Source organism: Lates calcarifer, linkage group LG16_LG22 (genome assembly GCF_001640805.2).
Source record: "Lates calcarifer isolate ASB-BC8 linkage group LG16_LG22, TLL_Latcal_v3, whole genome shotgun sequence".
Classification (NCBI taxonomy): domain Eukaryota; kingdom Metazoa; phylum Chordata; class Actinopteri; family Centropomidae; genus Lates; species Lates calcarifer.
Window position 1 is genome coordinate 19,405,642 of NC_066848.1, and position 67,965 is coordinate 19,473,606.

General features: G+C 38.3%; 7 protein-coding genes and 1 non-coding gene across 8 annotated transcripts; 3 read left to right on the plus strand and 5 right to left on the minus strand.

Moving 5' to 3' along the window:
- The first annotated feature begins 11,856 nt into the window (after positions 1-11,856).
- LOC108872907 (solute carrier family 22 member 7-like) lies at positions 11,857-16,676 on the plus strand. The gene is given in 11 exon segments (XM_018660817.2): positions 11,857-11,928; positions 11,930-12,256; positions 12,766-12,869; positions 13,211-13,365; positions 13,574-13,742; positions 14,091-14,214; positions 14,337-14,452; positions 14,570-14,784; positions 15,301-15,409; positions 15,813-16,019; positions 16,346-16,676. Coding segments are annotated over 11 exon segments (1,653 nt in total). The 5' UTR covers positions 11,857-11,874; the 3' UTR covers positions 16,419-16,676.
- A 7,482-nt stretch (positions 16,677-24,158) lies between these two features.
- LOC108872886 (high-affinity choline transporter 1-like) lies at positions 24,159-34,308 on the plus strand. Its single transcript, XM_018660785.2, is given in 9 exon segments — positions 24,159-24,342; positions 25,103-25,146; positions 25,148-25,217; positions 26,905-27,060; positions 27,779-27,927; positions 28,310-28,453; positions 29,100-29,253; positions 29,427-29,644; positions 29,785-34,308. Coding segments are annotated over 9 exon segments (1,671 nt in total). The 3' UTR covers positions 30,337-34,308.
- Positions 34,309-34,331: 23 nt separating this feature from the next.
- LOC108872888 (cytochrome c oxidase assembly protein COX20, mitochondrial) lies at positions 34,332-36,985 on the minus strand. The gene is made up of 4 exons (XM_018660787.2): positions 36,813-36,985; positions 35,963-36,077; positions 35,369-35,432; positions 34,332-35,160 (listed from the first exon to the last, which is right to left on the minus strand). The coding sequence occupies exons 1-4, from the start codon at positions 36,846-36,848 to the stop codon at positions 35,016-35,018; spliced, it is 360 nt and encodes a 119-aa protein (XP_018516303.1). The 5' UTR covers positions 36,849-36,985; the 3' UTR covers positions 34,332-35,015.
- Positions 36,986-37,971: 986 nt separating this feature from the next.
- trnae-uuc (transfer RNA glutamic acid (anticodon UUC)) lies at positions 37,972-38,044 on the minus strand. Its single transcript has one exon. It is a non-coding gene; the product is annotated as a tRNA-Glu (tRNA).
- Positions 38,045-38,700: 656 nt separating this feature from the next.
- lhb (luteinizing hormone subunit beta) lies at positions 38,701-42,550 on the plus strand. The gene is made up of 4 exons (XM_018660786.2): positions 38,701-38,817; positions 39,495-39,620; positions 40,376-40,494; positions 42,202-42,550. Exons 2-4 carry the CDS (start codon positions 39,527-39,529, stop codon positions 42,433-42,435), a joined length of 447 nt encoding a protein of 148 aa, XP_018516302.1. The 5' UTR covers positions 38,701-38,817; positions 39,495-39,526; the 3' UTR covers positions 42,436-42,550.
- A 1,689-nt stretch (positions 42,551-44,239) lies between these two features.
- LOC108872859 (G-protein coupled receptor 4-like) lies at positions 44,240-47,398 on the minus strand. The gene is made up of 4 exons (XM_018660743.2): positions 47,157-47,398; positions 45,571-45,758; positions 45,359-45,422; positions 44,240-44,287 (listed from the first exon to the last, which is right to left on the minus strand). Exons 1-4 carry the CDS (start codon positions 47,391-47,393, stop codon positions 44,240-44,242), a joined length of 537 nt encoding a protein of 178 aa, XP_018516259.2. The 5' UTR covers positions 47,394-47,398.
- A 1,880-nt stretch (positions 47,399-49,278) lies between these two features.
- LOC108872904 (G-protein coupled receptor 4) lies at positions 49,279-51,711 on the minus strand. The gene is made up of 5 exons (XM_018660813.2): positions 51,518-51,711; positions 51,237-51,356; positions 50,884-51,108; positions 50,237-50,424; positions 49,279-50,090 (listed from the first exon to the last, which is right to left on the minus strand). The coding sequence occupies exons 3-5, from the start codon at positions 51,091-51,093 to the stop codon at positions 49,586-49,588; spliced, it is 903 nt and encodes a 300-aa protein (XP_018516329.1). The 5' UTR covers positions 51,094-51,108; positions 51,237-51,356; positions 51,518-51,711; the 3' UTR covers positions 49,279-49,585.
- Positions 51,712-56,811: 5,100 nt separating this feature from the next.
- Positions 56,812-60,704, minus strand: LOC108872903 (G-protein coupled receptor 4). Its single transcript, XM_018660812.2, has 4 exons — positions 60,354-60,704; positions 59,641-59,868; positions 58,721-58,908; positions 56,812-58,585 (listed from the first exon to the last, which is right to left on the minus strand). Exons 2-4 carry the CDS (start codon positions 59,851-59,853, stop codon positions 58,078-58,080), a joined length of 909 nt encoding a protein of 302 aa, XP_018516328.1. The 5' UTR covers positions 59,854-59,868; positions 60,354-60,704; the 3' UTR covers positions 56,812-58,077.
- Positions 60,705-67,965: the final 7,261 nt, after the last annotated feature.

Genomic DNA, 67,965 nt, shown 5'->3' on the forward strand with positions numbered 1-67,965 from the left:
TTATGGTTATATATAGTTAATATGGTTAAAACAAACAATAAAAAATGCTGTTTATCAGCTTTTCTATGCATCTACTTGGGGAAACCTCACTTTTTTTTTTTTTTCAAGCAAATCATAGGCTAGCTGTTGACCTCTGACCTATTAGTAAAACTATAAATCTCATCATTAGGGTATACAGTTTATTGCACCATTTAAATACTGATTCAATAAATGTTTAAGTACTTTAAAAAAATACATTGATTAATTAATTAACATTTTGGAAAAACAATGGTGCTACTCTAGATGGTTAGGGGAGACTACACCTGGTGATTGAAGCCAAATTCAAGCCGAATTCAACATGACACCAGCAACAAGTCCTGATGATTGATAAGTGTGGGTCTTGTTCTTCTTTTAATTTTCTCAGTATCTGACCTGAAAATGGATCTGTTGGGAATCTTTGCAACCTTCTGTAACGCTGTAAGACTCATGGCATTGTTGTGGGCAAAGACAAAGAAAAGTAATGTCAAGAAGTCAAATTTCCTTCACCCTACAAATGTTTGCCGATGACTAAAAAGCTTTTTGATGACTGCCACGTCTGGTTCCCTGCTGTATGGAAAACACGTTTCAAAGCTTGAACTCCCCCTTTGCTATTGTGCTTGTTTTGGATTGTGACGCACATCCTCAACTTGATTTGGACAGACATTTTGGCATAAATAGACCAAAACTGGCACCAAAAGACAGAAATACACTCTCCTACCTTGTGTCTCTCACTCAGGTACTGGTGATGTTGGTATTTTCAGGATATAACTTGAATTGAGGATGACCTACAGGAACAAACAAAACACAAAGTTTTAACAAATTGGGATCATTTAGAGACTTATTAGTATTTCCATCTTTCAGGTAGATATTACCATCAGTCAATCATCATTGTAAAAGCCCCTTGCTGAGGGCCCTGACATAAAACAATTACCTCTACCTACCAGTACAGACAAAAGCAGCTGTTCAACTTTCATTTAAAGTAGCCCTTGAAAGACTACATTTGACAGCTGATGTGCACTTAATGTCACTATTTATACATAGTTAACACTGAATAGTATGAATCAAAAAGATTTAGTTGGCTCCAAAAATCAACATTGATAATAGAATGAGGCACTTCATCAGTTCTGGTTAAACCGGATCCAAACACTAAAGGCAATAGGAATTTTGGGAAAATGCTGGCAGAGGGTTCTGTAAATTGTTGTGCCAACAAATCCTGACAGAGCTTGCTGATCTGTCTGTTAATGTGCCAAGGTACACAAATACATTCAACTTCTTTGTGGGTTTTTTGTGCGCGTGTCTTCCTTCCTCTGCAGGAAGACGGGAACCCAAACTTTATGGGCACACAAAAACATGCATGTGGGACATTCAGAGAGAAATGCAGGTAAAAAGCAGGCACGCAGACACACACACACACACACACACACACACACACACACACAGTCTTGCATTGCTTTGTTCCAGCTGATTCAGAGGCTTTTGTTTCTTTCAGGTGGGGAGTCAGGAAAACATGGTGGAGGTAAAATGGGAGGAACCGGTGTCTTGGGCCGACCAGCTTCCTCTTGTTTCAGGTTTCCAAGGCAAGCTTTTATCCAGTGTCTGCTGCCAAACAAGCCATGCTGCACCAAAATCCTCTGATATCTCACAGACTTTCACTGACTTTACTAATTTTAAATTTCGATGGCAGATTTCTAGCCTGCAAAAATTATGAAGCAACATTATACTCCATGTGCTCTTGATTAAATGTATTACCCAAGACTGAACCTCTAAGTTCTTTCCTTACAATATGCAGTTGGTCTAATCACTTAGCTGCATGTACCTGCATCCAAGAACACTGTGTACAACTGGCAGCAGTGTTTGAATAATGAAAAACAAGAAACCACTACCTTAACAGATGTTGTCTCAGACTCCACATAGTTAGTCTCATAAGTTCAGTAAACTGCTTTCCACATTTATCAAAGTATTAACATCATCGAAAACACCCACACACCTCTTATAATTAGTGGGATCACTTGCCTCCACCACAGCCATTTCTAATAGGTGACTGACTGTCAGTAAGGATGGACTCTGCAGGAGTCTGTCTAGCAGTTGTGGGGAACTGACATACTGTCTTACAATGCCGTCGCCTTTACTGTGAAACTCATTTTTATATTTATTCAAGATTTAAAACTAACTTAAGATTAATAAATAAATGTCTAAATGTCTCCTCAATATAGCAATAAATAAATGTAAATCTTAAAACCTTTCCAACATTAATGTTTTTCAGACAGACAGGTGACAAATTAAAGGAAAGCCAACATAATGTGTTTTAGTAAAATGTTGGGCCACAAGAGCTGCCATAACAATGTCAATGCACCTTGGCATTGATTCTACAAGTCTCTGGAACTCTAAGAGATAGAACACCATTCTTCCAAAAGAAATTCCCTCATTTAGTGTTTTGATGATGGTGGTGGAGAGTGCTGTCTAACATGTTAGTCCAAAATCTCCAAAAAGTGTTCAGCTGGGTTGGATGAGGGCACTGTCATTCTGTTAATGTGTTTGCTTTCCAGGTTTTTCTTGTAATTTGTCACCATTCTGCAGTTCCTACAATATCTTAAGAACTTATGTTTTACCTGCTGGACTTCATCATCAGACATGTGAAAACACAAGATTTCCACATTTTCAGTAGTATAAAGTGTGTGTCCTCAGCTTTGCTGTCAGCTGAAGAGCTGAACAGCAGAGGAGGCTATATCGGCCTCTGGTTCAAATGTAGCTTCACCGACAGTCACCACCTAAGCTGTCAGAGCCATACAGCCACACAGCCTGCCATGCTGCTGTTCCACATTACTCTGAGAACAATAACACAGCAAGTGTACAAAAAAAAGAGAGAGAAAAAGAAGAAGAAGGGCTGTGATCAGACTGAAAAAAAAGAGTCAACTAAGTGTCTTCTCAACTGATGATTCAAATCACTGACATTTAGGGGTTGCCCAACAACATACAGTGATGCAACATCTGGGGCAAACCCTTTCTTGTTTCAACATAGCAATGGCATGCGTTGTACTAAACTGTTAAACACCTGCTATGCTACTCCTGAGAAACACCATACAGCCAGCTGAGAGACAGAATCACAAAAAAGACGTCTCTGCTGTGGCCCCGCTGTGAGGTGACCCAGTCATCTCTCTCTCTAACCCCTCGCCCGTCTGTCCCTGCATATGTCTGCCTGTCCTTTGGGACCTGAGCATGTCTCATGACAATTGTCCAGCTAAGCCGATCCAGGGACAGTTTGTTTATATTCTGGTCTGATCCCAAGGCACTCAGCTGCTCCGACTGGGACTGACCCCCTGATGTAGCTCAGATCTCACCGTAAACAAACATCCAGTTTCCCATGTTAGAATCACAGACTGCTTATGTTTGGATTTTAGCATATGAGAAAGATAAAAAAAAGATATATTTTGTACAATGTTAGTATACTGTAAAGTGTGTTTTTATTTGACTGACATGAAAGTTGTTGAATCATGGTAGCAGTCAGAACTGATTATAATCTTCTAAAGAAGCTAAAAGGAGCCAAGAGCACTTTACCAGCCATCCATCCAACACAGCACAGAGAAGATATTCATAATCCCCAGAGGAGACAAACAGCTCTCCAGTCAGGTGCCACTAAACCACCGCAGAAGCAGAGGGAACAACAAGACGACGCAGTTAAAAAAGTGATGGTCAAACCTCAAACAGTGAAAAACAATGTCACTGTTATCACTCCATACAGATCTGATGTTTTTTTTTTTTTTTTTACCTTCTGTCTCTATTTTCTTCAATTTTCGACATTCTTCAATAGATGCTTACGTCAAGCACTTTATGTACATCATGATTTATTCGCCAAGTCTGTTCAACTGCACTTTGTTAAGTTTTGATTTATACCAGCTTTTACATCTCAGCCATCTGTAAAAATGTTTCTGCGACATTTTGCAATTTTTTGGAATTTCCAGTACCAGCACTGGTACTGTCAGTCTGACAATGCCCAACCTCACTAGATCAGAGCACTGTCAATAGGTGCTTGATTTATATTGCAGAATCACATTGACACATTTTCCAAACAGGAGGAGAGACAGGACCACAAACCACATCATGAACATTAAACTATTGACCAGAACTATGCTAAAAACACAACAAAACTCCAACTTTGTACTACATGGTGAACACATCCCCGTACCTGACAAAACTATGATAAAGCCTCAGTATGTTAGAGTCATACATGTCAATGTCTCTGTGGATCTATACAGAAAATAGTGTTATGTATAACCTTAGGTTGCAGCAGCTGATATAAGAGCTGACTTGCGTGACTTGCGTGCCTACAAAAACTCAACAACACATTGTACAACGATCCATTAATGATCTAATTTTCTGTCAGGAGGGAGGTTGGAGACAACACTGGAGCTGAACATTATACTCCAAAGAAAACATCCATGTAAATCTGAATCAAACCTGACAAAATCTCTGATTGGTCTGGTTGTTTTTCCATCTAAGGGAAAACACCATTTATTAAAGCAACACCAGACCTTTATGAATCAGTCAGCAAAATGTGAGATGTGGGCAACACTGGAAGCAGGCTGCACTGGCCATGATGAGATACAATAACACAATGGATATCTTACATCACATAATCACTGACAAACTGAATGTCCCTCATGTCTGTTTTTCGGTCTTTGTTTTTCTGTGGGAATTCATTCAGAAATACAATGCTTGGCCAAATCAAGTTTCTCCTGCCCAGAATTGTGTTTTCAGCAATTGTTCTGCATGAAGACAAAGAGCTTATGCAATCATTTACTCAATCATCCTCACTGTTTGACCCCTTCAGAGCCCAGTTTGGCTCATCAGGAAGAGAGCCAAAAATAAGCCTTTTGGTAGGACGAGGTGGAGAGAAGGTCAGCGATTATTCACTATCAATAAACAGAAAAACACTACATATAAAGACGATAGGACATCCTTCACAGATTGCAAATATACAAAGTCTTTCCAAATAATGAAATTACTGGTCAGTGTGTACAGAGATAGAGGCAAAAAGTTTATTTTCTCTGTTCCTGTTGCTCGGTTATGTAAGTGCTGATTAAGTGTGGAACAGAAATGTTCTCAGTTGTGATTTATTTTTTTTTAAACATAGTGCTTGTGTCCCGCAAAGCGAAGAATGGGTGGTAAAGCTTAACTACACATGGCTAAAAACATGGCTTAAATACAATTTTAAAACTTGAATAATAATAAGAAGAGTCTATAAAGTAACTTGTGTAATTAAAGGGTTTCACTGCAGTGTTTTACTTTGGTCTGTACAGAACTTGTGTGCCATTTTCCACTTCTTTATTGTTTTCTAAATGCTATTTTAAATTTTTCTATTTCAGCTTAGAATCTTTATTACTTTCAAAGGAAAGTGCCTTCCTCTGCCCACTTAAACCTGTAATAACTAGTCATTTGGCCACATGAGAGCAGCAAATCATATAACATGATTTTCTTAATGCCTTTTATGTTTTATGTAAAGCATTATGAATTTCCCTATTGTTCAAAGGTATTATGTAAAGAAAACTTGTCTTGCTTTATGAAGACAACAGTGACATATCATTAGTTGATATGATTAACGTCTAATATGTCAAATATTCATTGTATTTTAGCTCTGTTTATTTGGTTTCCACCAACTCCTGAGGGAGATGTTTGTCTTAGTGGATTGCAGTACTAATTAATCTAATCTTATTTGTATAGAAAATAGTGATTAAAATTGTCCATCACAGTTTCCCATGGCTCAAAGCTCAATAAATTACTTAAATGGTTGATACATTATCACAGGAGCTGGCGATTCAGTGTCTCTGTATCGACTAATTGTTTCAACTGTAGATCAGTGAGTTACAGTGAACAGCAGAGTCATAAAAGCAGTATTACATCTGCGTGCATTCTCCTTTTTCTTTGAAAATCACCTGTTTTATTGTGTTGCACCTAAATCCTGTCAGACTCTCTTAACGCCAGTCACCTTTTGACCTTGTGTCTGTCTGCCTTTTCTAACCCCTCAGTGAACTCAAGAGCACTTCCTGTGTGAAGGGGAAGCATATAGACAGATGGCAGAGATGGTGTTTCATCTCTTAATGTGTGTTTAAGTGAAAGCCACAGACAGAGGAGGCTGTATAGTTTCCGGAGGGGAAGGTTTCTCATGAGAATTTTTCTCTCTGAACTGCTCAGACCTCTTTTGAGAGTGTGTGTGTGTGTGTATGTGTGTGTGTACATATGTGTGGGCATGTAAACAATATCATGAGTTATACAAAAATGAGAGATGGTTATCTTAGAAGGCACTGGTGTGTGTATTTTTATTTATAAGGCCTTAATTGTGGTGTTTCTGAGATACTAACACTTAGTGACATATTTAGGACCTGGGTTGTGCAAGCTATTTGTAGATCCATTACTAAATTTGTTATTAATAACTACTCACAAGAAATTTACTAAACTGGTTTGCGCTAGTCAAATGTAATGAATGTCTTAGCGAGAAAAGACCTTGTGTAACTCAGAATATGTCTCTACAGTGTACTGCAGCATGACAAGCTGCATGTAATTTAACTGTGCTTAACACAAATCTTGCCTCATTTGATTAACACTCTAGATGTATTTACACTTGATGTAAATAGCTGCACATTACATCACAGGTCAACTTAGCACACAGCAACAGTGAACTGGTTGAGACTGGTTTTTGTATGGTTAGTGTGGTACCATTTACATTACTGATTAGTCATTTTGTTCATCATCTTATCTCTTTTACAAGAGAAACCTTAATCTAAATGGGACTTACTGAATTAAAGATCAGTCTGTTGTATGTATTTGTTTAAATTTAAAGTGCATGTATTTATCTGTGTACTTATAAAGGACTTTCTTACAAAGTTGCTTTGCTTTTAAAGTGCTACTATAATGAATGTAAACTCTGTGAGAGCATATGACAAGCTTGGTCTCCCAAATCAGGTGCATGCGTAAGTGTGCTTAATATTCATTTCAAGGTCAAGCATGTGTCCATTATGGGTTTCAAAGTTCAAGTAAGCCTCCAGGGAATGCATGTAAGTCAATGAAAGTTCAATAAGTTCTTTTAATCTCATGCTGGTTCATTTAAACTTTTTTGTCTATCTTGTGAACATTTACTTAAAAATGTATCTGCTAACTCACTCTGTTCTTAAAATAAATACATTCTGAGCATGGTACATGACAATCTGAGGTTATGGAATAATAATCACAACCCATCCTTTAAATATGCGAAAAAAGGCATTCCATCTGTTCCCCTACTAAAACGTCTACTGTCATTTTACCAACAACAACAACATGAAGTTGCATTTTCCTTTTTTAAGATGAAGTTACATCGCCACCTGGAGGACATAAACATGTAGTGCAATAACTGGGGCTGAGGCTAAGCATGATTTCATATACCCATCTTTAACATGTCTATAATAAAAATTAAAAATTAAAATAGACGAGTGTCTGAATTTTACTCATTTACTCTCAAACACAAAACACCAATACTTAAGCAGTCAGTGCAGATTGTTTATAAATTAAACTAAAGGCGTTTTGAGATTTTAAAATTGGGGCAGATGTGTGCCAAAATGCAAAAGGTTTAGGCCTTGTTCATGGTCAGTTTTTTTTGAAGCGCCACATATGGGGGTTAAAGTAACTGAACAAGCAGATAAAACAGCAGTAGGCTCTGAAATAAAGACAAAACACAATCGCAGACACAATACTAACACTCACACAAGTAACTATCGACAAGTGTTCCAGGCAAGCTGAAGCCACCGTGTAGTCCGGAGTGGACTACTGAGAGCGGCTCAAAGCTCAGGGGATATCAGAAATATTAAGAAATTGGGTTTTAAATTTGATAATCAATAGGCTGAAGTTGAAAACACGTCTAAGGGCCCTGTGTGGGTAAGGATATTGTTTGTCCCACGCGACTACAGGTTTGACTCACCTGTAGCTGCCTGACTGGACTGTATCACTTTCAGCTGCCCTCTGGCCTCGCTTAGTCCACTCTCCTCTAGATGTAGGTACTCCAGAATTTATACCATCGTGGATTTTTTGTAAAAGGGGCGATAGCAGAGCTCCAAAAACTCAAGACAAGACACCAAACTACCCCAGCATGGTACCACCGAACACCTGCTGCTTCACCTCTCCCAGGTGTGTCGCATCAGTGACGTTAGCGCCGACGCTTTAACACGCCTTAATTAACAGAGATGAAGTATCGCAAAACTCCCTCTCAAATGATCAAACTTGGAGTTACAGGTGCTATTAGCATGGCCTCAAACATAATGTTCTCATCAGTTTTATTTTATTTGGAACAACACTTTATTAGTTACTCAATTTCCAGACAGTATTTTTATTAACTACAACAAATATGTTATTTTACTGGACACCATTCCAGGAGATCTGTAACTCTGTAGATGATCGATGTAAATGTTTTTGTCTGTTTGGCAGCAGCATGAACTTTGGCTACAAAACATTCTAATGGTCATATTTTATTTCTGGATCTCTTCAATACTTTTAAATATTCATACCAGCAGTTTCTGTATCAAATATTCATATCTTAAGAAATCAATATGGAAAATAGTTGCTGAAGAGTGGATGGGCAAAGCTTAAAGAGATTTTTGTTGGATTGTCAATCCAGGTATACTGGATCCACCACCATTGTGAATCTAAATCAAAATGACCAGAAAAGGTGAGGGAGAATCTGTCACTCTGTTTATTGTTCAACTACCAAAGCATGCAACAGCGAAAAAGTCCCACAAACAGCAGTGCTGATCACCAAACATCCATCTGTTTGCAAAAATTGATTTTATGGAAAGTCAGTCCAGTCAGACCAAGGCAAAGAAGTATCATATGACCATCGTAAAATTCTCCAAGCCTATAGAAATCAAAAGATTTTATCGCACTGGAAAAATTGACCATGGTGGTCATCCCAGGCCCATTGTGGTTAAATTGCTTTGAGCAAAATGCCTCAAAGTCACTAATATCTTCACTGTTCTTTAGCACCGATATACCAAGACAAATTCCTTGTATGTGCAAAATTACTTGGCAGTAAAGTCTGATTCTGATCAGTGAGGTCTTTTCCCAAAATGTTTGCATGAAACTCCAAAGCAACTGCAACCACAACTAAGAGAAGAGAAGAAGAAAGGGGAACACTGTCTTTCTGAAAATGATCAACTAGTTGTGGATCCTCCCCAGTATGCTTAAATCTTGCCTACTTATTATTCTTTTTGTCTGTTTGTAGTTATTAAATATCAGACATCTCTAATGAAGAATGGGACCCAAATCCACATGATCTTGTCTTTATACAAATAAAACATCATTTTGCCATCTGCCGTTTCGCAGAGGTGTAACTACTATCTGTCTTTAACTTGTGATAAACTCAAGTCTGATTCTTATCACTTGTAGATGATGAATAGCAGATTAGAATGTGAATATACTGGAAAGAATATGTGCACATGACCTAATGGGTCTTAGTGGGTAAGGTATCCAGAGGCCGCTGAAGCTGGGAATTGTAGGTTTAAGTCCCACTGGAGTTTTTTAATTAGACTGAGGTGCTGATAATATTACAGTAGGTAAAACTACTGTCTCTGCAAATCATGTATATGTTATTTCAGTCTGCATGTTGCCATTTGCAGCTGTACAAACCTTACCTACCCAACCTTTTTGTTACCTGCTGATCAAGACTTACCAGTCAATTGCAGCATTTTAATTAAAACTTCAACATACAAATTTTGAAGTTCTTTTATGCCCGTCTCCACACACATTTTGATTTATCAATCATCAATCTGCCATCGTTTTAGTTGAGTTACAGTTGAGAAGCAACTCTTCTGCCGTCCTTTCCCCTTTTTCAACGGCAATTGCCTTCATTCAGTTAAAGCCTTATTGCACTTTGGTAACCCATCAGAAGGACAGTGTTCTATTCTGGTTAATATTTCCCTTTGTTGAAGGTTGAAACTCCAGCAGCACTTGTAGTATTCAAACAAATCTCTGACAGGAAAGTTCTTTATCCCCTTCCAAGCATAGGAGAAGTTGCACAGACACCCACACTCTGCAAATGTTGTCCTCGATTCTAAGATTCTTTTTAACTCTGAGTTCAGTGCAGCTAAACAATCAGCGCTCACATGTAATTGTGTAAGTTTCATCCTGCTGGTATAGACTGAAAATGTAAGGTTTCAGTATTTAACAGTATTGAAGCAAAATCATTTTACAGATTTCTCTGTTTCTCTGTCTGTGGGAAACTGGATTCCCGCAGACAGCTTATAAGTACAACAAGAGAAGAAGTTAGACTGAAACTCTGGCTTAAATTCTGTATCAAAACGCTTGGTTCCATATTTCATCCTCATAGAGAACATGGTAAATGGACTTGTACTTATATAGCGCTTTTGTAGTCGTATCCACCACTCAAAGTGCTTTACACTACATCAAATTCACCCATTCACCCATTCACACACACATTCATACAGTCTTGCACTATGCACAAAGTGCTCTAGCACATCCACATTCACACACCAATGCTACAAACACTGGGGGCAACGTGCGGTTCAGTATCTTGCCCAAGGATACTTCAGCACAGAACCGCTGACCTTCCGATTAGTGGACGACCCGCTCTAGCTCCTGAGCCACAGCTCAAACACACCATGGAAGAAGATTTCACACCTAAAGACCAAGACAAATACCTTGATTTCATCTTGAATTCTGGGCTACGACCATCAAGCCATCAGTCAATTGCATTAAAAAATGGCATTAAAAGCAAAAACAATACACAGACTGAAAGAAGATAGGTGTTCTTGAGAAAATAGCACTGAATATGCCTCCACCTCTGATATCATGACCAGATGTTATGTTTTGCAATTTTGACCTTTCTTCTACTGAGGCTTAAAAAAAGTGTCCCAAAAGGAAAAGAAGATAGGATCATGTTGTAGATACATTTTGTTCCTGACACTTACTCCAAAGATGTATTTTGTAGAGTATGTCATGTAATTAACTAATAAACATCCTTGATAAAGATATGCCGGTGCCTGTTCAACATCTTGTGCCAATGTGTAATCTTAGTCACAACTTGTACCTTGTAATATGTTACAACCTCACAATGTCCAAAGGTGATAGAGTGGTTAATGATCAGGTTGGTGAGCTGTAGAGCCTAAATTCAGTCCTGCTCACCAAAAGAAACCCCCACAGTGAACAGAGAACTCTGCAGAGAACAATCTCTAGTGGTCCTATGCTGTTTTCTACATAGGTGAGTATTTTCACTTTTTTATGTTTTTAATATTTGGTCCTGTTGTGGCAATTCTAACTGAGAACCAGCTGACTAGTCAAGTGAGAATGTATTTCAAATACTAAGACACAATGTTTATTCATTTCTAGAATGTTTAACACATGCATGTAGATCTCCATGTCTGAAGACAAAGTGAAATGCATGACAAAGAGAGAAAATGACTGTATCTCTAATTTTCAAGGGTCAGCTGCTCCCTCTGTGAGTGATGCTGAATTTCTGGGAAAAAGGATATAGCCTTCTTTGGCCTTGTTTTTCAGGAAACTGTTATCTCCACATGTCACTTCATGCCTCAGGCATAGGTGCTTACAGCAGTTTGTTCATGAAAGTAACACACTCATATGACTGTCAGGCGCAGGCCTTTAATAATGCATTTTACTCTTCTAGTAGGACAGCATTGTTTATATCAACACGCCAATCATAAGCTCATTATTTAAGCATAAAACATCAATTCCTTCTTACCATGATGCATACTAAATGTAAGCCACACAGGGAATATAAGCATTTCCCTTCACAGTCCATATGTGATTTATCTCATGTTTTACCTCTGTCAACTTAAAGCCAATCTAAACCTGTCTCTGAGGATGAAGTTCGAGAATATCCTGGAGGAAATCGATGGTTTTGGTCCTTTCCAAATCTGCCATTATCATTCTGCTCTGCACCCCTCGAATTGTTCTCCCCTGTCATTTCTTACTGAATAACTTCATCGCTGCGGTGCCTCCTCACCACTGTGACATCAGCACGTTTGACGATGGAGGACCCTTTAGGAATCTTACCCACGAGCAAAGACTGACCATCAGCATTCCCGTGCGAGGAGATGGGAACCCAAAATCTTGTGAGATTTTCGCCGAGCCTCAGTACCAGCTCTTGTCCAACAGCTCAAACAGCGCTGACCTGCCCACAGTTCAGTGTCAGAGTGGATGGGTTTACTACAACTCAACCTTCACTTCCACCCTGACAACAGAGGTATAGCCACTGACTTTTTAAAATCAATATTATACTTTGTTTGCTGGGCAAAGCAAGGCATGTTTCATGTAAAATGTAAAAACAACATGAGACAATATAAAAAGCATTTAGATTTTAAGTGTTATATACAACATAAAAAGTAAAAAATAGAAGAGTGAAAGTTTTAGCCTTGATTTAAAAGAATACGTAAGGAAGCCAGTTTACAGTGTGCAGTGGAGTCATATGATCCACTTTTGTGGACTCCAGCAGCAGTGTTCTGAATCAGCTTCAGCTGTCTAATTGAATTTTTTAGACCTGTAAATACACCACCACCACAGTAGTTGAGTGGATTGAAGATGTAGGTACTGGCAATTTTTTTCCAAATTCTTCTGAGACATATGTCTTTTACTCCTCCATATGTTCTTATGGTGATCGTGGGTAAACTTTGTAATTGTCTTAATATAACTGTTAAAATTCAAATTTGAGACCATGACTACACTCAACCTTTTCTTTGTAATCTGCTTTTTCAGTGGGACCTTGTCTGTGATAGAAAAAGCCTGACAAAAGCCACAGGCACAATCTTCTTTTTCGGTGTGATGATTGGAGCCATAGCTTTTGGATTCCTCTGTGATAAGTAAGTAAAAAAAAATCTAGGATCTCACATTATGAGTTTAATGTTAAACTTTTAAATAGAAAAACAATTTGCATATGATGTACTTTTATGTTAATTTATTTTGGAACTTCATGGAAACAGTAAGAAATAATTGAAGTGATGTCAGGTAATGTTCTGAGTTGAAAGACAGGCAATGTCAGACAAACTATAAATGCAGAGACATGTAATTTGAATTAAATATTTTTGTTAAATTTTGCTACTTTTTTCCTTCTAAAAAATAATTAGAATCACATTGTAAATGCTTTGCAGGAGTTGACACACAAATTTCCATTCATGAATTTTACCCCCAATCTTTTTTCCAGGTATGGGAGGAAAAACACTCTTTTGGCCTCATACATCATGGCGATCATATTTGGCTTCTCCAGTGCATTTGCAAACTCCTATGCCCTGTTTGCAGTGCTGAGATTTCTCACCGGGTTCGGACTGACGGGAATCACCACCAATTCACTTGTTCTCAGTAAGTTCAAAGCTGCTCTAAGGTCACCATATCAACTTGAAGGTGGTGATGTGTCATGTGTTTTTTGCATTAACAGTTTGTTTCCACTGGTCCCTAATGGCCATAAAATCAGTTATTTCATGTTTGGCATATCTAATCTGATCATGAGCGTTCAGCCAACCTCCCTGGGAAAAATGGTATGACTTTAGTCATTTTCCTCACCCTGCAGGTATCGAGTGGGTCGACACAAGCCATAGATCATTTATCGGCGTGATTGGCAGCCTGTCCTGGTCTCTAGGTAACATGCTCTTGGCTGGGTTTGCCTTCCTGGTGAATGACTGGCGGACGCTGATCATGACTGTTACAGCCCCTCTGGGTTTTGCAGTTCTCACCTGGTGGTAAGTGACACACATGCAGTATGTTACTGTTTTCCACAAAAAGAAAAATAAATGTACATTTCACCATGTGGAGCACACTTAGCTCAAGTGCTTCTAAGTACATTAGTTTCTAATCAAATTTGACAGAGGACACTGTATCTTTCAAAATGGCTGTCTACTCTAAATGAAAATGAGGCATGTGGTGGGTTACTTCATTGGAGGAAAAACTATATTTTTCACTTACTGACAAATCAATTTCATCAACTAACATTTATCTAAAATCAACTTAGAAGTTTTGGAAATAGAACTTTTAAGTTATGGTCTAATTCATGTGTCCACACATTATTGATTTTTTGAATGTAACTGCAGGTGGATTCCTGAATCTGCTCGATGGCTTTTAGTGAATGGTAAAGTGGAAAAAGCCCAGTTTTACCTCGACAAATGTGCAAAGTTCAACAAAAAACAAAACCTGTCAACCAAATTAAAACTGGAGGTAAGTGTCAGCTTAAAGATAAGTGATGTTTTAAAGTTGAATTTTTATGTGATTTTATCATTTTTATAAATCAATGTCAGATTCACTTGCCCAAATCACTTAACATTGCATCTCTACTTCAGCTACAGACACTCTCCAACATAGAAATGATGGACAAGATGGACAAAAACTACACTTACCTTGACCTACTCAAGACCCCGAAGATGAGGCAGTTAACTCTCTTAACTGGGATTGTGTGGTGGGTATCACCTCCACTCACTGGTTAAAATGCATACATATTAATATATGGAAGGCAGGACACTTAATCTAGAGAAACATGAATAAGCAATGATTCCTTGCTCATGGTTTCCTACAGGTATGGAGTTGCTTCCACATATTATGGAATCAGCCTGAACATCAGTGGATTTGGTTTGAACATGTACCTCACACACTTCATTTATGCAGCCATTGAAGTACCAGCCAAGCTGATGATCTATTGCCTTCTCAACATCATTGGACGCAGGAAATGTCAAGCAGGCACACTGTTACTGACAGGAATCTGCATTGCCATAAACATCTTTGTTCCACAAGGTCAGAATTCCTTTCACCTTTTCCAGAGATTATGCAAACACGCACAAAGATGGTTTCTGTGATCATGTGAGTTGGTATGAGTGGAAACAAAACTACCACTGCTGCAGTACAGTTCTTTGTCAGGAGCCATTTTTGTAGTTCCAAACCCTCAGACAATGGACTTGAACCAGGCAACACAATATTTGCTGCCACAGTACAACTATTGTTTGACAGAAAAGGTTAGTAATAAGTAGAACATAAAGATAATAATTTATAATAATATAAAACTTAATAAGCTATTGTAGGGAATTTGTGTGGTGCAACGTCTTTTCTCATTACTCCTTGTCACACCCACAACAACAGGACATTTACAGTGAAATACTGTGCACAACTATGTAAGGCCATTAGTCATTTATCTAACTTGTGAGAGTTTCTTCAGAGGATAAATATCACACAATTATTACTTCCATTCTAAGCTGTGTAATAACACCAAATCACTCAGTCTTATCTTATGCACAGCACTGTACTTGTTTGCAGGTCTGTGGCATGTGCGTGCTATTGTTGCTATTCTTGGAAAGGGCCTGTCAGAAGCTTCCTTCACAACTGTCTTCCTCTACACAACAGAGCTTTACCCCACAGTCATCAGGTAAGTTACTGTCATACATTTTTATTAAGCTGCTACATTGTTAAGGCCTTATTTCAGAATTTCTCTCACTCACCATTCACATCAGTTTTAATTGTATTTTACTCCTGCAGCTTATCAAGTTACGTACCCTATTGGACTTTTAGATGAAATTAGAGAGTGCAATTTTATCATCATGTGGGACAAGTACAGTAGGGTGATTATATTGGATTTGTTTGATTGTTGTTATAGTACCTCATTTTGATTCTGTCCTTTTCAGTTTTGAGGTGAAACAGTTAGGAGACTGGTTTACCCATAATAATAACCTAATTAACTAAAAATAATGAAACATACATAAACATACATAATGACTGTTGAGGACAAATTTATCATGTAAACTCTTATGATTTACTTCCTGTCTCACCAGACAAAATGGTTTGGGCTACACCAGCTTCATGAGTCGTCTTGGAGTATCAGTGGCTCCTCTTATCCTGCTGCTGGAGGACGTGTGGACTCTTCTTCCTCAGATTATCATCTGCTCTGTGGCCATCGTAGCTGGCCTGGTGTCTCTGCTGCTACCAGAGACACAGAATGTGAGGCTGCCAGAGAAAATTGATGACATTGAAAACCCTAGGTTAGTAAACAAACAAATGAAAGACATGGAGTATAAAATTTGAAAATGTCTTCGGCACTGCTTTGGCATCATCTGGTGGTAGTTTTGAGAATGACAATGATAGCAATACTGCAACTGATGTTCTGTTTAGTAGTTTCATTTTGGATTAGGCTTAAAACAATATATATGAATACATCTATGAGTTTTTATGTCATAGTTTGGATTAAGGTTAGTTTGATAGTGGGATAGTTTGAGATCTTGAGGTTGATGTTGTATTGTTAGTCAGGGAAGAGTATTTTCATTATAAATATTCAAATAATGGTTTAATTGTTTTTGATTCATTTCAGAGCAAATGACACCTCTCACTCAATGAAGTCTTCAGACATTTTCCTGGAATCAAAGACCACAACAGACCCTTAGCAGAAAAGATATGAGTAGAACAAGGACTTTGTTTATGTGCTCACAGACCTCATGACCTTACTGCCTCAGTGACAATGAGCATACTGTCATATATATGTTCATACATATGTTAATCACCTCTTTGTTGTATTTGTATTGAAAACTCAGGTCATTTTTTTGAATGTTTGTGTGGTTTGTAAACACCAAGAAACTATCAAATATTGTAGATGATTTATTTATGAGGTACAAACTGAATAAATTACATTTGTCACCAGTTTATCTACAAATGGTTTTTATTTGATCTGTATGATAAATTTTTTCGGACTTTTCAGATGCAACTTTTGCATAAAATGAACTAAACTGTCTAAACTATCTACTTTGCAGTTTTTTTCTTTAAAGTGTGGACTTTTCTCTGCCATTCATTTACTTCAGTGCAAGAGAAATTTCATGGCAGACATTCACAACTGTGTGACTGCAAGAAGTGATGCAAATTCAGCCATGTCTCTGCTATACTTCAAGTTACAAAGTTACAGTTAGAGTAGCATTTCTTGAGGTCCACAGTATAACACTGACAAAAAGTTAAACAAAACACAAAAGTATGAAGACAAAAACACTAAACATGAAAGTGTATAGGTGCATGAAAATCTGAGTGCAAAAATGATATATGAGTATGTTAAAATAAAGTGCGTGCAAGAAAGTTAAGAGAAGACATACGGCACTATAGGAAGCACAAAGATTACCTTTAAGACTCAATTCGGGGCAAAGAAAAGTTAGAAAGTTAGAATCACATTAACCTTGTTGGCCAGCTAACTGCGCACGTAGTTATATATGAAAAAGAATAAAAATAAGACAAAAATTACCACAAAATTTTTGGTTAAGGCAGAGCTTTAGCACATTTATGCTTCACAATCACTGGTTCATTCAGCAACTTCTTGGCTGACCTGAAACATCTAATCATATTCATGAAGGTGTAACCTGACACAACCCAACCATCTCCCTGTATGCTATGCCTCTGGAATTGTGGATTTAAAGTAATAATTGAATGTTTGTGTATGTGTCTATTAAGGGAGGATCAGGTCTCCCAGCAGAATCCTTGTTGCTGCCTGGATTCTTGGAGATCCACTGTAAAACAGCAGCACTTTTACTACTAAATCTAGCATTGTTATAGGAGGTCAGTTCCTTAAGTGACTTTGATTAAACATTGGTTTTGGTATCTGCCCCCAAAACCCAACAATGGAGTTGTCCCAAACTAAAGTGATGGATGTGAATGGGAATCTTTGAAAACTACATGTCCTCTTCAAAGTCTTGTCTCCACAGTCTCAGCCACAGTATCCACAGTGGGTCTCATATTCTCGTTTGGATTTGGGTTGTGACAGCAGGGCAGAGCCCTCAGCACCTCTTTGAGCCCTTTGGTCATGAATATATAGAGGAAGGGGTCCACCAGAGGACTGAGGTAGAGCAGCAGGTGAGACACCAGCCCCAAGTAGCGCACTGCCTCCTTAAAGGACAAAGCCTCCAGGAGGACACTGAGGATGAAGGGGACATAAAGGACAGTGTAATTGGCCCAGATAGCGCCAATTCCCCATACCATCCTCCTCCTCTCTGTTGTTGGAGGGTTGGATCTGGAGCAAATCAGAGCTCTCCAGGAGTCCACAGCAAAGAAGAGGAGGAACGGGAAAGGGGCGAGCATAGCTACTGCAAACCACAGGTTGTACTTAAGCACGGCCAGGGCCAGGACGCCAAATGGAGCAGCCCATGCCACCAAGGCAACTGCAGGAGATCGACGGATACTGGCGCAGCAGTCCACCCACTGCGGGTAAGCCACCAAAACATGACGCTCCTGGGCTATGAACAACATGAGGGTGATGTTGGAGACAACACCAAAATAGAAGATAAAGTCGGTCGCGTTGGAGGAGAGGATGGTTCCACTCTCCATGTTTGGGTCCACGCGGGGACGACCAAAGAAACTGATGATGTCAGAAACCAGGAGGAACATGACATGCATGGGAACTTTATTCTCCCCTGGACAGAGAATAGAGAAAATACAAGTTAGTAATATTGATATCTCTCACTACTACTTACTTATGTCTGACTTTATGCACCTGGAATTTGTGTCATTTGTGTTCATGAAACTGAGCTAGAGATGTTGCCTCCCTTGTTTTTCTTACTTTGTCATGGTAAGGTACTCAGTGACAGCTGGAACTAAAGGTGTTTAGGAATAAATAAAGCTTTAATTTAACACTTACTAAAACAAAAGTGTCTTTTATGACATTAAAAAAAGTCATTAAACACACCCTAAAATGTTTTTGAGCACACATTCATATAAACTGTCTATTGATAGTGTTAGCAAACCAAATTAGGGTGCCCCTGAGCTAGCTTATCATAAATTGAGCCAAGCCCATCCCCTCAGACTAGTCTAGTTGATTTTCATATGTGTAGGAGGTGGTTGGTAAATGACTGGTGTATACATTAAGTTGCTGGACACAGAGCAGTGCAATAACAAACCTTTGGACAGATTCTTGAGGGCATAAATAGCCAGTGCAATGGCGGGCAGCCCGATGGCGAAGGTCAACCAGCTGATCACCTTGGCCACCTGCACAGAGGCAGGTGTGGTGGTGTTGCCAGTGATGTTGATGAGGAGGGGCACAGTTGTTGACACTGTGTTACTGTCAGCCATAAGAGACTGCGCCGTGGCTATTTATGTGTTCAGCTTTTTAGATTATCATTCAGATCCTCAGAGGGAGGAGGTCAACTGATGGCGTGGATGCAGTAGGTTGTAATATGGACCAATTGAGCCTAGTTACAGTCAAAACAAAGACCAGGATTAGTTATTTGCAGGACCAAAATAAACACTGCACACTTGTACAAGTCTTAATTATGAATCTTTTAAGAAGGGTCTAATGTGTCTTTGCTTTGAGTGTAGATAGAAAACAGCCTGACAACAGTTATGCTCAGTGCACAGTTATCTGTATTACCCATGACTTCTGACGTGTGATGTCTGTCTGATCTGACACCTGTGAGCTGTCCTCACTGTGTTCTCACTTTTGACATGATGACTTTTTTTCAAGAATAACATTATATCTACAAAATTGTACTGACATACAGAGGGAAATACTTTTGTTTAATAGTGTACATGCTCGACTACAAATACATGAAATTAGAAAATAATAGTTAAGGAGATACACTGGGTTTCTAATTTTGGCTGTGTTTTAACTAGCCAAGAGAACCTATCACTCATCAAAATATGACTAAATACATGATTTCTGTAAAAGCTTGGAGGGGGTTTTACAGTATAACAGAGCTAAAACAGGCGAAAGCTTGGGTGACAGTCTTTAGAGTAATGTTTAAATCACAAACATTACATTAAATTGGTGTTCATATTAAAAATAGAGATTTATACCAGTTTAAAATTCCAATTACTTCCAATTATCTTCATGATGTCTCATATTCAAGGACTCCATTTATTTTAAGCCTCTTTTAAATTTCAAAGCACATTAATCATCCTTAGCCATTAGCTTACCTGTAAAAAATGCTCAGTCAACTTTCATCCATGAAATTCCCCTCAGTTGCCGTTCCAACTTGTTTTTAAAGACTCATCTGCTGAAAACACTTGAAATAATTCATGATTACTCAAATCCTGTTCAAATATCTCAATTCCCACTTTGAGAGCCAGAGAACATGTGTTTCTCTGAGTATCGGTGAAAATGTTTAAGTCCAGGTTTGCGTGTGATTGCATCTTGATGTTTGTGTGACAGTACGTGACAGTATGTGGTTCTTTCTAGGAAGTTATTTATTGCTGCAGTGCTGAGCCTCCTTATCTCCACAGAGCTCAGCAGGGCTGATTTGAATGACGCTGAATGTACTGGAATATTTTCTATTGGTTTATATGGATCATTCTGTGTGTCAATGATAATGCAGGAAGTGAAGATTTGCATGAAAGATTGATGTAAAATTTTGGAACGGGCTTTATCTTAGCTGTATGTTTGTATGGCTCTACAGGCAATTCAATTATTTTTAAAGTGGCAGTAAACCAATTTTACACATGAAGATTAGTTTTTGTTTGTGAAAATTAGTGCCACATAGCCCATGACACAGGGGTATCTGTGAACAGTGCCTGTTCACAATGCCTCCATGAAAAGGCCCGGGCATGTTGCTTACATCATGGGAAAGGCGGAATAATGTTAGTGGTGGTGCAGTCAGAAAGATAGTATAATGTCTTCTGTATAGCTCTGGAGGGGCTTTGATATGTATGTATGGAAAATTTCCTTGATGATATTACTATGATGCCATCAAAGTTATATTAGCTTGGATGTGGGAGACTGGAGAAAGCCTGGAGGGAGGGTCTAATGAAAACTTTGGAAAAGTAAGTGCTTGACTTAAGTACTAGGGACTAAAAGTCAGGATATCTTGGCCTCTGCTGCTTTGGTTTAGAAACTTTTTTCCTCAGTCTCTCAGAAGTCCCGAATGCCATACTGAATGACTAGATCACACTAAATCAAACACACACATATTAAAATTCAATTTTAAGTGTTCCTTATATACACTGTTGCCCATAAAGTTGGAATAATTTTGTTTTCAGACACATTCCTCTTTTTATTCCTATTTATACACATTAGTAATCACTTTTGACCAGGTGCAATGATTACATACTGAGTCCCCGTTACCCAGGTGAAATGAATTCATGCTTAACAATTGTTTGGCGCTATAAAAGGCAAGACAATCGCTGTGTTTCAGAATTGGCTGTATAACTTCCAACCAAATTTGATACAAGTATTAACAAGTATTAACCAAACTCTGAAGTGCCACATAAATTGGTGCAGATGTGTGTATCACATATTTGATGCGTTTGAACAATCCAGATTAAAGTCACTGGAGATATCTGGGCTGGCTCTTGAACATACACACCAAGGCCAATTCATCTTATAATTCCAATTGAGCTATAATAAATAATAATAAATATAATAATAAACAATTCTCAGTCTAAAAAGATGATTATGCATTTTGTGTATTTGTTGTGCCTCAAATACAGTACAAGGTGTTTTAGAGAGAAATACTGGATCTAAATAGGACTTTTGTTCATTTAAAAAGTATCTGCAGCATCTGATACAATGTATCATATAAAACTACACAAACAGATTTTTTACACAATTAAAATGACTACAGGCAAAAAAAAAAAAATGTTAGGAAACATTTCAAGCCACCTGCACCACTGGGATGCTGGTTTGTAATTTTAAGTACTTTGTAATCTGAAGAATGTGATAGTGGACTGAGAGTGGCATCTCACTGGTTAAGTACTGAGGGTGTCAGCTTCAGTGTTTGACAACTCAGTCCCTGAACACGGTTTCCTGTGGTGGCACAGTGACCAAATACGATGACACCACAGTCGTTCCCACAGACTGATGACAACTGAGGTGCTCTTGAGCAAGGCCTCCAGTGGAACTGCTCAGTGGTCAGCAGATCACAGTGTGGCTGTACTGAACAGCTTCCAGGTGTGAATGTGTGCAACTGTGTGAGTGTTATGAGGACAAGGACAATAAATTCACAGCTGTTTGTCTTGTTGACAGCATTGCTCAGACACATGAACATGTCATTGCCATTAATGGAACGTCCTCATAACCACTGGAAGGAATTCATACAGTACATGCCAGGCTATACAGTATATACACCTGCAAATACACACATCCTGCAATTAATCATCACAGATGACAAGGACCATGGGAGCTTAAGTGAAGTGTATACTGCTTGCTTAAATTTTAGAATTCTGACTTAAAACCCCAAATCTCAACTGTTTTTTTTTTTTTTTTTTTTTTGGTAATGCTGAGATAAATTAAGTAAAATATTTTTTCATGCATGTCAGTCATTGTTCTCACTAAATATTCAGTTAGTATTACATATTGATAGAGGAGATTTTAGGTGAGCATAGGTGAACTGAAGGGCAGAGGGTAGTGTCATGTACAATACTTTGTCAGTAAGGTTATTACTACCACCAGCTGAAGCAACAGAGTGTTTAGACTGTTTAGTTTAATGTGGCAATGTAATCCTGGTGTATTGGGTATAAATAATGAGTATAATTCAAACAAAACTGTAAAATTGCTCTGACAGCACTCAAACTGTGTAGATAAATTATGAGGTCATCAGTGGTAGCTTGCCTTTTCAGCCATTCAGATCCTCCTGATGTGTAAAAACACATCAAAGAATCGTCCTTCTGCTTCATTACTCACTTGTCGAGCTGTGTGAGAGAGTTTAAAATCCGTTGGGCCCCCCACAGCTCTTCTGAGTCTGTCTTTACAGATGATGTGTTCAGCTCTTGCTACAGTTGACCTCTGACCAGTAGGATGCTGTCAACACAGCTATTGTTTCTGTGAAAATGCCTGGGCATGTTGCTTTGCATTATGGGAAAAGCTGTGTGATGTTGTTGGTTTTGCCGTCCTTTGGTCATATTTCTTATATTTCTTATATTAGCCAATATCTTGTTTGATGATAGCAGGCAGGATTGGCGATCTGTCCAGTGCATACCCCTGCCTCTTGCCCAATGCTCTTGCTGGGATTAGCTCCAGGCCCCTACTACCCTTATAGATAATGAATGAATGATAGTAGGAAAGTTTGTAAGATAATATGTCATGCTCAGTCACTCCTCAAAACCCCTTCTGTTTTTTTTTTAAATATACTCATAAGCTTTTTATTTCTTTTTTTGTGCATAGGTTTGTGTGTTTACCTTTTCTTATCATTATTCCTAAGGCATTTCTTTAAAATATAAATTCATGAGTCTATATCTTCTCAAGACAGCCCCTCTGCGAAAGTTAAATTATGCCTTCAACTAAATAGATGAATAAATGAAAGATTTTTTACCAGGTACACTTAGGCACTTGATCACAGCTGGGTTCATATTGGGATATAGACTGTAACCCTTTGTCTGTTCAGAGATGATCTTTCCAAATAAGCAGACTTCACCTACTGATTAAGACCATTACATGCAGTTGAAAGATCTGGAAAAACTTAGTGAATGGACCTTGAGTTAAAACCTGTATTATTTCAAATTTTATTGCTCTAAACTGTTACTCCCTTCAAAGAAATATGTCTTAGCCACTGACGAAAAAACCGGCAAAAATAAATGTTGTCTTATTGTGAAGATGCAAATTTTAATGAATGATCGTGGTCAGCAATAACCTTGTTGAAATGTACATTGCACTTCCTGTGTTTTTTCACAATAAAAGACATCTAATGTGTTGCCAGTTGAAAGCTTTTCATGTGAAGCAGCAGTAAATGTTGTGTGTTAGCGGAGGTTGATATCAGTCAGATGTAATTAAAAGCAATAACACTGTTACATACAGCATGATTCCAATTAATCTCTCAGGTGTGTAAGGGCATCTTGAATTCAATATGGCGGATCCCACCACTCACAGAGAAAACAATGTAAATACATAAAATATTTATTGCTAAACATGCTAGGCATATAGAATGAGGATTTGGCTGCATGAAAATATGATTTTTTTTCTTCGTCAAATTATCACAAACGATTCACTCCTAATTTCAGCTTTAACAGCCCATTACAGCGCAGTTCAGTCTAGTATTCTGGTATATGGATGTGTTTCACCTTGAAGGTTGACTGCTCTGGGTTATTTGCAGTTCCAGGCGCCTCCACTGAGCTTCAGTGCATATCTGCCATGACTGTGTTCTCGCAGCAGCTCGGAGGGATGTGTGGTATCATCCAGACAGCTCGGCACACGCTCGGTCCGTCAGCAGGAATCCTTCAGCTCCATCATGGCTCTCAACATCCCCGGAGTGACCGTTATGATGTTTTTCTACCTGCTGGTGCTCGGGATCGGCATCTGGGCTTCCATCAAGTCCAAAAAGAAAGCCAAGCAGGGCCAGGGGGATAAGACGGAGATGGCTCTGCTGGGGAACCGAGGAATCAACCTGGTGGTCGGCATCTTCACCATGACAGGCGAGTAACTGCGGAAGAGACGACAACGAATCACCTTGCTCAATAAGTGTGCTTTGAAAAGATCATCTGATATCTTGTTTCGTAAGGTTTTTATTTTTCTACGGTTTGTTGTTCCCTGCGCATAAAATCAGTTTCCTCCGTTGATTCTTAAATTCTGTCATCTGTTAAATGAAATAAAATAAAATTAAAATAAATTAACGAAATGTGCACCTGTGTCCAAACCATTTATAATATGATATAACGACAACAACGTTATGAATCCTATCGTCAAAATAAGATTTAAGGCTACTGGAGATTATTTCATTTAAAAGTTGGCTGATAATAACTGACTATAACTACAACTAGTAGCCCACATTTGATCAGTTTATTTTCTGTTTATTGTTTTTAATGCATGGAACAGGAAACAGGAGAAACTGGAACTGGTTTAAAATATATATACAGGAAAGGGGTTGGAGATTTTTCTCCTTTCTCTATGCTGTATCCTTATGCTTTCATATTTTATGATAATGACTCACCTATGCCAGCTCACATGATAAAACAACTTACAGAATATTAAGGTTTTAAAGTAATTGGCCATTAAATTTACAGTAAATTCCTATTTAACTTTAATATCTTATTAAAGTTACAGTAGACAGGCTGGTTTCTGTTATCAGGTTACAGGCAGGTGCAAGGGTTCCAGCCTGCCTTCCTCTTACTGTCCTCTGCTTGTATGTGAACCTATATGTGCGTCCATGTGTGTGTGTGTGTGTGGGTCATACAGCTACATGGGTTGGAGGTGGATTCATTGTGGGCACAGCAGAGGCCAGTGTACAACCCCTCCATGGGACTGATCTGGGCTGTCATGCCCATCGCAGCAACCATGTGTTTCATCATCGGTGAGACTTCCTTTTAACTGTACTATAACAGTAACAGATAGAGCCAAGCACTTCAGGGTCAGTGGTTTCTTCCGCACGTGGATCTTGTGTATTAAAATAGAAGTATAAGCACACTTGTGGCCCCATGAGGCTGTAATGCTCATTACACACCACATTAGATGGATGAGAAAAGGGACAGAAGTCAAGATCACCTAAGTTGAGTCAGAGTCAGCTCCAAACCCAAGTAGCTTCAGCATCAAGTTCAAATGGGATCTGAGTAAGTCTGAGTATAATATCTTTCCTCACATTTGTGTATAAAACTACACATGTAAAATGAGGATGCTTAGTTGTTACACTGTAAGGACATGATGGGGAACTGACAGTAGAGCAGCCTGTTAAGTTTGTTTCAAAAGCAGCCAGCGATGTTTTGCATGAGGACTGAATCAAGACCAAAGACAGGATGAGACCTGATAAAGAGACCCAGAAAAGCCAGAATCCCAGACCCCAAGAGATGGACAAGTCTGTGACAACAGAAAAGACTGGGACCAGACTGGAGCACTGTAGCATGTGCAGAAGTAGTATGATGTCTGTCACACGACAAAACCTCTAAAGGAGGATGTCAAGGCTGATGGTTGAATGAATGGTGTCTGATTTTGACACTGGAGATTGCCCTTTACATCAACTTGCCAACCTGGCCAAGCCTTTCCCCAACCAAGTCGTTTTAGTTGCTTAGGATTTTACTGAATTTTAAACATAGAGGTATGACAGATCAGAAAACACTCATGAATTCTTTGTCCCGTGTTGTTTTGGAAGGCAATGACAAACAACCTCACATCGTGTTGTGACCGACTCAGGACATCTCAGACTCAGCTTGACAGGGTCTGATCTGAACTGTCAGACTTTGGTTTAACTTAAAGGACAGACTGACAGGATCTCAGTCATTAGTTTTTCAGGTACTCTCTCAGGAATCTATCAGTGTGTACGTTTGTAGGTTTTAGTGCTACTGCGTATAAATATTATTGTTATTTAGGCATTGTTGTTTGTATTTACACCAGATAATTGGAACTATTATTTCTTTAAGTTCACACAGCTTCTTTTACTGATGCTAAGAGTGTAACAAGATCTGACAGTGGATTTTTTTTCTTGAATATAAAAACATTGAGGCGATGATATCTTTTGATGAATAGAAACACGATAGGTCATACAACTTCCCTTATGTGTGAAGATTAGCAGAAAAAACATTCCTGCTCCATGTGAAAATCACATGAGAAAGAAAAGAAAGATTTAGAAAGAAAGATTTATCCTCTTAAACCCTAGTGAATGTACACTGACATAAAGTTCATGTGAAAGGCAAAATATTTAACTCTACTGATTTAAACAATAGCCAGGGTTTCCCCATGCGGTGTGGTGTTTTATGCAAATGTTTTGTTGTGGGTTTTTTTGTGCTTTATGAAATTAAATGTTAATATGGAGGGAAAAAGAGTAGAAGCACTATTTCTAAATCAATCATGAGAAGAGATGCAGGTTCTTAAAGGGAAATGTAAGAAGAATAGCATATTTAAATAAGAACTCAATATAGAAATCTGGTAAATCAACCAGTCAAAAGCTGATTTTTTTCACCACAGCATACATGCCATACATTGAAATGACAAATAATGCATTCAGCCAGTAAGTCTAAATCCATCTGTTTCCCTGTTTCATCATTGAGGTGGCCTGTTCTTTGCTGAGCCGATGAGAAACAACAAATATGTGACCATGATGGATCCTTTCCAGATCAAATATGGAAAAGTACCGACGGCCGCTCTGTCGCTGGCTTCGCTCATATCAGAGATTATGTGGGTGACAGGAACACTCATAGGATTAGGTAAGAATGTATCTATATGTAACACCTTCAGCGTGAGTGTGTGTGATGCATTTTGATCCTTGATTGTTGACCCTGGCAGCGGAGCAGCTGTTGATCACAGCTCTTTGCTGAGGTGCTGAGTGAAATACAAGCCTTTTTCTAATTGTACCGTTGGTCTGAAATAACTCCATCAAGGGAACAAGACCTTCCAACATAGTATACAGTCTATAGTGGTAAATAAACATTATGCATTATAATAATCAGCCACTGAGGTTCTGAAGCATTGACCTTTGCACTAGATTTGGTTATAATGATAGAAATAGGATTTTCAGGTTGAAGCAACTCCTGAAGTATAACTTAAGATCTCACAGTGTTATAGTATACTGTGCTGTTTTCAATAGTGTGGGCTGATATATTTTGGCTGCAGAAATGGCAAAGTCATGCTGGTGGTAATTTAGAAACAGAATGTCCATGACCTAGTTTGTTCACTAGAGAGCACTGGCAAGTTTATTTTTCAAGTGTAAAATGTCCCACCCAGAACATATCCATGATTACAATTCCTTTGAAAACACATTCAGGGTATCCTTGCCAAAAATATGAGGGTTAAAAGTTAAAGGTAGTCAAACACTTCCCACTTTCCACTGAGGGAATGTTGACAGTAGGATTCAACATCCTCACACACATTGGTGAGTATGTATAGACAGCATGTTTAAAGCGCTAACGTGTATGTGTTTAATAGGTGTAACCATGAGTGTGATCCTGGATTTGTCCTACACTGTGAGCATCTGGATCTCTGCTGCTGTGGCCATCACCTACACATTGCTGGGAGGTCTCTACTCTGTGGCCTACACAGATATTATACAGCTCATTCTTATTTTCATCAGCTTGGTGAGTTTCTGCTCTTCCTGACAGCTAACTTACCCCCTGGATGTCCCAAGGTCATCTATTAAAAAAAACCTCAAGGGAATAGTTCAGCAATTTAGGAAATATGCTTATTTGCTTTCTTAACCAGAGTTAGATGAGTGATACTGGTGTATGTGTATGTTTGTATAAAGGCACTTAACCTAGCCTAAAGCCTAGTTACTTCCCCCTGCTTCCAGGCTTCATACCAGGCTAAGCTAAGCTAATCTTGGCTATTGCTCCAGACCTGCTGCACAGATATGAGAGTGGTATCAGTCCACCTGCTTATGTCATTACTTAGTTGACAGTCTGTTAGTCTACTTCTTAACTAAAGGTCTACTTGTTAACCAAAGGTCATTGTTGTTCTTAGTGGCTGTGTGTCCCTTTTGCACTGATGAACCCTGCTGTGTTGGACATCACGGAGACGGCTTACAACAGCACCTTCCAGTCTCCGTGGGTTGGTACTCTGGAGGCAGACAGAGCCTGGAGGTGGATCGATAACTTTCTACTGCTGGTAAGGATGGTAGAAAACCTAATATCACAACTACATCCAAGATTTGATTGAGGTGAAGCTTGTTGAAAGGCACTGACAACAATGTCCCCTGCCTCCCTCAATGTTATTTTTAAATTCATATCCAACTGGCATCTTTTCAGATGATATCTTTTTTATTTTCAAGAGGCTGTGATCTGTCTTGTGCAACAAAAAGGACTGCACTGCAGCTGTTACACAAACATATTCTCTTTCTTAGGCTTCATGTTTGCATAGCACCGGCAGGAAAATGAATTCCTCCACTTGAAGTACGTTTCTAAATGGATTTTAACAACTAGCACGTTTTTTTAACTACAGTGACTTGAGATGTTAGCCATGGAGCATTACTAAAACTAGGTTTAGCTAAATACGCTAGTGTGCTTTGGAAGGAAATTTTGATTTTCCTTGGATTTTACAGGATTGCTCAGAGTGTGGGCAAGGTTTTAGGAAGGTTTAGGAAGGTTTTTTGAAAGATGTTGCAGAATCCTCAAAGGCTCTTCTGTTCATCTGGAAATATAAGTTGCGGGGGTTGCACTTTTGAACTATACCTTTTCTGCTGCTGTGATATAGTATACCCAAAACCACTTTCTTCGGTGACTTAATCTGTCTTACTTTTTTCTTGTCTTCCAAGGGTTTGGGAAACCTGGGTCTTCAGAACTTCCACCAGAGGACACTGTCCGCTGCCTCCTCGGCTACAGCCAAGATCACCTGCTTCACTGCCGCGTTCATCGTTCCCTCGTTAGGCATCCCCCCGATACTCCTCGGTGCAGTGGCTGCATCAACAAGTACGGAATAAACCACACTGCAGCATCACACATCACTGAGACATACAAGACGTGAAGTGAAAAGATACATATTCGATAGTGAAGCTTTGAAGAACTGATGAAAAAGAACTGAAGCAACTTTAACTTAAAACTAGGCACATTTTTCTTTTTCAACTTGCCATCATGTTCCTCAGACTGGAACTTGACCTCCTATGGATCCCCGTCTCCATTTGAGCGTGGGGAGACAGGACTCGTCCTGCCCATCGTCCTGCAGCACCTCACCCCGACCTACATCTCCATCGTCGGTATCGGGGCGGTGGCCGCTGCTGTGATGTCATCCACTGACTCTGCCTTGCTGTCTGCAGCTTCTATCTTCACCTCCAACATTTACCGGAACATCCTGAGGACACAGGTGAGGAAAAAGAGGTGTCCCTAGACTCTTTCACATCAAGAAAAAGACATCTGACTGAATGTAAATGTAAATAGTATTAATTTATGTGTCAATGAACAATAATATATACATTTTTTAAATGATCTTTTCTTCCCTCCAAGGCTTCAGAGCAGGAGATCCAGTGGGTGATCCGGGTCTCAGTGGTGGTGGTGGGCCTGGCCGGCACATCTCTCACCTTCCTGGATAACAGTGTCCTGATGATCTGGCTGCTTCGCTCCGACCTCACCTACACCCTCATGCTGCCGCAGTTGGTCTGCGTCCTCTTCTTCGACATCTCTAACGGTTACGGGGCCGTCCTGGGCTGTGTGGTGGGCATGCTGTTGCGGGTGCTGTGCGGGGAGCCGCTGCTTGGGATACCACCCGTTATCCAATTCCCAGGATGCACTCTGGTTAACGGTGTCTACATCCAGAAGTCCCCAATCAGAACCATCTGCATGCTGTCTGCTGTGGTGGCCATCTTATTGTTCTCCTACCTGGCTTCTCTGCTTTTTAACAGAGGCCTAATTCCTGAGAAATGGGATGTTTTCAATGTGAAGACTCAGTACTCGACACAAACACAAGGTGGGGCCAAATCAGACACAAGGAACCAGAACTTGAGAGAAGAGAATGAGAACAATGAAGCCTGTGAACCTATGTTAGAATCAACATTTTAAGTGAGAAATCTCACTTGAAATACATTTTGCATTTGTTTGAACTGGTTTAAGAAAAAAATAATGTAATGTGTAAAGATACGCTTACAGTACAGTATAGCATATTTTCATTTTGTATACTTTTATATGCTGCCTAAATGGGGGGAAAAAACAAACAAACAAACAAAAAAAACATTACACATATGCTTTTGTTTTAAGAGCTCAGCATGCTCTCTGCAATTTTATGCAGCAGTGATACTTTCAATGGACCCCAGGGCACAAACACATACACACCCTGGGCAGAAATGGTCATAATGGTTCATAACTGTTGTTTGAACAGTAATAGCAGCTGAAAACTGCACATTAACATTAGTATTTTGTACATGGAAATGAAAGAGTGCTTCTCAAAGCTTGAGATCTATCTATTATGCTACATACAATGCTACAGGACCCTACACAAAACTAGAGAAAACAACAATACTAATGTTTTAAATCAATATCAGAAACCATAAAATAAAGCAGTCAATGTAGACTTTTTCTGCTCTCAAACACTTAACTTGCTTTACTCACAGTGACCTATGCTCTGTTATGTTGGGAAAATAAACAAAGATACATTGTCAGCTCAGGCTAGGTTTTGATATATAGTAATATTAGAGGACATGGATTTGGATCAGGTGCAAAAGAACACGAATGAGAAATCCCTACTTTTGACTGAGCTCTTTGAATTTCCAAAGACAAATATTAATAACTGCCACTTATTACAGGGACTCTGGCTTAGGGGCACCTGTGCCTGCTTGGCTTGTAAAATAATCCATCCATGCTTTAAAAGTAATTTTATATTTGATTGCACACCCTTCCTCCTTTGGTCTAACTCCTGATTTCATGGTAAGCTCAGAATTTACAAACAGTGGCTGTCAACAGTGAAGTATTGTTAATGTTGAAGGCATGGCATCGCCAGTGGTTTGGTTACTGCTGACATGCTGCACAACTGCTAAATGAACAAATACAGAGAAACACCAGCTGGACTATTTTAACAACCCAATGACAGGCTCTTTTATGTCTTGAAGGCCAGCTGATTAAATTATGTTGTACTCAGGGCTGAGCAAAACCGATTACATGGAGGCAAAGAGGGTTTAGTGATTGCAAATTTTTAATATAATAAAAATAATTTAGAATAAACCTCCTGTCTTTGCCACGGCCATTAGTTTCTTTACACTTGCACATTATTGTCTTATTGTCTTGAAGTATTATTTCAGGTTTCTCGTTAGGCTGTGTGTGTAAAGCGTGCTCCTGCATTTGAAACACAACACCCGGAATGTCTTTTTAAATAACTTTAGATGTTTGAAACACTAGATGCCAGAGACCACTTTAAAATGGTTTCTCACTTCCACCAAGCAAATGTCATAAACATTAAAAGGAATCTCTGGTGTTTGTTAGCCTTGCCAAACCTCTACAATAGAGATAATGAGATAATTAATGGTGATAAAAATATGATATAATAATAAGATATAATACCTCGGTTAACAAATACCAGAATTTACATTTAAGCACCTGGACAATATGTTAGGTATGCTGATACACAAGACTTTCCAAAATAAGATACTAAGATAGAAAGGTATCCACTCTTCTCTACTGGTATATTTAAGCACTTACTGGGTCAATAATATTTTTTTTTAATAGTTGAGATGGTTTAACATAAAACACATTTCACATGGACAGAGGCATTTTAAAAATATCAAAATCTGCATGGATATGTGGCTAAACATGGACACAGTAAGTGTTAAACTCCAATTCCTTAAAGTCCACGGGACATAACCTGACTTCATGTGTCCTATGGGCTTATGATGACACACAAAAATAACCACCCTCTGCTTCATAATTCAACATGGGACTGTGTGGTATGCCAGGCAGTGACAGATGTCTGTACTCTCCCTCCTCCCTGATGTCTGTGTCAATCTAAGTCGAGTAGCAGTATATCAGCATGGTATTACATAAGGTGACATCTCGCTCCTGACTTGTCTGTGTGCCAACAGCTCTGGTGGAACAATCGTCCCACAGGACACAGCAACACAGACTGAGATAAAGGTCTTCTATAATAAGACTACACAAAAGGACGCTGCTCTGGCTACTTCCTGTGTCCTCCATTTGACAGTTGATGGTGAGGTTGATAACGAGGTTCAGAATGCAAAATCTAAATATGCAGTACCAGGATAGTAAAGGTGTAATGGAGATTAATGTTGGATTAATAAACCAGCAGCTCCAAAATGACACAGGTTATATGACCTTGAAATTGTATTTCTGTTTCTCTGCATGTTCAATTCATGTTTTTTGGAAATTATTCTGGTAAAGGCATTATACTCCTCATGTTACTCTGTCACTAAATCAGAGGTTCAGGTCAAACTTCCCTCATGAGCGTCATAGAAGAAGAAGCTACAAACTGTGCAAATAATGAGGCTACTGTTGTGTCTGCATTAGGTGCACCAACAACAAAAGTTTTGTGCATGATGAAACACAGATTTTTCTTTTTAAACAGGTAGCACTGAAGCTCTTGTATTTGTTCTCTAAAAGTGAGATAAATAAAGACGAGTGTGCAGAATTGTACTTAGAGCAATAAACACAAGTAATAGGAGTAAACTACTACTCTGAGAAACAGATACACAAGTTGACCTTGGTTACATCTTGACGTAATCTGCCACAATTCACTTTTTCTGTGGGATTATTTAAACAAGACATTTATCTCAGGTATGGAAAGTGCAGGACTGGATGGGAGGTTTACATGGGGACGAATTACAGGCTGTGGATGTAATGACACCTACTGGCCACCTGGTTGTATAACAGTGCACCAAACCTGTAAAACATTTTTTAAACAATTTAGCAGGCATATTCATCCAGTAATATGAGTTTATACTCCGTTCTAACATTACAGCCTACACAGTAGAAAGCACAATTGCAAGGATGTGTCCATGAATCTCAGTTTGACAAAACACTGCAAGTTTAGCAGGAAGAAATTGTCCACCATCACAGCCAAGCTGAACCCCTACATCCTACCTGTAGGTTGTAGGGGTTCTGTATCTTACTCGAGTCAAGTCAGTATGACATTGGACACTACTTTTCCTTTTGGGTCAGACTGTGTACTGATGTTCATTGCCTCTAGAATAGTACAGTCCATATTTAGTAAGGCTGCTACTACTAAGTTTTTTCAGCAGGAAATTAGCAAAGATGATATTCAACTTAGTTGTTTAAAATTCTTAGTTTTCTCATCTGATCAGCAGCCAAAAACCAGTGGGTATAACATATAAATAAAACATCACGTTTGCAGTCAATTATCAAAATTATCAATTTACTCGACTAATTACAGACATACGAATTGTCTGAGGAAATGTGAAGGTAGACATGAAGTGTTTGGACAAAAAAATGCAGATTCAACAACTACTTTAAATTTCAGCAACACTGATGAGACATCACGACTGGATGAGGTATTATTATATAATTTAACAATTTATTTTCCACACTTTTAAATATTAAGTTTTAAATTTTAATGATAAAACAATCAGAGTTTGAGGTGAATTTAAAGGTTGCTTCAACAATTGATCACAGAAAATGGCTGCTTTTCTGACCTTTGGGAGTCAAAACCCTCAAGTATGTTACACATCAGATAAAACCTCAATCAGTTACACCACAGCAGGCATTTTGACAGATGACCGAAAAAAAATGACCGCAATGTCGCCTGTTCAATTGCAGCTGGGGAAATCATTCTCTCTTACCCCACTTTTCCTGTCTCACTACATCGTTAAATTGTTGCATAATGGTTAAAATTATGAGAACGTATTGTAACATCATTGACTGGGGCTCTGATTTGCTCTGACAATATTTAACAACAGGCTACAGAAGTATGAGGTTTATCAGGTTTATCATCATTTTGTGTTGATTTATCTTTTGAAAGTAGATCACTGATTCTGACACTGAGTTTGTTTTTCTTATATATATATATCTTTCCCAAAACATGCAGTTCCAAAGGGTTCCCAAAAAAGATATATCTCCATTTTTATTCAGAAGTTGTAGTTTTGAGCTCTGCAGGGATGTTATACTTTTTATGATTATTTTTAGTACAGTGGCTTAGATGGTGTTGAATATTCAGACCATAATAATACCAGTGAACTGAGTCAGTCACAGCAGGTGGAGATATACAGCAACAATTACAGCCTGATAGCACAATGGTAGGTTTTTTTCCTCTCTTCTTTATACCATTTAGTAGATGGAGTTTCAGTTTTCACTGAAATGACAGGAATTCAGACATCACAGGGTTTGAGGAAGTGGTCAGTTTATTTGACCAATATTTAAATGGGTCTTTTGAAATCTGTTAAATCATTTTGATTTAGGATTATATTATAATACACAGTTGTTTTTTTTCCCCACTCAACAAAATCCAGATATGGGAGGGTGTAACTTGAAAGTGTGTGCTCTGGGTTTTGTGTTTCCATATGATGAAAGACTTCATTTACCACATCACTTGACTGTCAGACCAGGCATTTTACAGACTGCAGACTTGCTTGAGAAGACACTGAACCAAAGAACAATAACAAAAAGCAACTTTCCATTATTTACGCAGTCAAAGTCAATTCAGTGAGTTTACCCCAACAGTGTTGCGCTCTCTTCTCCTCCAAGCCCTCACAAAGGAGGGGGAGGTCGGTCAGTGCGAGAGATCACGAGGGTCCTGATGGTGTTTCTGCTCCAGGTTTGTTTGTGGGGTCTAGAACAGTTCCCTCGTACACAATCTTGTTCTTGATGCCGGTCTGAATTATCCTTTGCTGCACGCGAAGTTTAGCGTTGTTCATCCTACAGTAAAACCTGGACAGGGAGACACGGGAGGATTTCTGTTACAGACATAAGTAACTGGACGCAGCAGTAATAGGCTGGGTTGTTGGGTGTTAGTGAAACATACAATCTTTTCTTTAATGGCAGGCATGCCAAAAGTGCAAAGACAGTGCTTGTTCAGATCAGAGTGTGAAAGATCAGACCAGAAAAAGATGATGTGTCAGTCAGCATAAAGACCTACCAGGATCCAAGTGTGGTGAGCATAAAGCCTGCAAATCCAACGTCAAAAGATCTCTTCACACGACCTGCGGACAACAGGACAAAGTGCTGCTCAGAGTTCAAGGGCATCAAATAAATTTCATTTGGAGAAACAACCTCTCTCTGTTGTTATCAGAAAAAGGGAAAACTGGAATTTTTAATGTGGTTTTTGATCCAAATTAACCTGGTCACAACTTTGTATTTTTTTCACTTAAGAAAGGCTGATTTATTTAAGACATCAAAGTTAAACTCCTGAAATACAGGGCTGTGCAAAACTAGACACAAACAGAGTTTTTAAATACTCTGTTGCCCAAGAAAATCATGATAAAATTAAATTATCTGACATTTTTTGAGATAACATTTGTTCTATGCTAAGCTGAAAATTAAAATTGTCATAATCAACTATCCCTTAGTTTGTTATGAGGCACTTTCCCTGAGGACTAACGTCTCATGTACTGGAAAGGACAGACTCCAGTGACAGTGTACCTGAACTGTAGCAGTGGTCAGCCCAGGCATAGTCCAATTAGTTTTCAAAACATAGCTTGGCTGTACAGTTCAGACTCAAAGTAAAACTCACTGGTGGCCAGGAAGTGAAGCAGACCAGCAGCTAGTGAGCCTCCAGCTCCATGCAAGATGGCATCTCTGGCGCATGGAGTATTCTGGACATCCAGAATCCCCAGCAGCCTGAAACCCTGAAGGTCAGACAGATAGGGAAGAGACAGAGGCAGACTTTAGACATACAGTCTATTATTTCAACTTATCAGTTATTCACAACATAATGGCTACACCAAGCAAAATTCCCTTCAGTGAAGCATAAACGTTTACAGCGTTTGGGATGATGTTTTATTGAAATCCAGTCTATTTGGTGTATAATATGCGAACCAGAAATTTCCTCTGGGGCACAATATATCAGAAAAGCTTTTCAATGAGAACCTGTGATAATATTGTCGGTCCCGGAAACAAGTTAAACTTAAATTATTAATCACTCGATACGGATTATGTATTGACAATTATCTACACTTCTGCTAATGGGTTGCTATTAGCTTGCGAGCTATGCTAGTTTTCTGATATTATTGCTTGATAAATATATATTACTTAAATCTAATGAGTTCACACTGACCCATTTAAATTATGTTACGGTTAACGTTAATGTTAAAGTTGGCTGTGTGTTTGTCACCCCTGAATGTCAACACAACTCAGACCCAAGTTTGTGAAAGGAGGACATGTACAGCAGTTCAATGTATTGGCATGTAGGCAGCTTTTAAATGAAAGTGTAAATAAGGTAAGATGACACCACTTGACCAAAGTAACTGTGAGAACTCGATGAATCAGGTTTCTGTAAGTAGTTGACCTTCTGATATCCGGAGCCTAGCAAACATCTTCTACTTTAAGTTCGTTTGCGAGCAACCTGTACTTAATTTACTTACTTTGGTGTTGTTGTTCTCCTGCTCTTCTCCTGCCATTTTACCACTGTATCCGCGTCCTTGTGCAACGTTTAAACTCAGCTTACCTTGATAAAAACATCATGTAAGAACCATTTTCATAATCACACCAGGCTCTGCGCTTGCGCCGTATCCGTCGAATGGGTCCGTTCGTTTCTAATCGCCGACTCGAAAAGAGGAAACGGTGCTGCTTTATAGTTCCGAGGTACACGGTGCATACACGTAGCCTAAAACTTGTCCAAATTTTTCATCTTTTGAAAGAATAAATCTAAAATGAGTTGATAAAAAATAAAAACGTCAAGTGATTATGTTTGATGGACAGCAATATAATATTCTATATCCTTTCCGTGTTTTCCCATCTTTTTCTATATTCCTTCCTTTTGTTATCATTTTATTTATTTTTAATTGTTTGTAACCCCCCCCCCCCCCCCTTTTTTTTTTTTTTAAAAAAGTTTAGGTTACTAGGTTACTTTTATTTCCTATTTAAAGAACAGGGGAGCCCATTAAATACTTCATCCTCAAAGGAAAACTGTGGCTCTGGACGACAGGAAGAAAGGTTGTTGTGCAACGTTTAAACTCAGCTTACCTTGATAAAACATCATGTAAACATTTTCATAATCACACCAGCTCTGCGCTTGCGCCGTATCCGTCGAATGGTCCGTTCGTTTCTAATCGCCGACTCGAAAAGAGGAAACAGCACGTTTCCTCTTTCGAGTCGGCGACAGGAAGAAAGTCTAAAATAGACCATGACAAACAGGAGGTCAGTGTGTCACAGTGATCCAACACAGATAAAAACAGGATTATTTCACCTCCAGCAGCAGATTACGACCTGACAATCTTCATCCTGTTTACATGTTAGAAATTGTTTCCATAACAAGCACTTATGACAAATACAATAATAGGCCTAATCATAGTTTAGGAGTCGGTTTGAGTATTATAACCAAGGTAGATGTCACTTTAAGATGAAGAAGGGCCCAGCCTATAACAAACACACACACACACACATACTACTATACATATATATATATATATATGAATTTGTGAACGCATTTGTATTTTACCTTAGATTATCATCAGTTCTTTAGGACACGTGGCATCTTCATAATTCGATTACTAATCCATTTTCACAATGGGAAAACTCTTGTTCCCATACCGGGAGTCGAACCCTGGGCCGCCTGGGTGAAAACCAGGAATCCTAACCGCTAGACCATATGGGACCTGATAAACATTACCTCGTAGTCAAACAGGAACGTTTCAAGGTAACCTATGCTCAATCAAAGATGATTTAAATAGCCTACTCTTAGGTGCACAACAATGTCCTGCTGACAATGAACAGGTAGTGCGGGCTGTGAAAAAGGCGGATGCGCAGCAGCTGTTCTCAGTAGCCTCAGTAGAGACGCTTCAAAAACAATAATCAATAGAGCACATTACATTCAAAATGATGTCATACCATGTCCTTCACAGAGATAGAGGCCTAGATGCAACATGTTTACAATATTAAAAACAAACAATAATAATTAATAATAATAAAAAAAAACTTATACTAGAATAACTCTCTGTATGAACTGTAGCTCTACTACTGCTTTACAGTGAGTTTATGTATTTTGTCAGTTGTGATTTCAATTATAAGTCATAACACCTCAGCCTCAGGTCATGGCCTAATGACTACCATATCTGGCAGATGAGCTTAAACCCTCCTGCATCCTTCAAAACCTACCACACTGTCACAGTGGCCCTGAACCTCCCGCTGCTCCTTCTAATACCATGTTATTCAAGCAGCTTATATGGCTGTAACAGGAAGTAAAAATGATATGGAGACAGATAAATCACCTGGGTAAATAAATGTCAAAACTGTAACAGGTAATCAGGGCTGAAGCAGTGTGACATCTAATATGAGCAAGTTTCATCCTGGATACCAGGCTCCTGTGTGCTGTATAAAGGCTGAGTAGGACAGCCAGCCTCAGCTACACCTGCTGCAGACACCAGAGAGGTGAGTCAGGCTCCTTTACACCAATTTATTTCATTTATCTGAATCTTTAAGTGCATTAACTGTATTGTGCTATGTGGATGGGTTGCCAGATTCTGTGTTTTCCCGTTGACAACAAACAATGACTGCACTTAAATAAATGTGAACATATGTAGATGGACACAGACCAACCAAAGTAATACCCACGTTTTATCACTCAAATCATTTTTCCCTAATATTTAATATTTATAAGAAACAGGTAAATTTTTTTGGGAAAAAACATGTATCATTTATAATGTGTTTTACAAGCAAAATCCCCCAAAATTAATATGCTTTATCAAGACTGTGTGGGTGTAGTTTGATCAGATTTTATTGACATTATAGGTAAATAACCATACAGTTGTGACTACATTTTGATTCATGTGTTGCCAAATCCTGACTGGCGCTCAGACATATGTGACATTACCTTCTTTAAGTAAACCGAAGAAGAAGAGCCCAGCAAAAAGAAAGAAAAATAAATCTCAGAAATCTCTTGTGTGAAATAACCAAAACTGTTCTAATTTGGGCATAAAAGTATTATCATATCTGTCAATGAAATGTATCCCATAACAGATACGGATGTATGGATGTCAATAATTATTTATCATGGCATCTCCTCTTATGCCTTTATTGCTCTTTGTCCTCCCTAACTAACAAAACAGTAGCTGGAAAACCTGATCTCATCTCCTGCAGGATGATGGCTGTACAGGTCAGCAGAGCGATACTCCCCCTGATGTTGACTTTGTTTCTGGGAGCCTCATCTTCTGTTTGGCCCCTGGCTCCTGCAGGTAAATAAGACAATAAGACAATTCAACATTATATTGATCAGAGTTCTTATTTTTATGTAAAAGAAACCGTTTCTGCAACTCATTCAGAATTTAACTGTCCAAAATCTATATGTTTTTGCTGGAAATATGGAGAAATGGCTTGTTTTTTTCACTTCACACAAACATTAGGAAACATTTGACCTTCATCATCATAATTTTGACCAATGGGCTTATAAGCTCCTTTCCTCCTACATGAAATCTATTATATCATTTTCAATAATGTTAAATTCTCATAACAAAAACAAGTGGGCCACCTATTAAAATGAACCTCCAACAGGTTGTGTATATCTACTCTTGTACATGCCATCAGATGTAAGAAAGCAGAGACCTCCTTTTTTCCTAAATCCTTTAGATCCATCTTTATATTTCTGTTTAGTCATTAAACAGAAGGTTTTAGCAAGTATGTAAGTAAATATTTAAGACATCTGACCTCAAATGGATGGATGAAATGAATAGCTCTGTCTGAATAGTTACTACATCAGTGCATTATACATATGAATGAATTGTCTCATCAAAGTGGACGTGACACTTCTTGGCACAAAAAGGAGAAGGGTGTTGTGTTCTGTACAGGAAATGTACAAATAAGCATTACACATGCTAAAATTTCAATAATATAGTACAAACAAATCAGTCATGCCTGATGTATTAGCATCTTCTAACAAAGAGTTACAGTATGTTACATATTTGAACCAAACTGCAACATTTTCTATCACCAGCGGCCTTCCAGCTGCCGCCCTGTCAGCTCATCAACCAGACAGTGTCTCTGGAGAAGGAGGGCTGTCCCAAGTGTCACCCAGTGGAAACAACCATCTGCAGTGGTCACTGCATTACCAAGGTATTCTGGGTAATGAAATGAAAATAGAGAGATAAGAAATGAGAGGAAAGACAGTTAAAGTTGTACTAATTAAAAAAAAGTTATTTTATTTCTTTGGAGACATACCTGCAGTAAAGTAAAATGCATGATCTTTGTAAAGTCTGTGTGTGTGTGTGTGTGTGTGTGTGTGTGTGTAAAAGAAAAGGGGGAAAAAAGGGAGATTATCAATACTATGTAATGATAGTCTGTGACAGGCTAATCAAGTCTATTTTATGAGCTCACATGAAAAATGTATTGTGTTTTATGAATTGAGATACTTTTTTGAGATCCAACCTGTCTCACAATCACACTCTCCTCTTTTTTTTACTCCGAATATCAAAGTGAGCTAATGGACTGAATATTGATTCAAACTAATGTATCTTCAAACGTCTATTAATTCAATTTATTTTAATTCATTCAGTTCCGTTTTGAGAATCAGTGGGAAGTGAATATTGTTGCAAAGTCAACTAGATGATCATTTGTAATAGTAACAAAAATAAAAGTTGTGAGCATATATGATTTTTACTGAAATATAGCGTAAAGCAAGTAAACCAGAATGTATAAATAGTACATTGTGTATGTGGCTCTTTGCTATGTGTAAAAAATTTTAAAAAAAGGTGAAATAAATTTAGTTTCACAACTTTAAGAGGAAGTGCTGACATCACTCTGTTGTTGACATGTTTATCAAGTTACATGACAGGATATTGTATTTCAGCAAAATCTCAGTCACGTGAATTTTTTCTGCAACAGGGTTAGGGTTAGGAGAGTAGAGACTTTGATGGAAGTTACATTTTTTTAAAAGACAGTTTTTTGTATGTGCAAGATTGTCATGTAAGAGTAAGATTAAAGAATTAGGCTAACATCTATTTATTTCTTCTCAATAGATCCCATAAAGAGACAGATACCAACCATGTTTGAGTCCATCTCTCTCATTTCTATACTACCCTATGACTGCATAGATCAGCTCACAAATACATAGTTTCTTTCTTCTTTTTTTTTCTCAATGCTTTCCTAAAACAGCTGGTCACTGTAGTTTTTAGCAAATGTTACTCAAATAGGACAAAAGAGTTCATTTGTTGGGGACTATTTTTAGCTGCGGATTAATTAACAATTGGTGCTCTAGTGAGAACTTGGACAGCAGGACTGTGTATGTGGGATGTGATCAAAATAAACTACAGTATGTGTGTTCATGGCAAGGATGGAACATGTCACCCAGTATAACAGTGTGTATTGTAGTTTTCTATGTCATAGAGGAATATTTAAGGCTTTGCATTCATAGACAATATTTGTTAGTAAGATCAGTTCCTTGTGGTTTCAGTCTGAACATGGTATTTGTTGACAGTGAATACACTTAGTGTGTTTCATTACAGTTTACAATAGGTTGTTAAAGATGATGGAATCCCCTAAAAACAGCATGAATCATCCAACAAATTTCACTTGTTGTTACTTTGCTCAGCTACATTGAATTCAACCATCATTTATTTTGTGTTAAATGTGTAAAAGGTTTTAATTCCCATTTAATGTTGATTGCTGTCAACTATTTTGTGGTTGCCAAGATTTGAACTTTTTCTTCAAAGGACAGCTCATTCTGTGGTTCTTTGAATCAGCTTTGCAGGCTTGTGTTGCTGATCTCACATATAATGTGGAGCAATGTATTAACACACCTTGTTATTTTTTACCTCCCTTCAGGACCCTGTCATCAAGATACCATTCAGTAATGTGTACCAGCATGTGTGTACGTACCGGGACTTTTACTACAAGACATTTGAACTTCCTGACTGTCCTCCTGGTGTGGACCCAACCGTCACCTACCCTGTGGCTTTGAGCTGCCACTGTGGCAGGTGTGCAATGGACACATCTGACTGCACCTTTGAGAGCCTGCAACCCGACTTGTGCATGAATGACATACCTTTCTACTACTAGTCTCAAGAAATAGCAGGATAAACCACATTAAAACACATAATACAAAGAGGAACTGTCCTAACTTTTAGCATCAACTGTAGTTAATAAAGACTGTTACATTTATCAGTGCAAATAATGAAGTTTCTGTCTCTTGTGCAATTACATGTAGGGAAATAAAATAAAACATTATAACAATAGAATATTACTTCCATAAAAAGGAAGACTATCAACTATTTCTTCACATGCATGACACAACACATGTAACATCTGATCAGTTTGTGAAACTGCATAATCTACGGAAACTGTGGTGTGAAGATTAATGTTGTTACTATGGTTAAAAAACACATAGGCTTCGTTTAGGCCCTGTTTACATGACAACAGTTTTACTAAATACGAAAAAGTTTCTCCTTCCCATTTAAAAAAGTTCCCCGTCCAGATGAGAAGCAGAGTGCTGCTTCTCAGTGGCAGGTGAAGGGGAGCCTAGTGTGGTTGTGACACTTTACAGTTATATATTGTTAAAAAGCTGCATGCGAACTGCAGCAGTTACCTGAGGTGGACACACGGGTAAAGCAGTGTGGCCCAGTTTGCAGACTGACTTACTTTCCTGAAAGGAATGACCCATTAATGTAGGCTACTATGTAGGGTATTTCATTAATGTAAGTACTCTAATTAATGTTGTCTTGCTATCAAATAATCAGCTTAATGGTGATATTTGAAGTAGGTGCAGTGCACTTTTGCTGACATGTGTTACTATTTTGCGCACGTTTTGCTATTTTGTTCAAACGTTTTACTATTTTGTGTGCAAATTTAGCTTTTCGTACACACATTTAGCTGTTTTGTTCACACATTTTACTATTTTGTGTGCATGTTTTGCTGTTTCATTCACACGTTTTTTTTTTTTTTTTTTTTTTTTCTAAAAAAAGACCATTCCAGGACTCCGTATGATGGGCTGGATACTAGCTCAGTGAACTTGGTAGTTCCTCTGAAGTCTGTAAAAAGTGGTGGCCATTGTCTTCTGTCTCTTCCTGTAATCCCGGACTGACTCTATGGTGTGGAGATCAGGATTCTGTTCCTCTGTTCTCTGAAGATAGTTCCTTCATGAAATCATATCCACATGAATGAAGGAACACCACCTTCGATTAAATTTCTCTAAGACTGAACTCTTAATCATCTGCTTAATCATCCTCTAATTATCAGCATCAAAACCTCCTCTTCATCTCTCACCCCAACCAACGACAGGAGAATCCTATCCTTCTCTGACCATGTCACATCTGTCTACCGGTTGTGCTGTTTTGCACTATACAACATAAGAAAAATCAGGCCATACACCAACCAACTCTTGGTACAGGTCACACTTATCAAGACCTTGACCACTGCAACTCTCCTCTGGCAGATATCCTTTCACTGACAGTGAAACCATTGTAAATGGTCCAAAATGCGGCAGTGCATCTGGTCTCTGACCAGCCTAAAAAGGCGTGTTATTCTGCTGCTCTATGACCTCCACTGGCTACCCATGGCTGCCTGAATCAAATCTAAGTCACTAGAGAGACTTCTGGGTCTGGTTCTGCCATCTCTGCACACAAGGCATTTGCAGTCCAGGCTGTTCTCATCTGTGGTTCCTTGATGGTGGATTGAGCTCCCAAATACTATCAGATACTATCTATAATAACTAACTATAATACTATTTTTAATTTATCTCTTTGCACTTTTTGTCTTATAGATTTAGAGTCTAAAATTTACTTCAAGGCCTCCTACTGCACTGAAACTCATTGTTTCTCACTTTGGATAAAAGTGATTAAATGTAATCTATTGTAAGTGTTATGACTCAGGCTGTATGTCCGGGCTTTAGATCAGATACCCCTGATGGTACTGCCTGATGGACAACAGTCTAAAAATATGAAGTGTCTAAAATTTTTGCGCAGCATTGAATACCATGAGGCAATCAAGATTTTTTAATACAGGTTAAATTTATTTATGTTTATTTGTTTAAGTGTTTCCAGATTATGAACAGTTTCATATGCAATTATATATGCCATGACGTGAGATTTTATTCATATTGCCAAGTGCACACGATATGTTGAATAAAGATAAATAGTAAATTGTTTAGTTCATCATTTGTACAGAAAAAATTCAAAACAAAGTGTGGTTAAACATAGTTTGACTAGTTACAATAACTAAGAAAAAAGAAAACAGCTGACATAAAACAGATTGGAAAAAAGTCCTGAAGCTCTCTCTGAGTTAAACATGCAGAAAACAGTCAAAGATTTGAGAACAGAGAGAGTGGTGGTTTAGCTTAGCTATTGAAAAATAATGTAAGAGTTTCTTTTTTGATTCAAGGGTAATAATAACGTACATGAACTTTGAGTTAATAAACAAAAACAATTAAAAATGACATTTTTTGCAAGTCAACACTGTATCTGTCTCTATCTATTTGCCTTCATGTCTTCTATTTTCTTGTTTCCTGTGCCTACATGGAGCAACTGTGTATACGTTGTCATCATTCAGTCATTGTCGATCTGCTGATATCATTGCTCTCCATTTTGCAACAACACAGGGAGGACAACATCTTGTCTACAGCTCCTTTCCTAATGAAAATATAAAGAAACAAGTCTGCAAGAGGACTGAGCTTTATAAATGTGAAAGTCAGATAATGAAAAGTAAAACTATATCTGGCTTTTTTTTCAAGGCCCCAAATGATGCTGGGCAGGAATAGAAAAATGTAAGTAAGTAGCACCACAACCAAAACTGCTACAATCCGTCGTTTTTCATGAGATGAAACACGGCTGGCTGACAGAGCTTTAAGGGTCCCAACCAGGGAGAATATGAACAAGGGGAGGGGAACGAGGAAGACAACAGCAAAGATGATTGTCAAAATGTGAAAATCAACTCTGAAATATAAAGGGAGGAGAAATACAAGAGGCAGAGCCCAGACCACAAAACAGACCACTATAGAGATCTTGATGGTTCGTCTGAAGCGGTACCACAGAGGCCAGGCAATGACCAAATACCTGTAATACAACAGACACATAGATAGTTGTTGTGAAGCATCTGAAAAATATAGTATACATATTGTATATATACTGTACATGAAAATATAAGTGTAAAAAATGTCAGACAGAGAATAGCTATAAACATACTGGATAGACTGATAGTTACCTTTCCAGGGCAACACATGCCATGAAGCCCACACTGGCCATCAGACCAAAATAGTACAGAAAAATGAAGATTTCTCTGATCGTCAGATTTTCCGGTTTTGTCACTTCAACGATCATGCAGCAGAACTGAATGAGGTCAGAAATGAGGAGGTTGATGATGTAGATCGGAGCAACATGATCGTTTCTCACCTGCAGGAAAACATTGGTGAAAGTAAACAAAGCAGTTGTAAACGCTGTAAATGTCAGACAGTCATTTTTCAACTATTGGCTAAAACTACTTTGTGATTCCTTGTGTACTAGTATATCATTTCACCCCCTTTTCATCTCCATGATCATGTTGCTTGTGTATTAATGATTAAAGGTTAGAATATCCTAATTTAATCAGTGATATTTTGAGTTTCCCTTTAGGTTGAACCATGACCAAAGTAAATATCTTGAAATCAAATTAGAGTCAAAAAGATTTTAACCTTGGAAGGTGATGTTGGTGATGTTCACAGATAATTGTAATAGTTGTAAATCAACTTTTGTAAACCAGTGCTGAGGTTTCACTTTTCTGAACATCTGTGTACAGATACAAAGCAGAAACCTGTGTAAAACTCAGCTCTCAAATTTCCCCACACTGTGTGTGACACTGAATTTAGAAGTATAACTCTTTTCAGAAAATCTCATTGGACAATGGCAGTCCAATCACAAAGCAGAGTACTAGTACTAGTCAGGGTACAGGTGGTTCTGTTGTAGTAGATTTTCAGACTGGGGCTGAGCAAACCTGAGCTTTGTAATCACATAGAAAAGTCACTGTTTAATTCTGTCTACTGAGCTCTCCCCACTTGCAGTCTGCTCCCTGTTGGGCAGCAGGTGCAGTCCAGGAGCTGACTGCATAATGAGTTTTTGTAAATCAGATGCTGAATACAAGTAGATTTCACCTGCAGAATCACTCAAAATGTTTCATTCATTTGTGTGATGACATTTTCTTAGTAAATCTCCCCATAACAGTCTACAGCCATGCTAGCAGCTCTGTGAATTTGTACTTAGGAAGCATACTTTGAGCTAAATGTTAAAATGCTCATAATCACAGTGTTACCATGGTGTTAGTTTGTGCCTTATTAGTTCAGCTTATTGGCATGCTAACATTTGCTAATGAACACCAAACAAAAAGTATAGCTGAGGCCGATCGGAATGTCAGCTTTGCTGGTATTTAGTCATAAACCAAACTATTTGACCTCTGTGCATCACAAATGTCTGTATCATTTTTCATGGCATTCCATCCAATAGTTGTCAAGACCTTTTACAAAATAAAAAGCTTGTTTTTTTGATTCAAAAATTGTGTTGTACAAATTGCTCTGACAAGCTTGACAGTTTGCACCAAGCTGTAGCTAAATAGTATTATTAAGCTCAATAGTTAAAGCGAAGGCTGCAGTGGAGTTACTCTGCGGGGGCATGTGTTTTAGATTATGGCGTAAATTATCCCTTTGTCCCAGAGCCCTGACACCTAGCCCCCACAGCCAGATCAAGATCCTTTACAGACAGACTGTACAACAGACACAAGACAGACAGACAATAAATAAATCTCAGTCATAATGTACATACCAGAGAATAAACACCATGGATGGCCACTAGAGTCAAAGGAAGGCCGATACAAATGATAATACATTTCACCACATATGCAGTGAATTGTGGTATGTCACCAGGGGAATTTTCTTCAGTGATGTCGGTGTCGTTGTAATCATAGTAGTCTGTGTTGTTGCTATCATAACCATAGGAGTAGATGTCGCTGTTGTTGTAGCTTGTGTACTCTGAGGTGTTGTTATTGTAGAAATCTCCCATTCTTCAGTAAAATCTGTTGTTTGAGAGATCAGATTATGGAGAGGGAGCAATGGTTATCTACCTTAGATTGTTCAGTGGTAATACTAAGTGAGGTGCAAGTTCACAAAAATACAATATAGTACAGTATAAATGACACACATAATTACACATTTTAGCACAAAATGTTTTGTTTAGATTTTCTTCAGCAAATTTCTGAAGTTCCACTTCCCTCTTATGCACTGAATTCATGCTCATTTTCTTCTCCATACACATTTTCTGTATCTTATTTTTGCCATTTTGCCATTCATTCAGGCCTTTCTGCATGTTTTAACTGATTATTTCATGTTATTTATGCTTGTGTTTAATGGAAAAGAGGGGAAAAACATTAAGTAAATACCACTGTTGGACTGTAGTATACTGTCCACCTACAGTCTGAAACTATCACCTTGTCACAGTTTGTGTATTCATTTATATTCTTATTTTCTTTGTTATGTATCAGTATATTTACAGGTTATCCACAGAATTAAATAGGTAATGCAGCACAAACCTTACCTTTGAAAGCTGGAGGACCACAACCTGAATGTGTTTTCTTTACCAGAGTCTGCTAATGTATGTCTGATGTGATGAGTCATGACATGAGGGAGGTTCCACACAATCTAATCTTTGCCTCTGAATTCAAGATTGTTGTGTCATTCTTGCTATAACTATGGTGGTGCATGGTTCATGTGTCTGTGTCTTCCTCTGTTATTTGTACTGAACATGCACATTATCTTTATTTAACAAATTTAACCCAAACTTTTTTTCGTGGTGCCCTGAATGCAACCAGCATGTAAGACGTTGATGTCAGACATATTAAAAAGTGGTATTTCCAGTCCATACACACCAAACCATACAACCACTGTGCTATCAGCAGCTCCATATTGCCATCTTGTGGCCAAACATAAAACTCTCTGTGAAGCCTCCTATAAACGGACCCACTGCAAGTTGATAAGTCACATTACTGATGGTGTGTTACTCCACAAGTATAATCGAGAAATGTGAACATGACTCATCTCCAACCAAACAATAAGCTCTGACATTTAGCAGTTGAGTAACTAGTGCATTTAATAGGAATAAAAACGGTCCTCTGCATATGTTTGGATATTTATCACATTTAGGAGGGAAATGTTTTGTTTCTTGAGTGAAACTGTGCTGCATGGTGGCATAAACAAAGAACAACAGCCACAGCAACAAATGGACTGGCTGCTGCTCTGGTCTTTGTGCATGGGACATCTGACCCAGGTGTGTCCCATGCTGCTGATTACACCCCTACAGGTTTGCAGCTGTGGGGTAACAGGGCAGTCACATGACAGTGTTAAAATTATACAGAAGTGGCAGCAAACTGAACTGAAGAGCCAAGGCTTGGCACATACATACATTGGCCAGTTATCTATAGATCTGAAGCTAAAATGAACCAATTTCTAATTTCTTGTGTCAAATGTCAAAATGTGTTCCTGGTATTCAGAGGTCACAGTGAAGGGAACAAAACGCTAAAAATAAAACTCTGATATTGAATGAAGTTAAACAAATGGTATGTTGTTTAGTTTATCATTTCAACAACAACAAAATACTGCTGTGGTTAGACACACACTAGTTACAATAACAAGGGAAAAAGAAAACAACTAAATTAAAATGTGCATGTGAGATGGAAAAAATCCTAAAGCTCTCCCTGAGTACACATGCAGAAAACAGTCCAAATAAAGATGTAAGACTAAGAGAGAGTGGTGGTTATAATGACAGCATAATCATGGTGCTGATAAACTCAGCATTATATGAGCATATGATAGCCTTATATTATAGGGTTTCTTGTTTTGATTAAAGAGTGATAATGGCATATATTGCTTAGTTAATAAACAGGAACATAACATAAACATAAAAAATATTTTATTTACATTTGTTGAAGCTTTCACACAGCAGCACAGCCAGTGAATTTACCTTAATATTTTCTATTTTCTTTCTTTCTCTGCCTACATGGGCATGTAAGATTAGCTTTTTTGATTCAAGGGTAATAATAACGTACATGAACTTTGAGTTAATAAACAAAAGCAATTAAAAATGACATTTTATGCAAGTGAACACAGTATCTGTCTCTATCTATTTGCCTTCATCTCTTCTTTTTTCTTGTTTGCTGTGCCTACATGGAGCAACTGTGTATACGTTGTCATCATTCAGTCTCAGTCTGTTGATCTTCTGATATCATTGCTCTCCATTCTGCAACAACACAGAGAGGCCAAAATCTTGTCTACAGCTCCTTTCCTAATGAAAACATATAGAAACAAGTCTGCAAGAGGACTGAACTGTATAACAGTGAAAGACAGATCAATTAAAGTATCATTATATCTAACTTTTTTATCAAGGCACCAAATGGTGGTGGGCAGGAACAGCAGCATGTAAGTAAGTAGCACCACAACCAAAATTGCCACAATCCGTCGTTTTTCATCAGAGGAGATGCGGCTGGTTGACAGAGCATTAAGGGTCCCAACCAGGGAGAATATGAAGAAGGGGAGGGGAATAAGGAGGTAGACAGCGAAGATTGTTGTCAAAATGTGAAAATCAACTCTGAAATATAAAGGGAGGAGAAATACAAGAGGCAGAGCCCAGACCACAAAACAGACTGCTATAGGGATCTTGATATTTCGTCTGAAGCGGTACCACAGCGGGCAGGAGATAGCCAAATACCTGTAATACAACAGACACATAGATAGACTTTGTGGAGCATCTTAATTATGTAATACATACACCATATGTATATTGTACATGTATCTACACATAAAAATGGTCAGACAGAGAATAGCTCTAAACATACTGGATAGACTGATAGTTACCTTTCCAGGGCGACACACACCATGAAGCCAACACTGGCCATCAGACCAAAACAGTATGTAAAAATAAAGATATTTTTGGCTATCCAATCCTTAGGTTTTGCCACTTCAACGATCATGCAGCAGAACTGAATGATGTCAGAAATGAGGAGGTTGATGACGTAGATCGGAGCAACATGATCGTTTCTCACCTGCAGAAAAACATTGGTGAAAGTAAACAAAACAAACAAATAGAGTGGTTTGTGTTCATCAAATCATTTGTGCATTTTCCACTGTTGTCTGTTGTGGTGAGACTTGGCGCCAAATTTACTGAAGCGCTCCCACCGGTTTTTCAGGTATTTTCAGATAGGACACATCTGGTGTATTGTGTTTGCATGGTGAGCCTCTCTGTGCAGATAACAGAAGGAAACATGTTACACTGGATTTACTAAAGTCACATGATTTTTCAACTTAAACTGAACTGTAACATACATTAGATACTGGCAAAATGAAGCAATTAATCTATTATAAATAAACATGGAGTAAATTATCCCTTTGTCCCAGAGCCCTGACACCTAGCCCCCACAGCCAGATCAAGATCCTTTACAGACAGACTGTACAACAGACACAAGACAGACAGACAATAAATAACTCAGTTATTTTGTACTCACCAGAGAATAAACACCATAGATGGCTACAAGGGTCAAGGGAAGGCCGATACCAATGATAATACATGTCACCACATATATGATGAAAAGAGAACTTTCGTCAGGAGAGAATTCATTGCTGTTGTTATTATAGCCGTAGCCCTCTGTGATGTTGCTGTAGGGGAAGTTGATGTTGCTTGTGTTCTGTGAGGTGTTTTTGTAGAAATCTTCCATTCTTCAGTGGGAAATCTGTTGTTTGAGAGAGGAAGTTATTTTAATATCTACTGTGCGTTATTCAGTGATAATACTTAAGCTGTGAAGTGCAAGTTCACATAAATACAGTATATTTTTAACATTTTAGCACTACCTTCTCATACCTTCTTTCATGCTCATTTTCCTCTCTATCTCCATCGTGTCTTCTTTATCCCATTTTTGCTATTCAGTATACATTGTACTGTGTCTTTTTGCATGTTTTTACCAATTTCAGGTCATTTATTCTTGTGTTTAAGAGAAGAGAGAGGAAAAAAGGAAAAGTAAATGCAACAGTTGGACCATAGTTTACTGTACACCTACATATTCATTTCTGTTTGCTTTGTTATAATCAGTACATTTACAAGTTATACAAAGAATGAGATAAGTAACGCAACAGAAACCTTACCTTTGAAAGCTGCAGAACCACAAACTGAATGTGCTTACCGACTAAAGTGTTGACTAAAGCGTTGTCGACTATAGTATGTTTAATGTGGCATGTCATGGCATGAAGGAGTTTCCACATAATATGATATTTGCCCTGAGGAAGCTAGGAGTGGTTCTATAAGGAATTCAAGATGTGCTATTCTTGCATGGTGCATGGTTTCTCTGTGCCTGTGTCATCATGTACTGTTCAGGGGGATACTATTGCTTCACTGCAGCCAGCAGCACGCCCCTCCTCTGACTTACAGGTAGAGGTAAGTGAGGAAATAACTGAGGACTTATGGAGACACACACATCCTGTTCGACTTCTTTCATCATTTGTACTTTTATGCGTATTTAATGGTGACTGACACAGGCTATAGCAAGGCTATTTGTGGCGAAATGTCATAAGCTAACACTTTCAGTCCTACATCTGTTAAATCAGAGTGACAAGAAAACAAAGCTTTGGTCAGCTTTGCTTTTGCTATTAAAAGGACTGTTCATACAGATAATATGCAATTTACCAATATGCCATTTTCTGTCTCTCTGTGTGTTTTTCTGCGAAGGCTGGACCTGACAGTGTATGGGTTTTATTGAGCTTGATTGTGATTGATATTTGTACCTCTCCACAGCGTTAGTTCATTTGACTCACCTTGCTCTCTGGTGTAATAAAACTGTTTCCTCCAAATTAAAATGTAATTTATCATTTTGAAATTTTGTTACATTTTATTATTTATTTATATTTATTAGTGTGAGAGGGAAGGGACTGAAAAGTCACTGTTGGTTCAGAGGATGTTTGAAAAGTGTTAATGTGGGTTAAACAAGTCTTGATATGTGAATGGTGATCAGATAGATTTTTGTTGAGAATGTATGTACATTTTGCCTTGTATTTGGTTTGTTGTCTTGTATCTTTTGTCGTCCTCCAGTGGTAGCATCAAATCAAGTGATTTCAAACTCTTACTGTCACCCTAACAGTCTTTCTTCCATCTAGTATGGAGGCATTCCCAGTTGACAGCTGCATGAATTTGTGACAACTGACAGAAAATCATGAATACATATGACATAACTGTCATTGATAGACACTGGAGGCAACAAGATATGATTGTCACTCATTTATTCAAACTTTATTGACAGTTGGAAAAAATACACATTGGGGAACAAGCCAAGACAAGAAAAGTTTGTTGAGTATATATCAGAAAAATGAAACATCTTGCTAACTTGCCTTAATAGTAAGCATGCCGATATGATTGTATGATTGTATGATTCATTTTGGAAAAGCAAGAGTGCAAATTGCCAGTAATTAAAGGATAGAACACATATTAACTGATGAATTCAAGCTGTTAGTCAGGTTAGGCTTCAGTTTAGTCTTTGACTTGAGGAAGAGTGGCTCATGTGTCTATTGTTCAGCACAGTAATACAACATTATTAAAATGCTGTATGTGCTCAACACACCATAGAAAGAGTGCATTGGGTGTATTTATACACTAATTTTGGTCATATACAACAAGGGATATTTTATGGTTTCGCAAATGTTGGCCATATCCTATATGTGTGTGCCTAGATCTCATTAGAACATGTTACAGGCGCTGCCCTCTGCTATAATTTTAACAGGCAAGCCACTTGACAAAGTTACTTTTAGCTGGCTGTCTTTCTGCCCAAGTTGGGGATACCACAGTCTGGGGTTGGTGAGGAGCTGCTAACGGTGTTGCTAATGGATAACTCATGTGCTCCACAATCTCCTCAGTGTTTAACATAATATCCTCATTAATCATCTTTCCTGCCTTATCTAATCCCTCCCCTGGCTGCTTCCCTTCTGGTTTTCACTTTGCTGTCTGAGGACTGAACAATGAGAGTGAATTGTAAAATGTACACTAATTGTGGTCTACAAATGTTTGTTTTGGCACCAGGCCGGGCACATATTTCATGGCAGCGGAAAATAAGACAAGACAAGACACGAAGAGAAGAGCAACCATTACTTTGGAATGTAGATCAGAGGATGTGTGATCAACAAATACGTCAAATAAATCAGATTACTGGTTTCATGGCTCTGAAACAACTGTCCCAATCACAGTGAGGCATGATAACAGTGACTCATCAAATGGTGACAAATAATACTGCACTACACACAGCACTCCAGATCTGTAGTCAAAAGGAACTGACAATGGAAGTAACATTGTATTACAAGTATTACATTGTAAATGGCCACATCACATCAAAATGTATAGTCATATTAAAGAATTAAGCACACAACAGGAAATTTGCTCAAAATAAAAGTTGGAGGGAGGCCATCATACATCTTAACAGATGGTAATCCAACACGTTCTGGGTAAACAGGTAAAATATTGAGTTCTAACAGACAAATCTGATGTGTGTAGAGGTGTGAGTGGTTATTTTGTCACAGCGTGGTGTCATTTTGGTGCTCTGGTGCAGCACTTCTCAAATGAGACGCTGTAGTTGTCTTCCAAGCATTTAGTTTGTCCTTGTTGAGAATCATCAGTCACCAATTTCCAGCTCTATAACTAGCCTAAATGAAACTGAAGTGATTTTCCCACACTATAAGTTGCTTGTGGATTTTCATTCATGGGAGTGTTTCTTTGACGGATTATATACATACTTGACTCAGAGCCATGGTGCGTAGGAGGAAAATGTTACACAAACTCACACATCTTTGTCCTCTCTCCAGTGTATTATTACAGTTTTTTCTGGCAGAAAACATTAGTGAACTCTCAGCTGGATCTAAGCAATAATAAGCAGCACAATCTGCTAAAAATGTAACATGTTTTTGGTTATTATGTTTGTGCTGTCTTATTAGGTTTATTCATTGTATTGTAAGTTTCTTTCCAATAGGCCATGGTAAATTAAGTTGACAACATATTAGAAATAAATAGATTAGCCTCTAAATTTCTGATAGTTGATTACATACAGTAAGCAACAACACTTTATTTGTGCTGGTGTTTAAAAACATAAATCTTACCTTTGTGTAACTTTACGTTTGTGCTCCTGTTTCACCTATGCTGTGCAGAACCAAAATGAGATCATTACCCCTGAGGCTGGAGGGTTGAAAACAACCTTTAGTCCTTGACTGTTGGTGTGAAAACTCATTTCGTAGGGGGTGTGTTTTCTTTGACAATGAGTCCATTGCACATTCAAAAAGGGGATATGTGTCTTAATATTTGGAATATCATATCATAAATGGACACACTAACAGTTGGTGCATTAATATAATTGACAAATTTGAACATGCCTCATCTTCAACCAAACAATAACAGATATGACTGTGTTGCTTATGGATGCTGTTTTTTTTTTTTTTTTAAATGAGTAGGTAGTTAAAAACAAGTGCATGGTGTCATGTGACACCTTACCCAGGTGTCTCATGCTGCACTCCTACAGGTTTGCAGCTGTGGGGTAACTGAGCGGAGCTGCTGTCACATTACAGTGTAAAAATTATACACAAGTGATAGCAAATAAAAAATAAATAAATAAAGGGAACGTAATAGCCAAGGCTTAGCACATATGTACATTGGCCAGTTATCTATAGATCTGAAACTAAAATGTACCAATTCCCAAATGTGACAAATGCTAAAATCTGTCCAATGTCTGCACTCAAAATTGCATACAGAATTGCCCAGGCCAAGAAACCACACACTACAGCTGGGCAGCTCATTCTCCCTGCTGCTCTAGACATGGTGTCAGTTATGCTTTGATGAGAGAAGTGCTGCAAACTGAAAGCTAAAACTGAAAGTGCAAAACAGGCTCATTGCTGCCACTAATGCAGTGATAAGACTCATACTGACTTGTTTATCTTTCTGGCCAAATGCATTTGCTCTTTTTTTTTTTTTAATCACACTGATAACACGATAGCACTTTGGTTTTGTCTATTTTTGAACTTGGTGTTATTTGATGCAAAATGATAACACAACTGTGGTATAATTTTCTATATTTTTAAACTTCCTTAACTTGGCCTATTTTGCAACCATTTTGTTGGGGCTATGGGGCATGACAGTGTGTGTATTCTATGCTTTGCAGTTGAAAAGATGTCTGTTACAATCCAGCTAAATTCATTTAAATTCATTTTTTTCACAGTAAGATGCTATGTTCCTCTACTGACTAAAAATGCTGCACCACTATATTTGCATATCAGAAAGAAAATGAAAAGAGTAGATAATCTCTTACCCCTGTCACACAATGCCTCTAAAATGAAGAAATGATGATGGGTTGATATCAGTTGAGGAGGAGAGAGAGAGAGACTAAGCTCATGGTTCAAAATTTACAGCCTAAAAATTTTCACCATCATTCATTTATATGTGGAACAAGACAAAGTGTAAACACTTCTGCTCACACATTTTCCCTTGCTCTAATCAGATTGAACCTTGACACATGAAGTTGTGGTTGAGAGAGTGGATGGGACTGACCACTTACTTCTTGCTTTTCTATTTAGGTTTGCTGCAAAATATTACAAGCAGCAGAGAAGGAGAGATGCTGCCTAGGCTGCAGTGAGTGCTAGGGCATTAAAAAAGGGAATAACAACAAAGTTTTTCATAAGAGGCTGTATAATTTAGCCCTGCTAGTTCTTGCAGCATTATCCATGCTATCTCCTGCATCTCCTGCAGTAAATCTTATCCAAAATTATTATCCAGAAATCCAGTCTAACTGCACTTTAAGATCACAGAGGAGCTACTCTTGATCAGCTGATGACCTTCTACTGTGAAATGCTCTGCCACATTTATATGACTGTTGGTTTTCTCTGTATCTCTGCATCATGCTTTTCTTGAAGACTTCGGCAACACATGCACACCAGCACACTTACCCAACTGGTTTACTTCATTATGAAACACTGCATTCTGCTTTTAGATGATTCATGTTTGTAGATAAAAAAAGAAAAAATTGTTGTATAGGTTCAGGTAAAATGACCATTTACTTAATATCTTAATAATCAGACTGGTTATTGTTAAATTGATCTCACAGGTTTCAAAAATGTGTCATTCTGTGAACACCCCAGTTTTCAGTTTCCAGTATATATAATAAACTTGCTGATGTAACATATAGTTTGTTGAGTATACTGTTACACCTCTTTAGGTTTTACTGCTTTTAAGTCATGTTGATAGGAATTTAACAGTCACAAGTGAAGAGCACATAAATAAGGCAAAACATGTACTTCAATATAAAACTTCAATGCTGAAAACATTCTTCATCATGTAAATACAAGTAATCTATGAGATCAGACTGGGATGTACAAGCATTAGCTGCTATTAAAAGGCAAAACAGAGACTTTAAAGTAACTGAAACAAAATCTGGTTTATTTATACAGAACGCTGACACTGTCACAATATGAGAAATATAACAAAAGCAACAGAGTGGCAAAACAAACTCACATTGTTTCAATAAAGACAATAAACTACATGGTCACATTTTAAAGCACTGGGTACATCTTTAGCTTCACTTTCCATCGTGTAGGTTAATCTGATACAACCTGCTTTCACATCAGTGAGAAATGTGATAGATGACAAAATGTAATCTATTGATTTCATGTACATGTACATGGACAGTGACATGAGCATGGTTGACTGATAGGACACATTCTTTATTAACATGATGAGGATGTGTTGCTATGAAGGGTGATTGACAGATTAACAGATCTTGTTACATCCATATGCAGTCAGCTCTTTAAGTGATTATGTCAAGGTGGGGTATATTTTTTAAAGCTTGGTTCCTTTAAAATCTGTAAAACCAAGGAGTTGCCACAGGTGAGCAGGGGGGCAGGGAACAAACAACAGCCGTCCAGGAAAAATTAAACAAACACTGACAACTGTCCTTTAAAAGCGTCCATGCCATTGTTCATATAAGCTTTTTGGTAACACTGTCCTACTATTTGTCCTGGGAGGAAGAACTGGAGGTAAACAGTATGGCCTCCAAGTATGGTCTCCACGTGAGGAGCTGCCCTTCCTCGCTGCTGTGCCATTGAGGAGAGAGGGAACCTCAGGTGCAGACTAACGCACAGGGAACAAGCAAGGGGTAGAGCGCACGCACACACACACAGGTACAATTCAAACATTCCTTCACTCAGTTCTTTTAGCAGTCATTGAATCCAATATCAGCCTCCCATCTGGAATGTCTGCCCTGACAGTCGTCCGTTCCTCTCTCAGACCTTACTTCCTGCCTCGCTGCCCGGTTTCACTCGGCGCAATCCTCATGCTCCTCCCTCAGTTTCCTGTTCAACTGTCTTATATGTGCGCGCCGCTGCTCCTCTTCCTCCGCCCAGGCTGTTCTTTCCGTTTTATTGTACTTGAACCTTTTAAATGGTGAGTTCAGCCATTTTAAAGTCATTCTTTGTTATCTGGTTTATTGCATTTTAGTAATGCGATTGGTCATTTTTTTATTTATTTATTTTTGTTTTAAGCGGCTGGGTTTAAGCCTGTTTTATTCCATTAAGCATTAAATTGAATCATTTTTATTGTTTTTTTTAAATTATGTGTCTATTTGCCTTCATCTCTTCTTCTGTTTTCTTTCTTCCTCTGCCTACATGGAGTGACTGTGTATATATTGTCATCATTCAGTCACTGTTGATCTGCTGATATCATTGCTCTCCATTCTGCAACAACACAGAGAGGCCAAAATCTTGTCTACAGCTCCTTTCCTAATGAAAACATACAGAAACAAGTCTGCAAGAGGACTGAACTGTATTAAAGTGAAAGACAGATCAATTAAAGTATCATTATATCTAACTTTTTTATCAAGGCACCAAATGGTGGTGGGCAGGAACAGCAGCATGTAAGTAAGTAGCACCACAACCAAAACTGCTACAATTCGTCGTTTTTCATCAGAGGAGACTCGGCTGGCTGACAGAGCTTTAAGGGTCCCAACCAGGGAGAATATGAACAAGGGCAGGGGAGTAAGGAGGTAGACAGCGGCGATGATTAAAATGTCAAAATCAACTTCGAAATATAAAGGGAGGAGAAATGCAAGAGGCAGAGCCCAGACCACAACACAGACCACTATAGAGACCTTGATATTTCGTCTGAAGCGGTACCACAGAGGCCAGGCAATGACCAAATACCTGTAATACAACAGACACATAGATAGACTTTGTAGTATATGTACTATTATATACTGTACATGTATATATACTGTATATGCATAAAAATGTCAGACAGAGAATAGCTATAAACATACTGGATAGACTGATAGTTACCTTTCCAGGGCGACACACACCATGAAGCCAACACTGGCCAACAGACCAAAATAGTACAGAAAAATGAAGATTTCTCTGATTTTCCAATCCTCAAGTTCTGTCACTAGAGCGATCATGCAGCAGAACTGAATGAGGTCAGAAATGAGGAGGTTGATGATGTAGATCGGAGCAACATGATCGTTTCTCACCTGCAGGAAAACATTGGTGAAAGTAAACAAAGCAGTTGTAAACATGTTCTGAGCTGGTGACATGTCAGAGCCATTTATGCATTTTCCACTGTTGGTCTGTCGTAACAAGACTAAGGACAAGATTTACTTAAGCGTTTGCAGCTGTTTTTCAGGTATTTCCAGATAAGACACATCTGGTGTATTTTGTTTGCATGGTGAGCCTCTCTGTGCAGATAACAGGAAGAAACATGTTACACTGGATTTACTAAAGTCACATGATTTTTCAACTTGAACTTTGTTTTGAGCGAAAGAAACGCACATTAAATATTGGCAAAAATGGAGCAATTAGTCTATTATTGACAAACAGAATATTTAATCACTGTAACACAAACAAATAGTGAACAGAGAGTTCTGGTTTGTCTGTAATTGATGTTTGTACTTTAAAAAATCACACTGTAAAAACTGCTGTGACAAGCCTGACAGTTTTCATCAAGCTGCAACTAAACTTCAGCAGTTGAGGAAAACACTGGACTGGAGCTAAACTTGTAAACTGCATGTGTTTAGGGTCCAGTGAACTTCAGAAGACTTCTGACAGCTGTGGGGACATTTAATTTGGATTATGGAGTAAATTATCCCTTTGTCCCAGAGCCCTGACACCTAGCCCCCACAGCCAGATCAAGATCCTTTACAGACAGACCATACAACAGACACAAGACAGACAGACAATAAATAACTCAGTTATTTTGTACTCACCAGAGAATAAACACCATAGATGGCTACAAGGGTCAAAGGAAGGCCGATACCAATGATAATACATGTCACCACATATATGATGAAAAGAGAACTTTCGTCAGGAGAGAATTCATTGCTGTTGTTATTATAGCCGTAGCTCTCTGTGATGTTGCTGTAGGGGAAGTTGATGTTGCTTGTGTTCTGTGAGGTGTTGTTATTGTAGAAATCTTCCATTCTTCAGTGGGAAATCTGTTGTTTGAGAGAGGAAGTTATTTTAATATCTACTGTACGCTATTCAGTGATAATACTTAAGCTGTGAAGTGCAGGTTCATATGAATATAGTACACCTGTAGTACAGCATAAATCTCATAATCCAGCATTTTAGCACAAAAATGTTTGATTTAAATTGTCTTCAGCCAGTATTACTACCTTCTTATTCACAGATGTCATGCTCATTTTCTTCTCCATCCTTCTTTTTTTTTTTTTTTTTTTTTTTACCTAATTTTTGCTATTTGAGATACATTATACTGTGTCTTTTTGCATGTTTTTACCAATTATTTCAAGTTATTTAAGTAAATACAACTGTTGGACTGTAGTATACTGTCCACCTACAGTCTGAAACTGTCACCTTGTCACAGTTTGTGTATTCATTTACATTCTTGTTTCCTTTGTTATGTGTCAGTACATTTACAGGTTATACATAGAATGAGGTAAGTAATAAAACAGAACCTTACCTTTGAAAGCTGGAGGACCACAAACTGAGTGTGTTTTCTTTACCAGAGTCTGCTAAAGTATATCTGATGTGGCAAGACATGACGTGAAAAAGGTTCCAGATAATCTAATCTTTGCTTTCTAAGGAAAGCAGAAGTGGTTTTCTTTACGACTCTTTAAAAAAGGGAATAACAAGATTTTCATAAGAGGCTGTACAATTTAGCCCTGCTAGTTATTGCAGCATTTTTCATGCTATCTCTTGCATCTCCTGCAGTAAATCTTATCTAAAATTATTATTCAAAAATCCAGTCTAACTGCACTTTAAGATCACAGAGGAGCTACTCTTGATCAGCTGATGACCTACTGTGAAATGCTCTGCCACTTTTATATGACTGTTGGTTTTCTCTTGAAAACTTCGGGAAGTTGGGTAAGTGTGCACGCCAGCACACTTACCCAACTGGTTTACTTCATTATGAAACACTGTGTTCATCATGTAAATACTACTAATATGAGATCAGACTGGGATGTACAAGCATTAGCTGCCATTAAAAGCATCAAGGCAAAACAGAGACTTTAAAGTAACTGAAACAAAATCAGGTTTATTTATACAGAGCCTGACACTGTCACAATATCAGAAATATCACACAAGAGCAACTGGTGTATTAATTAATTAATTATTTTTTTTTTTTACAGAGTGGCAAAACAAACTCACATTGTTTCAATAAAGACAATAAACTACAAGGTCACATTTTAAAGCACTGGGTACATCTTTAGCTTCACTTTCCATTGTGTAGGTTAATCTGATACAACCTGCTTTCACATCAGTGAGAAATGTGATAGATGACAAAATGTAATCTATTGATTTCATGTACATGTACATGGACAGTGACATGAGCATGGTTGACTGATAGGACACATTCTTTATTAACATGATGAGGATGTGTTGCTATGAAGGGTGATTGACAGATTAACAGATTTTGTTACATCCATATGCAGTCAGCTCTTTGAGTGATTATGTCAAGGTGGGGTATATTTTTTAAAGCTTGGTTCCTTTAAAATCTGTACAAACACTGATAAGTGTCCTTCAAAAGCGTCCATGCCAATGTTCATATAAGCTTTTCAGTAAGACTGTCCTACTATTTGTCCTGGGAGGAAGAACTGAAGGTAAACAGTATGGCCGCCGGCGTTTCTCCTCTCCACGTGAGGAGCTGCTTATTTGCCTTAATATCTTCTTCTATTTTCTTTCTTTCTCTGCCTACATGGAGCGACTGTGAATATGTTGTCATCATTCAGTCACTGTTGATCTACTGATATCATTGCTCTCCATTGGAAATGCCCACCATAGGAAATGAGTGGGTATCCAGATTATATTCATCCATCAGATGAGAAAATCCCCATACACACATTTCCTGATGAAATGTGAAATGACTTCCTGATGAAACAATGTATTATATCTTCACACAGACTAGACAGGTATCTGTTATGTGAACCCCCCACCACCTGTCGGTGTCATGCATGAATTCACACACATACAAGGATGGACACACACACACAAAACTTCATGTTGAGGAGTTTGGTCTCTGGTCTTCCATTTCTTTTTTTACATTACATGTTCATTTTGGAATACATTTTCAGTGCCTATTTGTATTTTCACTGCAGTTATTCATGTTAACCACTACTCTGAGACATTGTTCACAGCTAAAGAGTGTTTTTGGTGGTGATTAATGGTTTTTGTGTTAATTTAAGAGCAGTTAAAACAGACTGGTCCAATTTGACCGGGAACACTAAAGTAAAGAGCAAGGGATGAACACGACAGGAGGGTTAATTGAGCCTTGAATGCAACCTGCAAGTAAAAGAAGTGATGTCAGAAAGGCATGGAGTGAGGGGGTTCCCAAAGGTGCCCGATCATCTGTCAAGCAATTCAGATTACATTGATTATGCTCTGCTCTGAGTGTGCTGGTGCCATGAGATGAATTTCCAAAATTAAGAGTTTTAATGTACCTCAAATGCAACAATGTATTATAGAGCTGTCGCCTCTAGGTTTGTTATTAGAACTGTATTGTTGTGGATTATCTATATGTTGGACCCCGACACAGAGTCAGATTACAGGACACCAAGGGAGTAGAGAAGGAAGTAGTTTTATTGCGACAGCAATAAAGTAAAACAGGTGAGCAAAAAGGGGGTCGAGGGAAAAGTCCAGGACCGGGAGTCAGGTAGTGGAGCCAGGTGAGGGGGAGAATGAGTCCGGGGGGGAGAAGCCAGGAGGTCTGCTGGGACAAGTGAGGGATCCTCAGGGGCAGACAAGGGCACCAGCAGAAGACTGTGACACACAAAGAAAGAGTTACCAAAAAATACTTTTTCTTAAAGACAGATTCAGCAAGGCAAGACAGCTAGACTGAGGGACCAGTAGTTACCACATGGTTGGACGGAACAAACTGGCGTTGAGTGGATGTCAGACCAGGGATGATAAGCGGTAGATGATGAGTGATAGATTGCAGCTGTGCCGGTGCCACGCCACGCCCTGTAGGAACGCACACACACAAACACAGAGGGAGAGGGGAAGACGGGACAGACACAAAAACTGGACTGGAGCTGGGGAAGAGGATGGGGACCATGTATGATGACTTTTGTCATGTATCAAACAATATCAGAAAAACTCACCAAAATGTTTCCTGCATAAACAGTGTGATGCTCAAAGTTACAATAAATGAAATGACAAAGACAAAATCATTAAAAAAAAAAAAAAAAACATATCATTTTTCTTCTTCTTCTTTTCTTATTTATGAATTTAAAACTAGAAAGTACGGAAAGGGCCGTCAGTTGCTTTGTCCTGTCCCATGTATGTCCATGTATGTATATATATGATATTTTGTATTCTTAATAATTAAAACATGAGTCATGGTTCATCTTCAAACAAACAGTAACAGGTCTGACATTTAGCAGTTAGCAGCAGTAGTATGTCGCTTATGGATGCTGAGATGTACAGAGTGTTTTAGAGAGTGAGTTGAGAGTGAGAGAGAGTTTTGTGCCCACCACCATGATGTTTCTGAAAGTTGTGACATTTATACATTCTCTGCAGTGTTATTTGTATTTTTTGTTTTTCTTTCTTCCTTTCTTTTTCTATCTAGCTAATCTGTCAAATATCATCAATTAATTGATGTTATTAGACAGATTTCAGAATTGTAACTGTGCAGTGATTTCCCATTCCATGGTCCATGCAAGTTTATATTTCTGTGCTGTCTGTGGCCATGTAAAAACTCTTTGGAAGCACTGGCTGTACTGTATTTCAGTAACAGCACAGTGAAATGAGCCTGGATTTCGCTCTTTTTTGCCTCTGCTCATTTAAATGTATGGTGGTGCAACATAAAATGTAAACATGCCTGCTTATACATTTACCCTTGCTCTTCAATCAGATTGAACACATGTATTTGAGAGAGTGGATAGCACTGACCTCTTACTCAGGAAATATTTGTTTATATTTCCATTTGTTTGCTGCAAAATAATACAACCAGCAGAGAAGGAGGAATGCTGCTACACTGCAGTGAGTGCAAGGACATTAAAAAGGTAATGACAATTGAGTTGTCCATAAGAAGCTGTACTATGCTAGCTATTGCAGTTTTATCAATGTAAAGTCAAACTTGAATTTCTTGGTAAATAACTAGGAAAGAAAAGGGATATGGACTGTTCAAATCAATGAAATGATAGTTTAACAAGCAAACAGCAAGAACCCACTGCTAAATGGACTAATCAGAGCAAGCCAAGAGGAACTGCAGTCGGCCTGTGCGCTGCCCAAACTATTAAAAGACACATACCACATCGCAGTGGTGTTGTTTTCTGGTGTTGTTTACATGAAGTAGCATCTATGGCAGTGGTTAAAATATATTTTTTTCTATGTTTCCTTACTCATTTAAAGATTTCTCACCATATGGCTAATACCTAATACCAAGTACCACATACTTTATGCTAAGGACTGAAGTCCATGACCCAGTAACTGATGGAACAAGCAGAACTGTCAAACTGAGCTATCAAACCAAACCTGAAGAAATAAAAAAAAAGTCAAGTCAAGTTAGTGGGAATTGTGGAGAGTGGAGAGTGGAGAGCAAGTGCAGAGCACATAAATAAGGCAAAACATGTACTTCAAGATAAACTTTTGATGCTGAATTTTTTTTTCATCTTATTATGGTTACTATTAAATGTTTTGAGGCAAAACCATTGATTTAAGTCAGGTTTATTTATATACAACTTGCAAGTGTTGCAATGTCAGAAATATAACACAAGAGTTGTTGTATCTTAGAGTGAAGCCAAACAATCTCATACTGTTCTAATAAGAAGTTAGCAGCTGCCATCAGATTTTATTCTACATACACAAGTAGTTTTTTTCACACAACAGCAGGACAGGGTGAAAGGAGCAATTAACCCCGTCTTGTAGAAATTATGTTCATATTGTACTAAACAGTTTTCTCAACTATATTGTAGTGGCAAGATAATCTCTGGCTGGGTTATGTTCATGTGCAACATTTTCTTTTTGGAAAGAAAGTTCTACATGAATCCATGGCTGAGGTGACTGAGGTGGTCAGTAAAAAGAGAGTGGGGTTCACATCTGCAGTCAAGCCTGTGGTTTATGTAACAAAAGTAAGTTAGAGAAATGTCCTGAGACCTGTACAATGATGCAGGATTTGAGATTAGTAAAGTAACTTCAGGTTTGACTCTGGGTTTTCAGAGTTAACACGGTGGTTCACTTCTTAGTGGGGTAAATCACCACAGTAACTTATGCTGAACAGCTAACCTGCTCCAGGGCAGGTTAACTTCAGAGGATCAGATCGATACCTGTCAACAGCCCAACTACCGACCAATCACATCACTGGAGAACAAGATCATCATTCCTACAGGATCCCAACATGGACAAAAGTGTTAACGATAAGTGGAATGGTTTTGCTGCTCCTCATCATACATCATACATTCATTCTCTCTGCTTTGGCAGAAGAAACAGTCTGACATTATTGTAACTTTTTGTTTGCATCACATATTCAGAATAACTCATAAATCACCATCAGAGAAAGAAGCAAAAATTATCACACAGTAAGAAACAATTTTTGTTCAAATTCTTGTTATTAATTGGAAATTATTTATAGTGTTCTGTTTCTCCTCTTGTCATGTGATCATGTTGTTTACATTTCACCCTGTTAAATATAATTTTTGGACATATTCATCTATGGTGGTTGCCTGGCATTCGTTATCCTGCAACAACACAGGGGGGTCAGCAGCTTCTCTGTTCTATATGTTCTCTCTTATGTCTGCAAGAGGACTGAATGAATGAAATCTGCAAAAATAAATACAGCAATATTAAATAAACGATATCTAGGGAAACAACATGTCTCCACCAGGATAGAAATGACCAAGGGCAAAATCAGCAATGTATAGTTCAGTAGCACCAGGACTAAAGTTCCTACAATCTGCCGTCTTTTTTTAAGAGGCAGGGCTTTCAGGATCCCAGCCAGAAAGAAGATGAGCAGGGGGAAGGGGAGGAGGAGGAAGATGGGGTGGATAATGGGTACAAAAGATGATAAAATGGACTCAATGAAACAGAAGACCCAGACCATGATGGAGACCAACACAGAGGACTTGGTACTTCGTCTGAGGCAGTACCACGGTTACGACGATTAAATACCTGTAATAAAGGATATATGGAGTCAGAATATTCATTGCATTTCTAGCTTTCATAGTGTTTCAGAATTGCTCATGTACACACACTACCTACCTTTCCAGGGCGACACACACCATGAAGACTTGCCAAAAAAGTACACAGGTTATCAGTCAGAGGAAAGGGGAAACAAATCTGTCCCGAAGACGTTAAGCTGAGGTCAATAAAACTAGTAGAAACTTAAAAAAAAAAAAAAAAATCCAGGAACACTAAACACGGCATAAACTGACACTGGGTACAAACTTCCACTGAGAGCAGGGAACACACAGATTAAAAATAGGGAGGGAAGGACAATGAAATACAGGTGAAACTAATAAAGGCGGGTCAGACATTCAAAAAGGCAGGAAACACACAAGAAGAGGAAGTGAAGTACCTGAAATGAGAACAGAGGCCAGTATCAAAAATTATGAATAGGCAAGGCAAATAGATTTATAAAGCAGATTTCATACCCAAAGTGCTTTATAGAATTAAAATGATGAAAAAAAAATGAATACAAGGCAATAGAAGCAGCACTTAGCAGAGAATACAGAGCATAGATGGCCAGTCTGTTCAAAGGAAGACCGATGCTGGTGACGATCCACACTGTGATCTATGAAACAATTGGCATTTTTGATTCCATTTTGTCACAATCATAGCTGTTGTTCTGTGAAGTTGTGTTGCTGTAGAAATCTTCCATTCCTCAGAATTAGATCTGCAGTTTGGGTCACAGTTACTTATAAAAAAGTAATGTCACAAAATATATTTTATTTATTTGAAAGTTGCAAGACCCCACCTGAATGTGTTCCCTACAATAATCTACTGTAAATATGATGAAGTGATAACATGCAGTGGGTTCCTGAGAATCTGTACTTGATCTTCCAAAGGAGGAGAGGAAAAGGACTCAGGCATGAATATGTAAAGTAAAAATTAACATGATAACATGTGGATGGTTCCTGATAATCTGTATTTGATCTTTTAAACGCAGGAGAGAAGAAAAAACAGTCAGACATGAATATGTAAAGTAAATGATAATGTGCAGTAAGTTCCTGATAATCTATACTTGATCATCAGTATGTAAAGTATATCAGAACAGTCACAGTCAGCAGGAAGTACAGACTGTATATTCTTTCAACAAAACACTGACCAAGAATAATTTTAAAATGCAGGGGGGTGTATAAGCTTGTGGCTGTTATGTGGATGTATATGATGGTTTATGTACCTTAGACCACATTTAACTTACAATGTACAAATAATTTTTAGTTTAAAATATGTACAATTGATAAACAAAACAATTCCCAAAATATTTTTGTTTGTATTTTCCTTTTTGTTAAAATGAGCAATTATTGTATATCTGTTGGGTTATTTACTGGCACGTTTACACCTTGTCATCACAAAAGACATAGCATGACCAGACCAGAGCTAACTTCAGTAACAGCACAGTTTTAGTGAGCCTGGGTTTGGTGATTTGTGTTTGAAAAGTTGTGTAGATCTATCACAATTAAGCTAACTTAATAAATTTTCAGCACCGGTTCACATGTTTCAGCTGCATAATGCTGTTTTGCCCTAACTGCAAGTGTGCAAGTGTTAGACTACAAATGCTGCACCCCTACATTTGCATAACAAAAAAAAAAAAAAAAAAAAAAAAAAATGAAAGAAACAATAGTCTCTTACCCTTGTCATATACCAGCTCGGTGAACGTCTAACAAATGTAATTTTTAAAACTAAGATATGTGCTGTGCAACTGTTGAATGGTATAAAATGAAGATGTATCTTTTTACAATGACAAACAAACTCATTTTGTTTAAAGAGGATGTTTAAAGAAGTCATCAGACAATAAATTGCCTTTTTTTTTTTACATCTGACTGTGAGCAACTGCCATGAATTTATCTGGAAATGTGAGAAGTTTTTCCACACAGCAGCAGTTTTCTGAGGAGTTGAAGGTTTTCAGCTAACCC

Excerpts from the sequence above, each read along its gene's own strand:
- LOC108872888 (XM_018660787.2), bottom strand. The coding sequence starts at position 36,848 with ATGGCAGGAGAAGAGCAGGAGAACAACAACACCAAA. Across the intron at positions 35,433-35,962 it reads GCTTCACTTCCTGGCCACCA|GTCGTGTGAAGAGATCTTTT; the intron begins GTGAGTTTTACT and ends TGTTGTCCGCAG. Across the intron at positions 35,161-35,368 it reads CTCACCACACTTGGATCCTG|GTTTTACTGTAGGATGAACA; the intron begins GTAGGTCTTTAT and ends CTCCCTGTCCAG.
- lhb (XM_018660786.2), top strand. The coding sequence starts at position 39,527 with ATGATGGCTGTACAGGTCAGCAGAGCGATACTCCCCCTGATGTTGACT. Across the intron at positions 39,621-40,375 it reads TTGGCCCCTGGCTCCTGCAG|CGGCCTTCCAGCTGCCGCCC; the intron begins GTAAATAAGACA and ends TTCTATCACCAG. Across the intron at positions 40,495-42,201 it reads GTGGTCACTGCATTACCAAG|GACCCTGTCATCAAGATACC; the intron begins GTATTCTGGGTA and ends ACCTCCCTTCAG.
- LOC108872859 (XM_018660743.2), bottom strand. The coding sequence starts at position 47,393 with ATGGGAGATTTCTACAATAACAACACCTCAGAGTACACAAGCTACAAC. Across the intron at positions 45,759-47,156 it reads TCCATGGTGTTTATTCTCTG|GTGAGAAACGATCATGTTGC; the intron begins GTATGTACATTA and ends GTTTTCCTGCAG. Across the intron at positions 45,423-45,570 it reads GCATGTGTTGCCCTGGAAAG|GTATTTGGTCATTGCCTGGC; the intron begins GTAACTATCAGT and ends GTTGTATTACAG.
- LOC108872904 (XM_018660813.2), bottom strand. The coding sequence starts at position 51,093 with ATGGAAGATTTCTACAAAAACACCTCACAGAACACAAGCAACATCAAC. Across the intron at positions 50,425-50,883 it reads TCTATGGTGTTTATTCTCTG|GTGAGAAACGATCATGTTGC; the intron begins GTGAGTACAAAA and ends GTTTTTCTGCAG. Across the intron at positions 50,091-50,236 it reads GTGTGTGTCGCCCTGGAAAG|GTATTTGGCTATCTCCTGCC; the intron begins GTAACTATCAGT and ends GTTGTATTACAG.
- LOC108872903 (XM_018660812.2), bottom strand. The coding sequence starts at position 59,853 with ATGGAAGATTTCTACAATAACAACACCTCACAGAACACAAGCAACATC. Across the intron at positions 58,909-59,640 it reads TCTATGGTGTTTATTCTCTG|GTGAGAAACGATCATGTTGC; the intron begins GTGAGTACAAAA and ends GTTTTCCTGCAG. Across the intron at positions 58,586-58,720 it reads GTGTGTGTCGCCCTGGAAAG|GTATTTGGTCATTGCCTGGC; the intron begins GTAACTATCAGT and ends GTTGTATTACAG.